Source organism: Dermacentor variabilis, chromosome 3, assembly GCF_050947875.1.
Source record: "Dermacentor variabilis isolate Ectoservices chromosome 3, ASM5094787v1, whole genome shotgun sequence".
Classification (NCBI taxonomy): Eukaryota; Metazoa; Arthropoda; class Arachnida; order Ixodida; family Ixodidae; genus Dermacentor; species Dermacentor variabilis.
This window is the reverse complement of record NC_134570.1, coordinates 115786917-115859005: the sequence shown is the minus strand read 5'-3', so window position 1 is coordinate 115859005 and position 72089 is coordinate 115786917. Positions and strand designations below refer to the sequence as shown.

The window sequence follows — 72089 nt, the reverse complement described above, 5'->3', positions numbered from 1 at the left end:
TTGGTGTCAAATCTCCCATAAGCTCCGATAAGTAAAAAAAAATTTTTGTGCAAGCTTAGGCTGCCTAGAATATGGTTCAGGTGCTAATGCCCGCAACATAAACAACAGTCATGTTTGAGCACATTGGAAGCGTTATATCGACCGCGCCGCAGCAACCTCGCGAAAACCTCATCAACGTAATGTGCTTCTATGCAAAAATGGTTCACTCACCCGTATTTTCTGTCCTCTGTTGCTTTCAGCAAACTTTCAGCACCAATCGGTAAACAAAGCTTCCCATCGGCCGTTTCATTTGTGGCCTCCTTCGAAGTCAATCCGGCTCGGTCACCATACACGAACGGACAAAATCACCCGTAATAACCGCGATTAACAACCGCAACATGAAGCAACAACGAAGCACTAGGAAACAAAAAGCAGTGGACAAATGCCGTCGCGAAGTTTCTTAGTTTTTAGCCATGCGCCATGCTCTCAGCTGTAAGGGCGCGATTGTTGCCAGAGCTCAAAAAGTGCTCCCGCTTGATGTATCGGTCAAGTGCCCACAGTGGCAGCGTTGCCGAGCTAAAATTGTACATAGCGCCGAGATGTCTTTTGATTAGGAAGACGAATTAACGGAAACACATATTTGTCTAAAACAATTGTACTTTTGGCTAGCACATTTAGGAATAGTCTCGATATCGGACGCTTTTCTCGGTCGGTGCAATTCACTCGAGTCAAGGGCGCGTTTTCAAGGCGTTCCTTGGCGGAGGAAAAGTGGAGTAGCGTTCATGAAAAGCAACGGCGCCTTGAGTGAAGGAAGCCCCGTCGCCTCGACTTGACTGAATCGATGAGAAACGTTCAGTGAAAGCCTGTTAAAGAATGCTTTCAGATTGGGTACACAGGTGAAGTGGTCATGGCGCTAAAGCAAACTTCAGGTGGTAGGAGAAAAAGTTGTACTTTTAATAACTGTATATGGGAGCAGTTGATATAACGAAGGCATAGACACTCAAGTAATGTACACGACGCCTAAATCCGAATTCAATCTCTCTTTCAAGTTAAATATGTGAGCAAACATTCCATCTGCCCTGCTTGCAACCACATCCTGGCACACCTTACCTAGCCGGCTGCACGAATGTCCGTCATGCTCGCTTAATACAGCGCGTCCACTTTAATATAGTAGGCACTTCTTTTTCGTTTTTTACATAGACATATATTTAAAGTAATTGCTGCATGAATACGGCTCCTCTTCCGTAAGGAGAATTTATTGTATTCCCGATAGCAGAAAGTGCTCATTGCGGTGGCGCTGATCATACAAATGTAGCACAATATAAAGTGGGCAAAGCACGGTTATTTCAGGTTCATTTTGAATCGGAGCCATCGAGTTGAAAGGCTAGGGGTGTAGCCGTTGACAGCTTCAATACGCCGGCAAGATTACACCTGGGCACACCTTTTCAAACAGCTGAATCGTTCTTTTGACGACAGTCGACCGGTAAACCGATGGCATAGCGCCTCGGGCCCGCCAGACGCATTGCGACGGAAATGCAGAAACACTTGTGTCATTCTTTGTGTGCGCGTTAAATAACACCAGGGGGCCACAATTATTCGGGAGCTTTCCGTTACTGCCTTCCTCATAATCGACAGCAGTCTCAGGATGGTAAGCCCCACAACATAAATTCTTTTACCATGCCTCAATTTCTTTCCTACCTTCCACCTCTTAACCTCTACGGCACTCGTCGCAACGTCAGGCGCGCCCGGTAGGTAAAGAGGGGAAAACAAGCTAGCATGTGCAAAGCAGTGAAGCTTCCTATATTTGCAATACAGTTACTGTATGCACGTGAACGGAGATACTGACGCGCCTTGCTGCTTCACAATAAACACTGAATCAATAAATACAACGGAGCGGGATCAAAGACACGGTTCAAGAGCACTTTACTCGCACTCACAAAAGCTATATCTGTCTGTCTTACGGATGGGGCATCCCTGTTGCGGCGAGCTGAAGTGAGTAGAGATATTTGCCGGTTATATAAACTTAGACGTGCCGGCAATGCCCCGCCCACTTATTCGACGTCTCAGAATAGCTGAGCCGCATTTTCGTTATACCGTCGAGGCACTGCAACTTCGAAGCAAGTGCAGTTACCTATAGCTGCTGGCGTGCACTAGGCGGTGGATCATATTTGACTGAACCTTGTCAATAAGGCTGAAAGTTACTCAGGCAAAGCTGAGTTCTTGGTTAAACAGCGACTGCAGCGAACAATCCTTAGCGTAGGGAATAAAGACAAAACATTAAAGAACAAGATTTGCCTGGCGAAGCAGTTTTCATTTACGTGCAGATCGGATACTTCGTAATTTTGTCCTTTTTAGCCTTTCCGCCACACATGACAGCTGTTGAAAGCTGTAGTCGTATACTGCTGCTCATATAAATACACCCACCACAACATCCCCGCCAACAGCTAGACAAAATATATGTGTACCACACGCGATCGCCTACGGTGAACAACCGACATAAGATGGCCCCCTCAGCAGCACAAATGTCTGTGCAAATAACAATGCGAGTCATCTGTGCCAGCGTAGCGATGTGGTGTAGTGGTTAGAGTGCTCGGCTATGAGGCGATGTACCCGGGTTTGACTCTCAGTGTGTCCGTGTTTGTATAATTTCCTATGATGTGCCTATCAGCGATGTGCAAGAAACTTCGCGCAAAACGACTCTGAGTGGCGCCTGTCCATGAAATATCAATTTTATGGTCTTTTTTAATGTGAAATGCCCGTTAGGCCGCATAATCGTGAGCCGTCTAGTAAGCCGGACAGATTTGATCTGAAATACCGAATGAAGATTTGGCGTTACGCGTGATATTTTCGAAGCGACCCGCCTCCGCAACGGATGTAGCCGTTTAATTGCGGGACGCAAGGAATAGGCCACTTGGAGTGAGGCATTTATATGCATCGAAATTTCGATCTACTTTCCGCGTTATCTGCGACGATTTAAGCAGTTACTAACTACGAGTGTATGCAGCGGCGGTACTGTACTGGTGCCTTCACGTAAGTTCGCGGCAGAATACGATTGGCAGCAGCGCGTACCGAATACCTTATATTATAAAGTATACGCGTAGGCGCTGCAGCGAATGGACGCTTTCATCCTGGCGCTCCCTCTATCCCACACATGCCTTCATTGTCGCCAACACTGTGCAAGCGCAAAAGTGTAAGAATTTATATTTTTAAGACGTGCTTGTAAACGTTGAATCTCACTGGGATGGTCAGATTATCAGAAGGAATTTTCTTGCTATATTACACATCGAAACTTGCCGATATATCCCGGCACGCTTTAAAAAAAAAAAAAGCGGTCTAGTGCGTATATACCAAAAAATAAAACAGTATGTTAGGTCTGAAGTATTATCGCCCATGTAAGGGAATAAGAGGTGACAATCTTCAAGTAATAGACGTAAACAAGACTCGAACATAAAACAGAGACGTTTGTTTTTTCATGACACCTCAATCTGAACAATTGCAGAGTAAAATGAGCACATAATGGGCAAACAAGTGTCGAGTGCTGAGCCGTAAATACCTCACGGAAGAAGAAAATTTATTTCCTGTCAATGACAAGCAAAAAGAAGAGGGTGAGGAGGGGGGGTTCACTGACCCTCAGGTAGCAGAGTAGAACCGGACGTTGCGGTGGCGGCAGCGTCAATGGAATCCGTGCAGTCTTCGTTTCAGGAAACTAGCTTGCTCTTTTTATGCTCTTGCGCAAAAATGACGCGAAGCGCTTGACGGGTGCTCTGACGGGCGCAGAACAATTCCGAGAAGGTTTCGCCGTTGTCCACAGGGAATCGTGCAAGCAGCATAGCCTAGTCAACTAGCTACAACATTACAGCAAACAACGTTGAAGGCACTGGACCGCCGATCCCACCAGTTGTTCATCGTGCCTATATATATATACATATATATATATATATATATATATATATGGGTCATTAGCAAGTGCAGTACCAACTAGTTCCACTCACCGCAAGCCTCACTTCGATGCATACTACTCGCGAGAGCAATGTCCAGTGTCCGATGGCCGGCTGAGCGGCCGCCTTCTGACAACGGCCAAAAGTGACTTATATGGTCGTTAGCAACGACTTAGGCCTGCGGTATCGAACTCTTGGAGTGATGATTAGTGAGAGGTTTGGTCACGCGCGCATGCTTTTTAAAAGGCGTTGAAAAACATATCGGGTGAGCACCACTGCTGCGCGCCAGAGCTATCCAAAGCATAAAATCCCCCAGTCGCACCTGGGGCGTACGCGACTTCACCCGCCGTACGGAAATTCATTGCGCTTCAAATGGTCGGGCAATGTAAGATTACTCGAAAGATGAACAACGTAATCCTTCCTGTACTTATAAGGTCAGCGTTTACCGTTTTCTTGCCTTCGTTATCTGCGGAAAATTCTGAGCATTACCTATAGCATTGTAATAAATGCGGCACACATGAAAATCAAAGCAATCACTATCGCAAAATGACTGCGGAAATCAGCAAGGTGAAAGGACTTTAAGAAAGAATGTTAATGACCGGAAGAAAGCGGAACGAAGCTGTAGACAGTAGTTTCTCGCAAGGGAATTTCCCCATATTGAAAGGAAATATCTATTTGTCGGCCTATTACGGGGAATCCCAAAATAATGACACTAAAACAGGAGAAACAGAGGACACGTTGTTTTGTCATTCACAACATCGGGCAAAACATTTTATTTTCACTTCGTGGGAGCTATTACCAGATGCATAAAAAGTGATCGTATCTGCTCAGAATCTTGTCGTCAGATATTCAGAAAGTAAGCAATGAGCATTACGCATTGTAGGCGTTCTAGCCAACTTTCCTCGTTTCCAGTTCATTGGTCCTTTTACCGCGGTTACGTCAGTTGTTACACCCCCAGTTAAATGGGAAAGGTGTCATAATTTCCAGTTTATTCTCTCGTCTGTCTTGTTCTAACAGCTGTCATTTTCAGCCTCTTTCTTCTTCTATTGACAACTTATTTTGTGCGTGTGGTTTCATGTAATCGTTAAGTGCCAGTGGGGTAGCCGTGCTCCTAAACAATTTATGCCCATTCCGTTAAAAATTCAAGAGCCAGCGTGCCATAGCGTACAGCTACAGCATTTCGGCTGCACATTATTATGCAGAAAAATTTGCTTTATATAGCATTTTTATTAGCAAATTTCGCAAAACCAAAGCAAAGCTATTTTATTTTGCTTTGCACGTGACAATTCTGCAAAAGCAGATAGTTTGTCGCAACAGTTATCTAGTGTAACATATGCAAACAGAAGTGAACAAGACCGGTTGAAAGGCTGCAGACAGCGCATTTCAAGTGCCCTAGCACAGATGAGACAGCTGCTGTCGTCAGTGGACATGGTAGTACAGGGCACTACACACCACTTGAAACACACTTCCCTTTTTGATGTATGTGCTGATACTTCGATCCACTTAGAATCTATTGCCCGGCTTCGTCAGAGTGGAGCCTTGCCGCCCACTATGCACAAACTCGGGCGTTGAAATTTGCCACCACCTACCGACGGTGAATTTGCTTCCCTGTCAAGCCCCAGTGCCATTTTTTGCGTGAAGAAAGTCAGCTGGAACTTGACGCTTTAATGTTCCGCCGCACCGAAAGCCGCCTCAGTAGCTCGCTTTTAAGGGACTGCCATCCGGTAGATTTCTTCAGTGGGCGTGGGAGCAGAGGGATAATGCATACCATGCCAACACCCTTTTGTTTTCGATGCAGGTAGGCCGGCCCCGTTACATTTACTGTAGAAAGTAAAACGACCTTTGCTTACTTGTACTTCCGCGCTGAAATATTTTGCTTTCTTTTATTTTTTCTGCGAGGGCGTTCACGTTGCTAAACTGCTATGTATGTCTGGTGACATTGAGTCTAATCCAAGGCCACTTAAGGAAGGTCCCTCTGTTCAACAATACAGGCAGCGTCTTGCTCTCATAAACTCGCTGCACAAAAAAATGTATTAAATGCACGATCAATTCACGAGTACCCTCAACGAGCTGAAGGACGCTCAGCAATCACTTGAGGAGCGTATTTCCGTCATAGCAGAATCTCGCAGTTGAAACTAGGTTACCATCGGCCGAATTTCCAGTCGGACAAAGCGCTGCAACCGAAGTAGCAGCTTTTAATTATTGATTTCATGATTTCGCGGACTGTTTCCGCATGTTTATCACATTTCACAGTGTTACTGACGCCGCTGTGGAAAGACAGACTCAACCTGAAGACAAAATTGTTTCCGCACTCAATGCCGCTATGTACCTGAACCTGAACAGCAGTGACGACCCCTGTCTTATGATCACCCCGTTGGTAAATATGTCCTCGGGAAATCAATCAATCATCATATTTACGACTTCAGAGAGCTTGGGGCATCGGAAGATATATCTCTAGTAAGTTAGACTGCGCTTCCCAGTCTATTGCAGTTCAGCAGCATGCACTGGCCTCACGCATATCCTGCTCACATAAACGTAATCATAGGCAAGGAAGATACATTAAGCTTGTATATAATATATACGATGGCGACCTATTGTTAAATTTATTTCACTGAGACTTCGGAATGGTATCCTGGTGGCAAAGCGTGCTCTAACAAAATCTGGAGTTGATGTGACTGAAGACTTTTGCACAGCGACAAGAGCCATAAGAAAAGTTGATTGCCGTATATCTCGTGGAAAGGAATTTTCAATGTATTTCAAATAAGCGTTACATCGAGAAAAAGCGCTTCGTTTTCTGTACAGCGAGCGACAGTGCTTGTATGCTTGAATCCGTTATGACAGATGCATCAATTGCGTTTACGTCGGCTTCTTAACAATCATGCGTTACGCTAACTAAAAGCCCCACTACTCGCTGTGATGCATTTCTTTATTTAACAACACTAGAAAGATTGTGAATAAACGTGAACGACTGTCATCAGTTTCAGACGCGTGCTCCGCCAATGTAGTTCTACATGCTGAAACCCGGTATCGGCGAGAATTGACAGCTCAGAGCTTTTGATTGAACTCAGACTTGGAATTTATTTGTGTTCGCGTTTCTTTAAACCATAAAAGCGTTCTTTTTGAGGATGTCACCGCCCACCAATACTGCTTCAGATCTCTCTAAAAAATTGCCTGACGTCTCGAATAATGTGGTTCTACTGTTTACGCGCTCACCATTTTTCTCTTGGGTGACATTAGTACGCGTAACGTTAACTGGTCTAGGGTTGACCCAATTGTACCTGAAATTCTGTACCATATTGCGCTGCCTTGAGCTTAGACTTTAACTTCACTCAGTTCGTTTTCCACCCTACTTGAATAGGTCCTACATCGGCTAACATTCTTGATCTCATCCTGACAGCAGCATCTGGTCTAGTTCTCTCGATTTCATTCATGTCTGGCATAGGAGACCACAGCCTTATTCATTTCGGTATAACAAGTTGTAACACGCGTTAGTGATGGAAATCAAAGAAGTTTAAAGGTTACAGAAAAGGAGATTATATGATTAATCATTAGGGACTTGAATTATTTTCGGATGACGGCATTCCTACATTTTTAGATCGTACAGCGGAAAACAACTGGAATTCACTTTGAAGTAAGAATGCAATTCTCATTAATGAACGCATACCGCTAGAAACATTTCAGGCAAACAACGCGCACCTTAATTTAAACCGACACTAAAAAGGCTACTCTATAAAAGAAAGCGTGTTTTTCGTTTACCGAAGTCTACTAAGAATATCGACCTCTGGCTCGTATATTGTGATAGTTTTTACTCCTATTGCGTTGCTTCTAAGCAGGCTAAGAATCTTTTTCGTGAAAGTACACACCCTTCTGTTATTTCCATCAATACTTCTAAATTCTGGAAAGTCGCTATTCCTGCAAGTAATCGTGTCATTTCCCTTGTTCACTCTGCTGGGAACGCGCTCCGCAGTGATCAATGTTGCACTATTCTGAACGACGTTCTCGCGAGTATGTTGACAGGGTCAGCTGCCATTGTCACACCGCAGCTGCGTGATCGCCATTTCTTTCCTATCGATGCAATTGTAGTAAATTTTGCTCGCATAGCTAAATTAATTGAGAAATTAAAGGCTTCCTCGTCATGTGGGCACGATAATATTAACGCGGAGTTTCTAAAGAACACGAAGGATTACGCTTCAGTTTTTCTGTCATACCTCTACGCAGTCAACTGAATTTAGCACGCTGCCATCAGAATGGAAGGTCGGGTAGGTGGTGCCAATCTGTAAATCCGGAAACACAGGATCCCAACTATCGACCAATTTCTCTAGCTTGTACCGTGTGCGAACTTTTAGAGCACGTAATTTACTCTAATCTAGTCTCATACCTTGAATGACACACCTTATTTTCTCCTTGCAACATGAATTCCGGCAAAACTGTTCCGGCGAAACACAGCTTCTGTTGTTTACTCATCACATCGTATCGGCTGCAGACCGAGGCTCCCTTCCTCATGGACTTTTCCTTGAGTTTTCTAAGGCTTTCGCGAAAATGCCTCATCGACTACTTCGACTAAAAATCAGCACTTTGAATATTGACCAGAACATGCTCAAATGGCTCGAGCTGCACCCAACATGTAATCGCGAATTATTACGCATCCTCTCCAATCTGTTGCATTTGGCGTCCCTCAAGTTTCCATTTTAGGTCCACCGCTATCCCTGATCTACATGAATGATCTTCCAGATTATTTGAACTTTAGATAAAGTTTTTTACAGATGAGTGCGTCATGTGTCGCGAAATAATTAATTCTAATGATAACACTTGTCCTTCAATCTCACCTAAACAAAGTTTCTAAATGGCGCAGTAAATGGTTATGACCCTTAACATCAGTAAACACACATACATGACTTTTTCGCGAAGCACTATACCTGAGTGTTTTTGGAGTACTTAATTAATGGCATTGAACTGTAGCGCGGATTTCATACAAATATCTCGGTGGGTCCACATCTAATGACTTGTCACGGCATACTCACATTGACTACATCATAGGTAATACAAATTGAACTCCCGGTTATTTCTGACGTAACCCTTGCCAAACTTCACAGCGCATAAAATTAATGCTTTAGCAAACTTTCGTTCTTCCGCGACCCGCCATGGTTGCTTAGTGGCTACAGTATTGGGCTGCTAAGCACGAGGTTGCGCGATCGAATCCCGGCCACGGCGGCTGCATTTCATGTTCGTAAGTTCGTATGGCTGTCTACCAACTAGCTTTCGCAATCGAAGGTTTACCTTTCAGGCGAAACTGGGCTTTTGGTGGAACAGCTTGCCAAACGATAGCTTCGACACACGGAATACTGCGTACGGAAAACCCCCTCCCCCCCCCCCCCCCCCCCCCTGTCGTCTTATAGCCGTTTCAGTAAAGTTAACGGCTTTTCGCTATATAAGGGCTGCATAAAAAGCGTGCTCATGGTTGATTACTATAGAAGAGAAAAAAAAAAGATTTTGCTGTACCTGCCAGTGGTGGCCCAACATAGAGCCTCGTTAAGCGCCTTGTAGCCCTTCTCCTGTTTCTCTTTGCTGAATCCACTGGCCACTACCCAAGTAAATTCTTGCGCCCCGCATGACGGCGAAGGCGCACACATGTGCAGAAAGTGCTGGGGGCAGTCGAACAGGGCCTCTATTCCGGACGGACCGCCATTTTATACGGGGCGTGACGCAGGCGGGACGCTTACAAAATGGCACTGATGGCTCCAATTCGCTTTCGTATTGTGACGCAAATTTGACGCCGCGCCTAAGAAACTGTAATGTAGGCATTGAAGCTGACGTTTTTCACAAAGGAAAACAGCTTTCCTCCTCAGTTAGCTAGCAGCTAGCTCAAACTGTAAGATTAGTCCGCCCGGAGAGCTTCTTGCTTTTGTCATCTTCTGCGTACCAGCCTTCATCTGCTTCATTAGCTAAGGTGGGTGTCCCCAGGGAATGAAATCAGATATCGTATATTTGCGCCAACGAGTTTGTTTTCAACTTTAGTACATGTGCGACATACCAGTGGTGACTAGCGTACGTTATATGCTGTGCTATCGCTATCTCGCCAAGCACAAGTGACACAACCGGACTCGCCGAATATCGCCGACAGCGTTGCGTGCACCACAAGTACCTGGTTGGGCGATGCAAGCGCCGCCGCTGCAATCTGTAATCATGCCATACCTTCCGATGATTCGAAAAATCATTAATCTTGATTACAATACAAACGGAGCAGTAAAATGCGCGAAATGTTGCAAAAGGTCGATAATGTTCGACCAATGCTATTTAAAGAAACGATTTACTAATAACCAATACTATTTAAAGAAAAGACGCAGTTCCGCCCGAAAGGCGCGGCATCCCTATGGATAACAAATTAGCAGACAGCTATACGAAGTTAGAAGAGTACATTTATCGGCTGTATAAAATTGCAAACAATCGCTAACAAACTAAATTACCGAACACGGTGTCGCGGGCGCGCAGGTGAACATAGCACATCTCACTCGATGACCGCGGAAACTAGCTGCCGTAACGCTGGAATGAGGAATCGCGGCAGTAGGAGCGAGCGAACTGACTTTTGTGCTGCCTCTCGCTTCAACGCCAACTAGGCGTCGAAAGCACAGCGCATACGAAGCTACCAGAACTCCGCACACTGTGTCCAAATCGAAGATCGCTTTCAAGATATAGGCACCCGCGCGCCTGGCCGTACGCACCAGCCGGCGGAGTAGAAAGTCCCCACCCCCCACACTGCCCGTGATATGCCTCTGCCCCTGGTGCCTCGCGCGCGACGGAAGACGGTGCGCTTCCCTTCCCGCTTTACTCTTGTGTGCGCGCGAGATTGAACCATGAACGTCGGCTCCCTCGTGCGCTTTCACTCGCACGTACAGAACGGTGCGCGACCACTGTATTATCCCCCTTGGGCTTAGTACAAAACATCACGACGAGGCGAAAATCCGCCTAGGCTGTCCATATTATCGCTTTCGCAATAATATGATGACCCAAATTGCAAATACGAACACCACCCAGGAGCGACGCAAATACTATGAACACGTGTTATGAACAAAATATTTTAGTGGTGCCAAATGACGGGGGAAACGCGGCAATACGCATGCCTCTCAGACTCCATTGCATATGGCCGCTCATCAGCATAATTCGCGTGTCTTGTCGCACCAAAAATATTTCATGGCGGAAAATCTCTGCAATGGCGATCCAAGCAATGTCACGCAACGTCAAAGTGAGATTTACAAGAACCAGAAAAAAGTATCAGCCGACAAAATTTCCAGCTCCATGTCTTGTTTCGACATCTTGATGAAAAGGCAAATTTTTGCAAAATTGCATTTTTGCGAAATTTCCTCTTCCCGGCTCAAATTTCAGAACACGTGACTTCTGGAAAGCCAATGCGAGGATCAACATGGCGTATAATGGCCGCCGTGCAGCAGACAAGACTGTCGACAAAAGAACCCCGGAATCATATCTGAAACAACAACCGCAAGAGCAGCACCCCTTGGCGCAACGAATAACGTGATCAAAAACAAATATTATGCCAAGAAAAGAACATACGAGGATGCAAATTGTTTTTTTCATATACCTCCGCAATTTTGCTTTCAGCATTCGTAGGTACCAAAAATAGTGCCACACAGGCAAAATGCATTTAATATTCCGTTGTCCGCCACTGACACGGCGACGATATCTGCCAGATACCGAAACTAGCCCGGCTTCCCGCCCAGTGGCGTTAGCGGCCTTTGTTTCCTTTCTTTTAATTCCTCAAATATAGCCGACAAGATTTCGCGAGCAGTTTCTCCCTAATTTAGAGCTCTGATAGCGCATTCCTTGACTTTTGCGTTGCACAGAACATCAGAAGTGGAGGCAATACACCAGCAGAGGTTATCTATGCGCATGCACAGTGCCTTAAACGGCTCCTGCGACCATTTTAGTTCCGCCAAGTTCTACATCACAACGCGTTCATTGTGCTATACCACGGCGACTTCAGAAAGAATAACGAAAACTGACACGGCCAAAGAAAATTTTCTCAATTTGCAAATTCAGTGGAAATGCAGAAGGCAGAAACAGGCATACTCTTTCGCATTTCACTCACCCATTGAGGACTATGGCTCCTTCCAATCAAAACGCGGCTTACGTGCGGCGGTACCGGACATTTTTTTTTCTTTTGTCCTTGTGGTCGTTGCATTCTCGCTTGATATGGTGGCGCCATCTAGTTATGGCAGGTGCAAACGCGCCTTCTCACGTGCAGTAAGTATTAACGCGATAGCGTTAAGGAGCTCGTGTCGCAGAAAAGCCGGTGTCGTCGGCGTCGGTGTCGGGTGTCGGCGTCGGCGTCCGCGGCGTTGGCCGTGAGCGATAAATCATGGCAGGCACTTCATAAATAAAAAGCAACTTCTTAGATGGGCTGGGTGGGAATCGAACCAGGGTCTCCGGAGTGTGAGGCGGAGACGCTACCACTCAGCCACGAGTTCGATGCTTGAAAGCGGTACAAAAGCGCGTCTAGTGAATGCGGTGTTGCCTTAGAAACGAGCCGTAGAAAGTTATACTGCGGTGTATATCGGTAATTATGAGCATGTAACTTACAAAAGTCGCATTTACACGAATAGCGAAGTACGTTTCCGCTACATTTCTTCTGCGCTTACCACACACGCAGAGCCATCTTGCGGCAAACAATAGACCCCCTCCTCTCAATGTACGGCGCTGCCCCGACAGGTATCGCGCCGCGCGCGCATTGGGGCTGTGCGCGGACCGGTGCCAGGCGCCTCGCGTCCCCGACTCCCTCTCCCCTGACGACGCTTCGCCGTGCTCCCACACGGGTTGCAGAATCAAGCGCCGTTCCTTTCTTTAGATTACTATCTATCTATCTCTCTGCCCGTGCCGATCACGACGTTTGGCTGGCGTAGATCGTTTCCCCCTCCGAGACACCTAGTTCTTTGCTTCGTTCCGTTTGTTCAGGCGCGCGTTTCGTTGCCGCGCCGAACGCTGCGTTGCTCGACGCTCACCGCGTGATAGGTGGGCGCAGAGTCCGATGCGGGGCGCCTCGTAAGTGATCACTGTCTGAGCGCATTGTCTTACACCCCTTGGCGGGTCGACGGCAACGCTGTCGCGTTCCACTCTTGAAGGCGAAGCTTAAGCGTCCTCCAATTTTTTATACATAGCGATCGGCGATCGGGTGTTCGGCAAAAATATACATAATGATCTCCAGACACTGTTCATAAGTACGCGCTATGAGAAAATGATTAAATTTGCTTTATATTTTACGTGTGCACCTTTCGACGGCGCACTAAGCTTGTGTAGTGACCAACGAAATCAATTTGCATTGCACTATTCGTAGCTTTAAATGCATAGAACACGCAATGGAAACATAGCTGGTAGCGAAGCTTCCACAGAAGCCCATAAATGCAAAACATGGCGGCTCATCGCCGGTTCATAGGCTTAGCGCCATGTATGTGACATGCGAACACTTTTGGCGGAAGAAAAAATAGTGTGACGTCATATCCGTTAAAAACAGAAGTGACGTCATTTTGTTGTCGAAGGCGCGAAATTTGTTTTGGTGGCCTGTCATTTGAGCTGTATATTCGAATGCCGTGGTGTACGAATTGATGGGCGTTTCATGCTTTCAGCGCGGTAAGCGATATAGGAAACGGCCAGCTGAAATTGCACCCCTGCACATTACATACTTTTTTCAGAGGCCGCCAAAAGCTTTACGTGTAGTGTGCTGGTCCTATCGTCGGACGCAAAGCCCGTCGACTAGCGCAATCGGACAAAAAGCACTGAAGTAAACAATTAACCGACAATCATAACCCACTACTTTTGACTCACTACTTTTGCTAAGGTTGTGGCATCATTCCCCACATGCGGCAAGTTTTTTTTTTCATCCACTTTCATTTCCATTAATTTATCGTTTTTTTATTTCATTTCTTAAGCACAAGTAATTTCCCCAGTGTTGTCCTTTGTGTCACTGTTTGTTGGCTTCTTATGACTAATAAAAATCGGGCCCTTCGGTTAACCGCCTTTCTTCACGTTTAATTTTGGTTTCACAGATTCAGAAGCAATGAGGCTACCCGCGTCACTAAATTCAGAACAACGTCGACAAGCATAACAGCACGACGTGTAAGGGGGAGTATTGTAACAGGTGAACTTTACCAGAGCGCCTTTCTTCACCATTATAGAGTTGCATTGCATAGCAAGTGATAGCGGCGCCCACACCCTCTCTTAGGATGGGCGCTAAAAATGCATTTACTTATAATAATATAAGTAAGATAAACTTCTCTTTTGTACATTCGTCATGCAGATGTAAAATTGAACAGGAAGTTTATTTTCGGTGAGCCAATCTTACTGTCTCTTTCTTGAAAAAAAAAGAACGCCTTCTTTCTTCCCAACTATTTGTTCCCTTCAAACTGAGTCGCGCTTCAATCGTTGCTCCCCTAACCACCCATTAGTCATGTCGGTGAGCATTCGTTCTGAACCGCTTTTCGGCGGAAACTCTGCTACCTACATGCACCGACCTTGCAACATGACTTTATTTCATATGTTTTGCTCTTGTGCATGATATAAACACACAAGATGTAGTCTTCGTGCCGAGCCAATCGAAACAAACTACATAAGTCAGATGTCCTTGCGCCAGACTCGCTACGAATTTTCTTCGTGTGTGACGCTGAAGTCGGCGTGGAAACTGATTCCATAAGCGAATTAAGATATCAATAGCCCCGATTTCGGCATTTTCCCCTTGCGCTGGAGGCATCGCCAGATCCCATATTAAGGAAACGTAAAAGTTAAAACAAATGCGTATGAATATACTTCGGTACACCTTTAGTCTTTAGTTTTAGGGAGCACAGTGTGGCCTTATCTGTGATATCACTTCTTTCAGCATTATTTCGCGCTACATTGCAGCCAGGCACCATTAGCAGTTTTTGCCGACGATGCGACGTTTATGACTTACTTTATGTAAACTTTGTTCACCCTTGTAATCATCGCACACGAACTGGTAGAAGTCATGGCAAGGGTCCACTTTTTGGTCCATTTTCACCCTCAGCCACTGCGCCAGGTCATTGCAGTCACTGGTGGTGCATGCCAGAGGCTTAGCTGCACTCTGTGGAAAGAAAGGAAGGCCCGAATAAAGAGTGCTTGTGTGCTGCGATTTTGGCTGTGGCGCAGCCTTCGTTAGAGCATACACACAAATAGGTTCACTTTTATTTTTGATACACATTAATGACATAGCAATAAATAATAATTAGACAGTTCGCCTTCTTGCCGATGATTATATAATTTAACGACGATGAGCGCATAAACCGCTTTAACGCCTTTAACGACGTCATAAATTTTCAAACTGATCTTAATAGGATAGCAGAATGGTGCTGGAAATGGTGGATGCAAATCATGAAAGAAAAAAACGCAACATTTGAGCTTCACTACTGTCTCAAAGTTTGAACAAAGTACTTACATATTAAGCGATAGCATAGTAGACTAGTTAGATAACATCGGTTAATATCTTGACGTCTTCATCAATTCTAGTGTAAATTGTACTTACCTTATAGAAAATATTATGTTTAAAGGGCAAAATAAAGCTGGCATTTCTGAAGCAACGTTTATGTCAGACAGACACCAGGGTTCAAGCGCACATTTTCCTCGTGCGTCCTTCCTTGAAATATGCATCAATTATTTGGCATTCCTACCAGATTACCCTGACCGATATAATGGAAGCCGTCCAAAACAAGGCAGTGCGATTCATCTCATCATGCTACACGCGATTTCAAAGTCTTTCATCTCTGAAAGAAATGGTCAACATGCCGCCTTTTAGGGAAGAGGAAGAAGCAGAAGAAAGCGGACGTGTCCCGCATCGGTTCCGTCTTTTGAATGATTCTGCAGGCACTTTTGGCAGGACCACGCATTGAAGCTCATCATCAGATTCGTGAGGTTAACCCGAATCGGTGGACAACTTTGGACAATGTGGGCCAGCATTTTTTGGGCTTCTATAGCCTCTTTTGTGCCCATCGCACGTGGGCGCCACGCTGCACGTGGGCGCCACGCCACGTAGGTCTAGCAAGCCCGCCAAGCCGGCATGGCCGATATACGCATGTACGACGAACTCTCCTATGAGACGGAAGACCACGACGAAAGAATGGGTTGGCAGGTGGTCACCAACCGAAGATCGCGATCTGCGAAAAAGACCTGGGGAGCTGGTGGAGCCGCCAATTTGATCCAAGAATCAAAAGGAGAGGAGATCGCCAACAAAGGTACTGCCGGGGCCGACAAGCTCAAGCGCCGGATTGTGAAGGCGTCAAGAATGCCGCAACTGCCGGAGGAGCGCAGGAAAATCATCGTTAGGCCTCGGGGAGGCCTCAACCTGAAGAAGGTCGGCACAGCTATTGGAGAAGCGATCATCGAGGCAGCCGGACTTACAGCAGACCAAGCGAAGGAATACATCATCTGCCCCAACTTCACACAGAATATCGTGGTGGTCAGTACACCGGACTCCTCTCATGCTGAAAGGTATGTGAGAATCAAGTCCATTACGATCATGGAGGCAGAATATGAAGTGAGCACTTATGAAACAGCCCCCACTCTACGTGCAAGGGGGTTATTGGAAGAGTGAACCTCAATGACAGTCAGAGTGTGATGACGAAAAAGATTGTGCATGAATACAACCCAACGGCGTTGGCTGCACAACGTATCAAAGCTACGGGCTCGGTTATTGTGCTTTTCGACGGATTCAGGGTGCCCAACTTCATCAAATATGGGTCAACCCTGATGAGGTGCTATCTGTACACAAAGCAATTTGACGTATGTTGCGCATGTGGAAGAATCGGACACAGATCAGACGTTTGTCCAACACCTGATCTTGTGCAGTGCAGGGGATGTCGTATACAAGACCTAGGGGAGGCTCATATCTGCTCTCCGATATGCAAGTTCTGCGGTGAAGATCACCCCAAAGGTGACAGGGCTTGCAAGCAGCGGTACCAAATACCATATCTAGTAAGAGTAAGAAGAAGACAACGCTCCAAAGTGGACACCGAGGTGGAATCGGCCCAACCGACAAAGGAAACCCCTCCAGGCGCCGCAAGGCGCTCACGCTCGAGAAGCACATCAAGATCAAGGCAGCGTTCAACATCGAGGGGAAGAAACCGTTCCAGGTCTCGGGAGGCGCAGGTGCGCTTCGAGGAGCAGGAGCTGAACACAAACAAGAAAAAGGAGCCAGGAGCGACCTGGGCCGAGAAAGTCAAAGGTACTGTGAAAGTAACAGGTGCGCTAGCCTCGCAGGAACAAAGCAATCATGCCAGAGTAGAACAGCTGATCAGAGAGGTTATATCACTAAAGAAAGCAAATGAAGAACTTAAGCAGCAGATGCAGGAAATCAAAAAAGGGTTGAGTACAGAAAGCGGCAGTGTGGCAATAGCTAAGCCGGTGTGTAGAAGTAACAGCCACGAAGAAGAAGACACAGCGGCGCCCAAAAAAAGAGCTGTAGTTCCTGAGGCAGAATCAATGTGCTCGGTTCTGGAGGAGATTAGGAATGCGATTAGGAACCTAAAGGACACGGTAGACAGCGTTAACCTTAATGTGGACAAAACATGGAAGTTGAAGTTAATAGCCGAGAAAAGGTTGAAAAAGTTAAGAGGCCCAAGGAGAGGATGAAGAATATGTGTCGTCAGAAGCCGAAAGCGCTAGAACACCCCCAGGAGCGGTAGGTGGTACAGTCAAGCGAACAGTGACAGGGGGTAGCGAGTCAGGCGGCAACGACAATAATAATGGACAACAGAAATATTCTTCGTGTGTGGCAGTGGAACTGCAGCGGATTTCAGCAAAAAAGAGCGTCACTAGCACAGATAATCAAAACGGTTGAAAATAGGTCGAAATTAATAATGCTGCAGGAAACTCTAGCGGAGCAGGTCGGGCTGTCCGGCTTCAACTCGGTCTGCAAAGGCAAGAAACCAGGCAGAGGAATTGCCACCCTAATTGACAAGAAAATTCCCTACATAGAGTACGATCTAAAATTAGGGGCGAGTAAAATTGAATACATATTGATAGAAATGGTCCTAAAAGGCACAGAGGTAAAGCGCAAAGCTTGTTCTGCCTCAGCATATATAGCAGTCCCAGAGAGATGAGACAGAGCTTCAGAGCAATTTTTAATAAGGTCATGAGGGTAGCCAGAACTGCGCCACTAATAATAGGAGGGGACTTCAATGCCCCACACCAATCTTGAGGTTACCGCTGGAGTAGTAAGAAAGGGGACGGAATCTGGCATCTCGCCACGGATTTAGGCCCTTCTCTTATCACAGACCCAGCCTTCCCTACCAGGTGTGGCAGTTCCACGTGTAGGGACACTACCCGGACTTATCCTTCACTTATAACTTACCCAGGACAGACTGGATCAACTCTGGTATGGATCTAGGAAGCGACCGTTATATACTACACATAATGGTGGAAAAGACGGGGGTGGAGGTAAAGCATTTCACTTACATAGACTTGGATCACTTTAGAAAAATCAGAAAAGACAGAGCAGACACAGACAGAAAGGGGCGCATCAGACTACAAGAGTGGGTGGCTCAGCTTAGGGACGACTTGAATGCAGCAACTAAGGCTATAGAGACAGAGGAAGAGGTCGAACAAATTGATAGTAGATTGGCGCATTTGATCGAAGCCAAGCAATCGATTTTACAAAGATGGAAATCACAACGCTCAAACAGGAGACTTAGGAAACGATTGCTCAGCTCAATAAGAACATAGAGCAACATACACGATATTTTCAGAAACAAAAATGGGATGAGGCGTGTAAGTGTGTAGACGGAAGGATAAAACGTGGAGGAAATTGGAGTCGGCTCAGGCATCTGCTCAACGAAAAAGGCACTAAATCGAACAAACGCGCAGCAGTGGCGAAACTAGTACACCAGGAAAGTCAGACTGCAAGCGCAGAGAGCATAATGGAGCAATTGGCTACTAAATACCTGCCCCTCAGGAAAGAGGATCAGGATGTGAGTTATCCCGATTACTTAGGGGTAGAATGCAGATATATGGATCAGGAATTCACCGAAAGTGAGTTACGCACGACACTGTATGATCTGAATATTTGGTCAGCAGCTGGCCCGGTTGGCATCTCTAACAGATTGCTTCAGAATTTGGACGATGAATGAATGAAATATCTGACCACATACAATTATGAATTATGGAAAGATGGGGTATATCCAGAAGAATGGAGAACGGCCAGTACTATCCTAATAGCAAAGCCGGGCAAGCAACTCAACGTGGATAATCTGAGGTTAATTTCGTTAACATCATGTCTAGGGAGGACAACGGAGCACGTCATATTGAACAGGTTAACGAAATATGCGGAGGACAATGACATCCTACCGTACAATGTGATTGGTTTCAGATCAGGCTTCTCCACACAAGATGGCATGTTGTTAATCAAGCATCAACTGCTATTAGCTAAACCAAAAAACACTCGAGCTCTCCTTGGGGTTGGATGTCGAAATAGCTTTTGACAGAATTAAGCGTAGAGCAATACTTGAAGTGATTTCTGAACTGGGATTGGGGAGAAAACTCTATGAAGTGGTCAAAACCTTACTTGGCAATCGTTCAGCTGGGAAGAAGATGGATCTAGGTGACAGGGACGCCACAAGGGTCGGCCTTGTCACTTATGCTTCTCAACTTGGCCATGTCAAAAGTGGCTAAGGGATTAAAAGGGATAGAGGGCATTCACTTTACCATTTATGCAGACGATGTGACTATGTGGACCGCTGAAGGAAGTATGGGACATGCGGAAAGCAGACTTCAGAAGACCATTTATGAGGTATAGTCTATTTTAGAAGACATTGGGCTCAAATGCTCTGCTAATTAACCTGAACTCCTTGTACTCAATAACAGAAGAAGGGGTTGAAAACCGAGGGGATATGTTCCCGAGCAAGAACTCAGGTTAGTACTAACCACGAAGGCAGGCGAATCTATTAAGCAAGCAGAATCCATTAGTCTTAGGGCTATTCCTGGAGGCAAACGGGGCAATTGGAAGGACAATATGACACATCACAAGCAAGACTGTGGAGGTAATAAGACTGCTAAGGAGAATCACTAACAACAAACACAGAGGGCTGGGAGAGGAGAGCGCCATGAGACTGGTCCACGCTTTCGCCTTGTGTCACTTCTCCTATGTAGCTGGGATGCTCAGTTGGACAAAGACAGAGCTAAACAAGTTGAACAGATTAATTAAAAGGCTAGTCAAAACAACAGTGGGGTTACCGATTAACACGCCGGATAATAAATTAATGAAACTAGGGCTCCACAGCACAATAGCCGTGATAATTGAAGCTCAGCAAATTGCCCAGAGAGAGCGGCTCTCTGGAACAAGGCCAGATAGAGCAATACTAGAAGAGGTAGGGTAGTGCCCAACCGAATGCAAAATTTCAGGTGAAGGCACAGTAGAACTAAAAGATAGCATAAGAGAGATAATCAAGACGACTCCTTTCCCCAGAAATATGCACCTGGTGCACAACCTGGAGAGACGAAAGGCAAGGGCCAAAGCTCTCCTGCAAGAGATAGAACACGACACAGAACATGCAGCTTTTGTAGATGATGCATGGGTGAGAGGAAAGAAAGCCTTTACGGCAGTAGTAGTAGATGCAGGTGGTCTCACTCGGGATGCTATTACAATCATGACTAAAGACACGACAGTCGCGGAATAAGTAGTGATAGCATTGGCTTTTAGGAATAATAAGTGGACCAAGATTTACAGTGACGCTAAGGTGGCTATTAGACACTTTACCTATGGCTTTGTAACCAAAAGGGCTGCCCAGCCGATCGGTGAGTTGGACAGCCAAGGGATCGAAATACGCTGGTTTCTTGCGCACAAGGGGTCTTCGATCCATCTCGGAAGAATTTAAACGAGATGCCTAACGCAGCTGCACGAGGACCTACTATCCGCGCACTACGCGACCAGGAGCTTAATAATATACAGGAGGAGAACAGGGACCAATTACTTACATATAATGAAATCACGAGGCATTACTACATCAACAGAAGGGAATTCCCAGTGCTACACGCTAAGCTCAATAGAGCTCAAGCGGTGACTCTGAGATTGTTGCAGACAAGAACTTATCCAAGTTCAAACTTTATTAATAAGCTATATCTTGAAAGAGAGGTACCAATCAATTGCGAGAAATGTTGTGGCATCATTACTCTGGATTACATGCTTTGGCAGTGTCCTGTGACTTTCACAGACTGTGACAAAGACAGAGACTGGTGGCGGCGAGTCCTACACAGTGGAGTTCTTTTCGATCAAGTACAGGCCATTCAGAAAGCCCACGATACGGCGGTAAGGTTAAACCTCACTGTCCCGACGCGGGAGCCGCCTGCCTCAACCAAAGAGTTGATCTTCACGATATTAAATAAAGTTCATCATATCATAACATGCCGCCTTTTACAAAGCGCAGAAAAGTCGCTAGATTATCTTTTTTTTCGCCACTTTATCAGAGCGACATATCATTTCCGGTCGCACATTTGCCGTCACCTCATACTTCGCATCAGAGCAATCATGCCTATAAAGTTCACCATATCTTCGCCCGCACAAAAAATTAAAGGAATCCGCCTTCATCCTTATGAATAAAAGGCTGAAATGACTCCGTTCAAGGCCTCCACTTTACACGTGTATTGCACTACCAATTATGCTACGAGGAGGGGAAGGGCCCGTCAATAAATTTAGTTCCTAAATTATGTGGTATTACGCGCAAAAACCACTTTCTGATTACGAGGCACGCCGTAGTGGAGGACTGCGCAAATGTGGACCACTTTGGGCTCTTTACCGTGCACTTAAATCTAAGTACAGGGGTGTTTTCGCCCCCATCGCAGTGCGGCCGCCGTGGCCGGATTCAATCCCGCGACCTCGTGCTTAGCAGCCCAACACCATAACCACTAAGCAACCACGGCGGGTAATATATAGTTCTTCAACGTTTGTTCGTTCGCATGCATGGTCGCGTCACCCTTGCAAATGACTTGCTGAGGCTCTATATCGGCTGACGTGCTTTTGTTGACGTCAAGCTCTGAAGCACGTCTAAAGGCTAGTTTCCCGCCTTTGGTCAACTTCTTCCATTGCCTCCTACAGCGTACTGAACGTTTCTTCATTCAATTCCTCCATAATAATTCCTTCATTCCTCCATAACGTGCTGCATAATTTCAAGGGCTAAATTCTACGCAGACAAGAAAGAAAATTCAAAGATCAGAATGACGATCTGAATAAAGGAAGGGTAGGATTAGAGTCACATTCAGTGCTATATGTAATGTCGTTCTTGGTGGTGCAACCGCCTCATTACATTTTGGTAGCAGCAGTGGTATGCAAGCTATGTGAATTTTCATTTAGAGCGTGTATGGCAAAGTTACCAAGACGCGAAGCCCGCAGATGCTGATCTATGGATGGCTGTACCTCCAAGGAACATCGGAACGATACTTTCCGAAAACCTACTGAAGCCTTTTCTGCTGAATGACATACTATTCTGAGATGCTTAAAGAATTCCGCTGGACAGCGCTTATGTAGCCAACGAATGGGGCGACCAGCCGTACGCGCAGGTGATGATTTCAACCTTGGGTGCTGAAACCGTGAAACCCTTACTTATAGCGCCGCTCACAGAATGCGAGAACTTTCTCTTGTTGACACAAGGCTTGGTCAACAGCAAGGGGGACCCTCATTCTCTTCCACTTCTCTGCGCCTGTCTCCGAAAACATTGTCAAATTCAAGGAAAGACGTTTGTAACTCGGCGCCTCGCGATAAAGGCGCTGCCGGGCGCCCATTTCTACTAATGCGGCTAATGGAGTGCCCGCGGCTCCTTTCAGCAACGTTTACTTAAACTTTGAGTAAGATCGCCAGTTAAAACGAGACCTACCCTTCCCCCCTGAAAGTCCATCCCGTCGCTGTCGTTCTGACAACTGATATGTACGCCAGCCTTCACTCCATGCGACGGTCGCCTATTGCAGTCGGCGACGGAGCAAACCACTAGCAGTATCCAAAAATCAGAAGCTCGAGTCCTGCAGTTTATTTAAAAAAAATGCGCTCAATTTACGGGCGGCCTCTACGCAAATCCCGAGCGTGTTTCTGAAGGGAGGTCAAAATTAGTCGCGTCAGTTTCTACTGTGGAACGTGCCCGAAAGAAAAAAGAATAGAAAGAAGGAAAAATAACGGAACTAGTCTGTAGTACAAGTCGCTATATAAATCCATTAGGTAAATATGTGTACCATATCGTGTTACTTGGCGTTCAAGATCGTAGACCAAGCAAGCAGTCATTGAATGAAGGATTGACTCTTCGCAAGTAAGTATAACGCTTAGTATGACACGTGGTGCACTGGACAGAGAATCAGGTTCCATTAAATTTATGAAAAAATATCACTTACGTTGTTTGTCGGTGGAGAGATGGCTGGCTTCGAGGGGCTAAACAGCACCGTCACCAGTCCAGAAGCCAGTGCTCCCGGCACCACTCCGATAAGGCACAAGAACAACAGCGATACCACAAAGCGCCGGCCATCAACGCGGTCTTCCTTTTGTGAGCTCCTGTTAGATTCTCCCTGCGGAGAGCGGAAGCCTTGACTACCAAGTATTTTGCTGAATCATGTAACTGAGTGCCGCTATCCTAGGCTGTCTGTGCTGCCGTCCTTTAATGCATTTTATTGCGCTCGTTTCTGTACACGCAGTTCGTGGCATGCGTTCTACGGTTTGTACCCATGCAAACTTGACATGACTGCACACAAAATTGATAACTTCTTCGTTTCACTGCCAAAAGTGGTGGCGTCTATGAATTGAGAATATGGACCTCTAGATAATACAGCAGCATTCTGTTGTTTACCCCTAAAATGAGAAATGTACCAGCAGAAACAATTACGTTGACACTGGTGAACAAGTCCAGCTTTAAAGAAACACCAATGATAACCAATTTTTCTGTATACATACATTAGGGTACTTGAAAATGCTATTTGTGTGAGTTTTGCGATAACATATTTAATACCGCAATAAAAATAATTCGAAACATTCCCTTTACGAGCTTCGTAGCGAAACCTCCGGCCAGTTACTTGAGAGTGGCTTTGGACACTTCAATGTATTACGTGCAGTCATCATTCACATGCGTCAGGCACTTTCCCGCGCCCACATCTCTGCTTGTCCATCTGCCCGTTGGGGCCTCTAACGTTTTCAACTCAGCTTGTGTAAGAGGGTATTCCTTTGCCCATTGGGCTGTTTTGACGAGGGATCCAGGTTCAAAGCCAACCGACGGACTAACTTGGGTGACTGGTTATGGAACACAGACTAAGTGCCGCTCTTGAATCAACCTCTTTGACACCAAGTTGGATCACTGGGCATGTGTTGTGATCCGCTTCTGGCGTTCGTGATTCGTGCTCGAGTGTCACCCTTGCCTACGCCATACCGGGGCGCGTAAAACGTGGTAGCTGACCGGCGCTATACCCGCGCGTCGCGCTAAATTGGCTAAGCAAAGCCAGGCCGTCGTCCGTATCTATCACCCAGAGTTGCCTTTTGGTGTGGATGTGAGATCGGCTGTTGAAGCAAAAGAGAAGAGAGTTTATTTTACATACTTGCGTTTCCCACCCTGGGCCGGCGGAGAGGGGAGATTTCGTTCCGGCCGCGAAGCTCTCTACCTCTCAGTAAGGTGCCTCGCGGTGGTCTCGTGCTGAAGATGCCCTCTCGGTGAGCGCATATTTCCCCCCTCATCTTTTAAGAGATTCAATACATACAAGCATTTGTCTCGCAAACCAGATTTATTTCAAGGGAATTTCCCACGTCTCAATAATTTCTCTCGTCGTATACGAGTGCTGATTGCCGTGTTATAGTTTGTTAACGAAGCTTCCCCTCAAGTCTAAATATATATTAAGGCAGTTTTCCTAGTCTATAAAGCCGCTCGAGTTCACGCTGCTCCTCTGGCGGCCATTTTTCAAAGAAATTATGCCTTCCAACCACTCAGAATGCCGGTGACAACTTCACGTTTGATCAATTCTGGATATTGTAAATAGTAAACAGCTACTTTTGCTTACATGATCGGCCATGACATTGAAATTGCTGATACAACGGAAAGCATTGCACCGGATGCACGTATATAGAACTGTGTATGTTGAGCGAGATAAGAGCTGCACTATAGGCATCGCAGGCAGTTTTAACTGGAGGCAAACTTGGCAAGTGCGCCTCGAATGATAAATTGTTTTGTCTAAACCGAAACAGCGCGAATTGGTAGGCTGCATGAAAGAGAGACATTCTTATTGAATGACAGGAAGTTATTCGGCATATATCTGGCGATCACTCAAGAAATGGTTGTTGTGGAACGACGAGTCGGTTCTGATGTACTTCGCTATAAAAACGCGCGAGTTAGTGTCGAGCAGCCTATATTGGCTTTTGTGTGTGTATATATATATATATATCAATTCTAAATATTGTAAGGCAGTTTGTCGTGTGCGTATCATGGACACGCATGCTTATATCGCCTTCCGTTTCCCTACCACGGTTGCGCTTTAAAACCAACAGCGCGCGCATGCGATCCCATAGATGAGATGAATACATATATATAGAAAAGTATCAGTCATAGCTCTCGTAGTATAGCCTTCTGAGCCGTTTCCCTTTTCTTTTTCTTCTCTTTGAAAGAAGTCCTATTAGGGTTATTATAATTACACGAAGGTATTTCGCCCTCGCCAGGAGCAGTACTTGAGATAGCTATTCCGGCGGCTAGCTTCCCACGCTATGCGTGCCGCCCCCGCACCTGTTTAAGCTTTTTCCTAGACGCTAGAGTTATACAATATCCGCGCAACCTTGAGCGATGGGAAAGCGCGTTTCCCACCCTGGGCCGGCGGAGAGGGGAGATTTCGTTCCGGCCGCGAAGCTCTCTACATCTCAGTAAGGTGCCTCGCGGTGGTCTCGTGCTGAAGATGCCCTCTCGGTGAGCGCATATTTCCCCCCTCATCTTTTAAGAGATTCAATACATACAAGCATTTGTCTCGCAAACCAGATTTATTTCAAGGGAATTTCCCACGTCTCAATAATTTCTCTCGTCGTATACGAGTGCTGATTGCCGTGTTATAGTTTGTTAACGAAGCTTCCCCTCAAGTCTAAATATATATTAAGGCAGTTTTCCTAGTCTATAAAGCCGCTCGAGTTCACGCTGCTCCTCTGGCGGCCATTTTTCAAAGAAATTATGCCTTCCAACCACTCAGAATGCCGGTGACAACTTCACGTTTGATCAATTCTGGATATTGTAAATAGTAAACAGCTACTTTTGCTTACATGATCGGCCATGACATTGAAATTGCTGATACAACGGAAAGCATTGCACCGGATGCACGTATATAGAACTGTGTATGTTGAGCGAGATAAGAGCTGCACTATAGGCATCGCAGGCAGTTTTAACTGGAGGCAAACTTGGCAAGTGCGCCTCGAATGATAAATTGTTTTGTCTAAACCGAAACAGCGCGAATTGGTAGGCTGCATGAAAGAGAGACATTCTTATTGAATGACAGGAAGTTATTCGGCATATATCTGGCGATCACTCAGGAAATGGTTGTTGTGGAACGACGAGTCGGTTCTGATGTACTTCGCTATAAAAACGCGCGAGATAGTGTCGAGCAGCCTATATTGGCTTTTGTGTGTGTGTATATATATATATATATCAATTCTAAATATTGTAAGGCAGTTTGTCGTGTGCGTATCATGGACACGCATGCTTATATCGCCTTCCGTTTCCCTACCACGGTTGCGCTTTAAAACCAACAGCGCGCGCATGCGATCCCATAGATGAGATGAATACATATATATAGAAAAGTATCAGTCATAGCTCTCGTAGTATAGCCTTCTGAGCCGTTTCCCTTTTCTTTTTCTTCTCTTTGAAAGAAGTCCTATTAGGGTTATTATAATTACACGAAGGTATTTCGCCCCCGCCAGGAGCAGTACTTGAGATAGCTATTCCGGCGGCTAGCTTCCCACGCTATGCGTGCCGCCCCCGCACCTGTTTAAGCTTTTTCCTAGACGCTAGAGTTATACAATATCCGCGCAACCTTGAGCGATCGGAAAGCGCGTTTCCCACCCTGGGCCGGCGGAGAGGGGAGATTTCGTTCCGGCCGCGAAGCTCTCTACATCTCAGTAAGGTGCCTCGCGGTGGTCTCGTGCTGAAGATGCCCTCTCGGTGAGCGCATATTTCCCCCTCATCTTTTAAGAGATTCAATACATACAAGCATTTGTCTCGCAAACCAGATTTATTTCAAGGGAATTTCCCACGTCTCAATAATTTCTCTCGTCGTATACGAGTGCTGATTGCCGTGTTATAGTTTGTTAACGAAGCTTCCCCTCAAGTCTAAATATATATTAAGGCAGTTTTCCTAGTCTATAAAGCCGCTCGAGTTCACGCTGCTCCTCTGGCGGCCATTTTTCAAAGAAATTATGCCTTCCAACCACTCAGAATGCCGGTGACAACTTCACGTTTGATCAATTCTAGATATTGTAAATAGTAAACAGCTACTTTTGCTTACATGATCGGCCATGACATTGAAATTGCTGATACAACGGAAAGCATTGCACCGGATGCACGTATATAGAACTGTGTATGTTGAGCGAGATAAGAGCTGCACTATAGGCATCGCAGGCAGTTTTAACTGGAGGCAAACTTGGCAAGTGCGCCTCGAATGATAAACTGTTTTGTCTAAACCGAAACAGCGCGAATTGGTAGGCTGCATGAAAGAGAGACATTCTTATTGAATGACAGGAAGTTATTCGGCATATATCTGGCGATCACTCAGGAAATGGTTGTTGTGGAACGACGAGTCGGTTCTGATGTACTTCGCTATAAAAACGCGCGAGATAGTGTCGAGCAGCCTATATTGGCTTTTGTGTGTGTATATATATATATATATATCAATTCTAAATATTGTAAGGCAGTTTGTCGTGTGCGTATCATGGACACGCATGCTTACATCGCCTTCCGTTTCCCTACCACGGTTGCGCTTTAAAACCAACAGCGCGCGCATGCGATCCCATAGATGAGATGAATACATATATATAGAAAAGTATCAGTCATAGCTCTCGTAGTATAGCCTTCTGAGCCGTTTCCCTTTTCTTTTTCTTCTCTTTGAAAGAAGTCCTATTAGGGTTATTATAATTACACGAAGGTATTTCGCCCTCGCCAGGAGCAGTACTTGAGATAGCTATTCCGGCGGCTAGCTTCCCACGCTATGCGTGCCGCCCCCGCACCTGTTTAAGCTTTTTCCTAGACGCTAGAGTTATACAATATCCGCGCAACCTTGAGCGATCGGAAAGCGCGTTTCCCACCCTGGGCCGGCGGAGAGGGGAGATTTCGTTCCGGCCGCGAAGCTCTCTACATCTCAGTAAGGTGCCTCGCGGTGGTCTCGTGCTGAAGATGCCCTCTCGGTGAGCGCATATTTCCCCCCTCATCTTTTAAGAGATTCAATACATACAAGCATTTGTCTCGCAAACCAGATTTATTTCAAGGGAATTTCCCACGTCTCAATAATTTCTCTCGTCGTATACGAGTGCTGATTGCCGTGTTATAGTTTGTTAACGAAGCTTCCCCTCAAGTCTAAATATATATTAAGGCAGTTTTCCTAGTCTATAAAGCCGCTCGAGTTCACGCTGCTCCTCTGGCGGCCATTTTTCAAAGAAATTATGCCTTCCAACCACTCAGAATGCCGGTGACAACTTCACGTTTGATCAATTCTGGATATTGTAAATAGTAAACAGCTACTTTTGCTTACATGATCGGCCATGACATTGAAATTGCTGATACAACGGAAAGCATTGCACCGGATGCACGTATATAGAACTGTGTATGTTGAGCGAGATAAGAGCTGCACTATAGGCATCGCAGGCAGTTTTAACTGGAGGCAAACTTGGCAAGTGCGCCTCGAATGATAAATTGTTTTGTCTAAACCGAAACAGCGCGAATTGGTAGGCTGCATGAAAGAGAGACATTCTTATTGAATGACAGGAAGTTATTCGGCATATATCTGGCGATCACTCAGGAAATGGTTGTTGTGGAACGACGAGTCGGTTCTGATGTACTTCGCTATAAAAACGCGCGAGATAGTGTCGAGCAGCCTATATTGGCTTTTGTGTGTGTGTGTATATATATATATCAATTCTAAATATTGTAAGGCAGTTTGTCGTGTGCGTATCATGGACACGCATGCTTATATCGCCTTCCGTTTCCCTACCACGGTTGCGCTTTAAAACCAACAGCGCGCGCATGCGATCCCATAGATGAGATGAATACATATATATAGAAAAGTATCAGTCATAGCTCTCGTAGTATAGCCTTCTGAGCCGTTTCCCTTTTCTTTTTCTTCTCTTTGAAAGAAGTCCTATTAGGGTTATTATAATTACACGAAGGTATTTCGCCCTCGCCAGGAGCAGTACTTGAGATAGCTATTCCGGCGGCTAGCTTCCCACGCTATGCGTGCCGCCCCCGCACCTGTTTAAGCTTTTTCCTAGACGCTAGAGTTATACAATATCCGCGCAACCTTGAGCGATCGGAAAGCGCGTTTCCCACCCTGGGCCGGCGGAGAGGGGAGATTTCGTTCCGGCCGCGAAGCTCTCTACATCTCAGTAAGGTGCCTCGCGGTGGTCTCGTGCTGAAGATGCCCTCTCGGTGAGCTCATATTTCCCCCCTCATCTTTTAAGAGATTCAATACATACAAGCATTTGTCTCGCAAACCAGATTTATTTCAAGGGAATTTCCCACGTCTCAATAATTTCTCTCGTCGTATACGAGTGCTGATTGCCGTGTTATAGTTTGTTAACGAAGCTTCCCCTCAAGTCTAAATATATATTAAGGCAGTTTTCCTAGTCTATAAAGCCGCTCGAGTTCACGCTGCTCCTCTGGCGGCCATTTTTCAAAGAAATTATGCCTTCCAACCACTCAGAATGCCGGTGACAACTTCACGTTTGATCAATTCTGGATATTGTAAATAGTAAACAGCTACTTTTGCTTACATGATCGGCCATGACATTGAAATCGCTGATACAACGGAAAGCATTGCACCGGATGCACGTATATAGAACTGTGTATGTTGAGCGAGATAAGAGCTGCACTATAGGCATCGCAGGCAGTTTTAACTGGAGGCAAACTTGGCAAGTGCGCCTCGAATGATAAATTGTTTTGTCTAAACCGAAACAGCGCGAATTGGTAGGCTGCATGAAAGAGAGACATTCTTATTGAATGACAGGAAGTTATTCGGCATATATCTGGCGATCACTCAGGAAATGGTTGTTGTGGAACGACGAGTCGGTTCTGATGTACTTCGCTATAAAAACGCGCGAGATAGTGTCGAGCAGCCTATATTGGCTTTTGTGTGTGTGTATATATATATATATCAATTCTAAATATTGTAAGGCAGTTTGTCGTGTGCGTATCATGGACACGCATGCTTATATCGCCTTCCGTTTCCCTACCACGGTTGCGCTTTAAAACCAACAGCGCGCGCATGCGATCCCATAGATGAGATGAATACATATATATAGAAAAGTATCAGTCATAGCTCTCGTAGTATAGCCTTCTGAGCCGTTTCCCTTTTCTTTTTCTTCTCTTTGAAAGAAGTCCTATTAGGGTTATTATAATTACACGAAGGTATTTCGCCCTCGCCAGGAGCAGTACTTGAGATAGCTATTCCGGCGGCTAGCTTCCCACGCTATGCGTGCCGCCCCCGCACCTGTTTAAGCTTTTTCCTAGACGCTAGAGTTATACAATATCCGCGCAACCTTGAGCGATCGGAAAGCGCGTTTCCCACCCTGGGCCGGCGGAGAGGGGAGATTTCGTTCCGGCCGCGAAGCTCTCTACATCTCAGTAAGGTGCCTCGCGGTGGTCTCGTGCTGAAGATGCCCTCTCGGTGAGCGCATATTTCCCCCCTCATCTTTTAAGAGATTCAATACATACAAGCATTTGTCTCGCAAACCAGATTTATTTCAAGGGAATTTCCCACGTCTCAATAATTTCTCTCGTCGTATACGAGTGCTGATTGCCGTGTTATAGTTTGTTAACGAAGCTTCCCCTCAAGTCTAAATATATATTAAGGCAGTTTTCCTAGTCTATAAAGCCGCTCGAGTTCACGCTGCTCCTCTGGCGGCCATTTTTCAAAGAAATTATGCCTTCCAACCACTCAGAATGCCGGTGACAACTTCACGTTTGATCAATTCTGGATATTGTAAATAGTAAACAGCTACTTTTGCTTACATGATCGGCCATGACATTGAAATTGCTGATACAACGGAAAGCATTGCACCGGATGCACGTATATAGAACTGTGTATGTTGAGCGAGATAAGAGCTGCACTATAGGCATCGCAGGCAGTTTTAACTGGAGGCAAACTTGGCAAGTGCGCCTCGAATGATAAATTGTTAAATTGCCGCGGACAACATCAGTCCCTTTGCACATAAGTATGAGGCTCGGAGCAGGAGCTTTGGCGCTTGAAAGTAACCGTTGGCTTGACGAACCAACCGACTGAGCTACCTTTCCGGGCAACATTGAAGGATCACGAGTTCAAATCACATGTTATGTTCCTTTTTTTTTCTTTTTTTTCTTTTTTTTTCTTTTTCTTTTATTGTATTTTCCTTCCTTTTATCACTGTACGGAAACCCTCCTAAAAAAAAAAAATTATATATCCTCAATTATGTGTGGCCACACATGTGCAGGTCATAAATACCAGGTTCTCTAGCCGAGTGCCATCCATGCGGTATAACCGAGCTCAGATTGGTCCACCTTGACTGATCAAATAGGGCACCACTGTAGGTTAAATGAGGCGTACAACTGCTGCGGGACCCGCCGTGGTTGCTCAGTGGTCATGGTGTTAGACTGCTGAGCACGAGGTCGCGGGATCGGACCCCGGCCACGGCGGCCGCGTTTCGATGGGGGCGAAATGCGAAAACACCCGTGTACTTAGAATTAGGTGCACGTTAAAGAACCCCAGGTGGTCGAAATTTTCGGAGTCCTCCACTACGGCGTGCATAATCAGAAAGTGGTTTTGTCACGCAAAACACCATAATTCAATTTTTAATTTAACTCCTGCGGGGACGGTAGAGTATCCGTCTCCAGTGCAAGAGGACCGTGATTCAAATCCCGGTGCCGCGCAATTCTCCACCGGGAAATACAAAAAAAAAAACGTGTGTTGAGAAAATTGCACAAACAGGCCTGGAGTGCGGCCTGATCCCGGTGACCAGAACCGGTAACGCACTCTCTCACCAGAGCAGGATTGGCCACCCTGGTGCAGTACTTGGCCACAACCTCCTATATGAATACAACAATCAAACCCCGGCCCTCAGTCCCCAGCAGCCGCGAAGCAACTGACCACGGCGGCGGTCAGATCTGTAACGCTGCAGAGGGTGCTAAGAATACCTGGCTCCGGACAGGCCGCCATTGGAATCTGAACCTGGCAACGTTTAACGTTAGAACGCTATCTAGTGAGGCGAGTCTAGCAGTGTTATTGGAGGAATTAGAGGGTAGTAAATGGGATATAATAGGACTCAGTGAGGTTAGGAGGACAAAAGAAGCATATACAGTGCTAAAAAGCGGGCATGTACTGTGTTACAGGGGCTTAGCGGAGAGACGAGAACTAGGAGTCGGATTCCTGATTAATAAGGAAATAGCTGGAAACATACAGGAATTCTATAGCATTAACGAGAGGGTGGCAGGTCTTGTTGTGAAACTTAATAAGAGGTACAAATTGAAGGTGGTACAAGTCTATGCCCCTACATGCAGTCATGATGACCAGGAAGTCGAAAGCTTTTATGAAGACGTGGAATCGGCGATGGGTAAAGTCAAAACAAAATACACTATACTGATGGGCGACTTCAATGCCAGGGTAGGCAAGAAGCAGGCTGGAGACAAGTCAGTGGGGGAATATGGCATAGGCTCTAGGAATACCAGAGGAGAATTATTAGTAGAGTTTGCAGAACAGAATAATATGCGGATAATGAACACCTTTTTCCGCAAGCGGGTTAGCCGAAAGTGGACGTGGAGGAGCCCGAATGGTGAGACTAGAAATGAAATCGACTTCATACTCTGCGCGAACCCTGGCATCATACAAGATGTAGACGTACTCGGCAAGGTACGCTGCAGTGACCATAGGATGGTAAGAACTCGAATTAGCCTAGACTTGAGGAGGGAACGGAAGAAACTGGTACACAAGAAGCCAATCAATGAGTTAGCGGTAAGAGGGAAACTAGAGGAATTCCGGATCAAGCTACAGAACAGGTATTCGGCTTTAACTCAGGAAGAGGACCTTAGTGTTGAAGCAATGAACGACTATCTCATGGGAACCATTAAGGAGTGCGCAATAGAAGTCGGTGGTAACTCCGTTAGACAGGAAACCAGTAAGCTATCGCAGGAGACGAAAGATCTGATCAAGAAACGCCAATGTATGAAAGCCTCTAACCCTACAGCTAGAATAGAACTGGCAGAACTTTCTAAGTTAATCAACAAGCGTAAGACAGCGGACATCAGGAACTATAATATGGATAGAATTGAACAGGCTCTCAGGAACGGAGGAAGCCTAAAAACAGTGAAGAAGAAACTAGGAATAGGCAAGAATCAGATGTGTGCGTTAAGAGACAAAGCCGGCAATATCGTTACTAATATGGATGAGATAGTTCAAGTGGCTGAGGAGTTCTATAGAGATTTATACAGTACCAGTGGCACCCACGACGATAGTGGAAGAGAGAATAGCCTAGAGGAATTCGAAATCCCACAGGTAACGCCAGAAGAAGTAAAGAAAGCCTTAGGAGCTATGCAAAGGGGGAAGGCAGCCGGGGAGGATCAGGTAACAGCAGATTTGTTGAAGGATGGTGGTCAGATTGTTCTAGAGAAACTGGCCACCCTGTATACGCAATGCCTCATAACCTCGAGCGTACCGGAATCTTGGAAGAACGCTAACATAATCTTAATCCATAAGAAAGGGGACGCCAAAGACTTGAAAAATTATAGACCGATCAGCTTACTGTCCGTTGCCTACAAAGTATTTACTAAGGTAATCGCAAATAGAATCAGGAACACCTTAGACTTCTGTCAACCAAAGGACCAGGCAGGATTCCGTAAAGGCTACTCAACAATAGACCATATTCACACTATCAATCAAGTGATAGAGAAATGTGCAGAATATAACCAACCGTTATATATAGCTTTCATTGATTACGAGAAAGCGTTTGATTCAGTCGAAACCTCAGCAGTCATGGAGGCATTACGGAATCAGGGTATAGATGAGCCATATGTAAAGATACTGGAAGATATCTATAGCGGCTCCACAGCCACCGTAGTCCTCCACAAAGAAAGCAACAAAATCCCTATAAAGAAAGGCGTCAGACAGGGAGATACGATATCTCCAATGCTATTCACAGCATGTTTACAGGAGGTATTCAGAGGCCTGGAGTGGGAAGAATTGGGGATAAAAGTTGATGGAGAATATCTTAGCAACTTGCGATTCGCTGATGATATTGCCTTGCTTAGTAACTCAGGAGACCAATTGCAATGCATGCTCACTGACCTGGAGAGGCAAAGCAGAAGGGTGGGTCTGAAAATTAATCTGCAGAAAACTAAAGTAATGTTTAACAGGCTCTGAAGAGAACAGCAGTTTACGATAGGTAGCGAAGCACTGGAAGGGGTAAGGGACTACATCTACTTAGGGCAGGTAGTGACCACGGATCCGGATCATGAGACTGAAATAACCAGAAGAATAAGAATGGGCTGGGGTGCGTTTGGCAGGCATTCTCAAATCATGAACAGCAGGATACCACTATCCCTCAAAAGGAAAGTGTATAACAGCTGTGTGTTACCAGTACTCACATATGGGGCAGAAACCTGGAGACTTACGAAAAGGGTTCTGCTGAAATTGAGGACGACGCAACGAGCTATGGAAAGAAGAATGATGGGTGTGACATTAAGGGATAAGAAAAGAGCAGATTGGGTGAGGCAACAAACGCGGGTAAACGACAGCTTAGTTGAAATCAAGAAAAAGAAATGGGCATGGGCCGGACATGTAATGAGGAGGGAAGATAACCGATGGTCACTAAGGGTTACGGACTGGATTCCAAGGGAAGGGATGCGTAGCAGGGGGCGGCAGAAAGTTAGGTGGGCGGATGACATTAAGACGTTTGCAGGGACAACATGGCCACAATTAGTACATGACCGGGGTAGTTGGAGAAGTATGGGAGAGGCCTTTGCCCTGCAGTGGGCGTAACTAGGCTGATGATGATGATGATGATGATGATGACTTGCACAACTTGCTCCAGATATGAGGGCACACTCCGTGTAGCAGCACTTTGAAGTGTCGCACTACATCTCTTAGCCCACAGGTCAGCGCACACACTCTGCCTCAAAAGTGTCAGTTTTTGAAACGGTCGTCCTCGCCATATAGATCGAACTGGTCGCGAAATCCCGCCATTGACGTCGCGCCTTTCGCCGGAGTCCTCCACCAATGCTGCGTGATCGCGTCCGCATACAACACAACCATGTAGCAAGTGGGAAGATGATATCGACGGAATTCCCAGCGAAATCTTCGATGTTAGCCCCTTGCATAAAATAGTGGGCTCGCAGGAGCCATCAGCATGCATCGGCCTGGGAGCCCTGGCCTTCGCGATTGTTACAGTCGTACAGAATCCGCTGGTCGTTGTTACCTTGAAGGGAGCTTCTTTGTTGACTCGTCAACAGTTGTGGCGGGTGCTTTATCGCCGTCCATGCGGGTTCTAGTAAAGTAGTTGCTTCTTCAAAGCATCCAAGGAATGCCCATTGCCGTTTTGAGGCGCTACAGTATGTGTCACTGGGTAGGTACCACTCTTAAATGAACCTATTCGACGCCAAGTTGTGTATCTTGTTATATGTCATTGGGAATGTGCCGCTCTTCAATGAAAAGAAAACTAATATTTGTTTGCTGCTGCTTGCAATCGAGCCCGTGTTAGTTATAGGCAGACAAACTTGTCTGAATATATTATCAGGCATGGGCCTCGTGCTGGCATGGCGAAGGCACTGTTGTGCCGCTAGCCTATTACGGCTTGTCAACGACACAACTCGGGAGGATAGTTTTGCTGCATGCACACCTCATAAATGACGTGCCTCTGCGGAGTCAATATTATGTTTCGCTACATTTCTCCATGCTAGTCGCATTACGTCGACATTCGTCGTGAGACCGGTTCTGCTGCAATGTTAAATCTCTTACTACGCTCGTTGTGGTTCACTAAACGTCCTCGAAACTTGCTGACGTCGATGTGTGGCTGCTTTAGTATGTGATATAGCCAATCTTTATCGATAAATAACCTGCGCCGATGAAGAAATATTTACATAAATATGACAATTTCGCCAATAGGGCAAAGCAACGAAAGCAATAGCACCGTATAAGAATACATGTATTATACGAAGAGTGGGGCTCGTAGCTGTGGTGGCAGTATGATTTCCTTTTAACATAAGTTTACTGAGTAAACAGCCGTGATGTGGCATGTGCAGAGACGTGAAGAGATAAAACTCTAGAACCGCGGGCAGCATTTGCTTAGAACTACAGGCATTGTCGGTGTTGCCACCTTGTGTTGGTATCGCCTTCCTGTACTGCGGCATGCTCATGGCGCGCGATCTGCTTGGCTCCTTTGAACTGCAGGCTTTTGTAGACGTTGCCGCTTAGCCTTGGCCTTTTGTTCCGGCGTCGCCACCTCTGTGCAGCTCCGGCGTGGAGCCTCAGCGAGCACCGTGCAGGAAATAGAACGTTGTTTCTGTATGTGAACTAACGGATCGGTGTTTGTGTGTATGCGGGCCTGCCTAGCTTCCTCGCGATCAGCATTTCGCGGGAGCTTCTCGACCGGCGTTCTGAAAATACGTGCGGACATGATTGTACTATCTGTGGGACGTGGTCCTTTGCTACGGAAAGTACTCACCGACAGGTACTACTCTAACTACCGTACGTCGGGTACTATGGGCGGGAAAACTATGTTACAAGCCGCCAAGGCAAGCATGGTTTGCACAGTCCGCCTAGGCTGTTTTACAATTCGTTCAAGCAAGCCAAGTCTTCTAACTATAGGTGTTCTAATGCAGCTTCATCTGTGCACCAGTCTTTGCAAACCAAACATGAACACGTTAAGCATCTTTCGCCACCACGTGAAAATTATGACGCAAATATAATCGTACAGTTATGGAGAGCAATTTGCTTCAGAAGAAATACTACAACTAAAGTAATCAGTATTGTCAAGTGCAAATATTGATGACAGTGAAACACCGCACTGAATATTCATAAAAGGCGCCTAGCGTCTAGTCGCGCTGGCTTATGCGCGGGAAAAGCTTGAGGATACTATATTCCGTTTACTGAGGCTGGCGCCCGTGGTCTATTGTTTAGATGATCGAGCTGTCGTGTTAGGGGTCCTCTGTTTTATTCCCGCAGTCACACAATTTCACTGATGGTTGTTAACTAGACACCTCTTTCCGAATCTATCGCCAATTTTCCGCATCGGCATTTTTCAACTTCTTTCGTGGGCCGACCTCGGAGATTGTGCGGTCTGCCACGCCAGTGAAATTGCGTTACTTCCAGATTTGAGCGTTGTAATTGCTTTTCACGTTTAACATTTCTTAGCCGGAGAACATTTAAGAAAGAAGTGATTCCGCGTTAGTGTAATGTTTAATGATTCCTGTTTCGGAACTGCCATTCTCAAAATTCTGATGAATAATTTGGTCGAGGATTTGGGACCTTGTATGAACAGCTTTAGTGATGAAAAGTGTGGCATTATGAACCACATAGGAAGCATATCATATAGCATGGCAGGGCACATATAATAAATGTTCCTATATATACGGCGAGCATCATTCGACGACAACGACGAAAATTTGCTTGGAGTGTTCATCATTGCTATTGAAGCATAATAGATTACGTCGCGGCGGACTTCTACGGGTAATTCAAGGTGACATTCCACCCTTCTTTTGTTCTCGCCTCTTTTTTGGATTATCATGCCTCCTCGCAAAGCCATAGTGTTTTTCCAAGCCAAGATTTCTTTACCTTTTAACCTGACTTTAGACGCGCTTGACTGGTAATGGATATAATAGAAGCCGCCACCGGTTACGGTGCCAGCCCAAAAGCCTGAGGCGGTAGTATATAGGTGGTAGGCTTCCTGGGCTTCCAGCCCAGGAAGCCTACCAGCCTATATACAGATACAGATACAGCCTATATAAGATACAGTTGGAAAAAGTGTAACTGGAAACGAAGTTCGCTGCACGTATACACAAAACCCCGCCACAAGATATTTAAATATACGTATGTTTCCAATAAATCTACGTATCTAGGAAAAAGTCAGTGTAATTAATGCTTCAAACAAGGCAAATCAACGTGTTGCGCAACCACAGATTCACGTATCACAGCCTCCCCTCCCTACACTCCCCTGATGTATTGCGCGCGACATGAGGCGGCGCGCTTCCTCCTCGCTTTTCTTCCTTGCGCACACAAGACTGATCCGCTATCGTCTGCTCCCCAGCATGCGGTGCGTGGTCAGTATGTTGTCTCCCTTGGACTTTATACGGAACATGAGGGCGACGGTGAAGGCAGGAATGCGCCTGGAGTGTCGATATAATTGCTGTCGGAATAATTTAATAAGAGTATCCGGCAAATCTAGCATTCCATGGCCAATTACTTTGCGCGAACGAAGAAGTAACAAAATCGAACTTTCACCATGCGACAATTTGCTGCGCCGCAGCAATGTCCTTTCTTCTTTTGTGGGGTGGGGGCACGGAAATGAAGAAACGCAAAGGAAAGCATGTTCGCCACAATCAACGCCTACTTTGGGCACCTAGTGTAGCTACCGAAGGAATCTCGAAGAGAACGTGAGACACTTTGTCAAAAGAGAACTATACGCATGCTGTTAGGTAGACTACACCGGCGAGACAAAAATTTCCGGAGAGGTTGCGCTCAAGCGAACGCGTTGCAGTCCGCCGAGTCCCCGCAGTGACGGCCGTGAACGACCATGAATCGTTCTTTTTCTCGTCTGCTAGCCATAAAGCGTCCAAAATTCTGCCAGGTGAAAATCCATTCGACCAGAGAAAAACGAATGCGCATCGCAAGTGTGCCGCGCAGCGGTCAGTGCACCACGAGAAATACGCATGCGCTATGGCTGGCTCCGGTATCCCGCGAGTAGCGGGAGCAAAAAAAAAAAAAAAAAAAATTTGAATATGCTCAACGTGCCTTCGCGAATAAAAGTCGGAGCAGGAAAACAAGAACGTAGTTATCTTTGCCGGCTTTAGTGTTTTGACATGGATGCTCTGGCGCAGGTGAAAAAAAATGTTGATGTTTTTTTTTTCTTTGACACGACGGCAAAAATGAACCACCACAACGCTTCGTTTCATCGGACCTTGCTGCGTGCTTTCTTGTCTGACAGTCTGTTGACTTGGGGTGCCTTGTTGTATCGTCCGATGTACGAGTTTAGAAAGGTCAATGCACTTTTGTCGCCAAATGTATATACGATTAAACCATGAATGTTCCTAAATTGAATATCTAAAGCGCGACTTTGAAAATGTCAGTGCACTTTTCGCATCAAAAGATTAGGAGAAGTTTATACCGATAAAGTTTTAGAATTTAAATCTATGCGCTCCGTAAATTTGCGGCCTCCACGAGACGGCGCGATGAGCCCATTCGTCATCAAAACATCCTTGAAACTTTGTGCTCGGATGGGGCTCCTTGCGTTATGTGACTCACGGTGCATGAGCGTTACCACGAAATCGAGCTCCATGTTGCAATGTTTGAGCTGAAATGTCTTTGCGAGCGTGGAAGGGACATTCTAGAGAAAATTGAGACTGATGTAAGGCGCCGGGGGGTGTGTTGGTTGGCTGTACATGGCAGCACGAAAAAAAAAATTCGGGGAGGAGGTGTAAAACCGCATAAGCCCCCCCCCCCCTCTCCCTGGCTACGCCCCTGAACTCGACATTTGGTAGGTACCGCTGTTCGTAGAAAATTTTTATGCGGACTTCGAGCACTGAATGTGCCCGACTCTGTCTATGTTGGTCTTCAATTAACTCTATTGCCAACTTGGGTCACAGGGTATGTGTTAGTTGTTGTGTGAAGCTGTTCAATAAACATCCTTGACGTCCAATTGGGCAACTAGGTATGTGCCACTGGGAACATTCTGTCATATAATCGAGGAAGATATCCCTTACGTTCCTGCGACGCTTATTGTAAAGAAACTAACATCACGCGCGTTTTTCAAGGACACCCACCCAACTAGTTAAAAGGCGTGGCACAAATGCGCTGGCTATGTGCACCTTTCCAATGAACAACTTTCCCGCCAACGCTTTTGTAAGCTGTGCCATGCATGTGTTAGGCATGTACATCTATTCAATGAACCGCTCGCAAACATGGGTGTTTCACTACGTGCGACTTAGTTTGCGGTAAGCGAGGGAACAATTCTCGCCATTCGTAGTACCGGCACACCACGCTTATGGTCTGGGAGTCCATGCCTGGACTTCGGGGCAGTGCCATTAGATGGCGTAGGCTGCCTATAAAGAAGCGCGAGAGAGGAGCCCAGTTGACGTATGACACGTTTCCAGCGTTCACACGCACCGGCACACCATACATTTAAAAGCCATGTGAAAGGTTCGCGCCGGCGGTTCTAGATGGCACCGAGAGTTGTCAGGGAAGAGCAAGAGGAGTCCCACTGCGGTAAACGCCTGATACATGCCTCGTTTTGCCAGTGACAGCACGTTGTGTCGCTATATTGACTCATTCCTAACGAATTACCTTTGTCAGCCATCGTGAAGGGTGCTATGCCTCAATTGTTTACTAAGCACCTTGTCAGAAGACATTGGTAGAATAGGTTCATAGAGGACCGCAGAGAGGTTAATGAAGGTGAAAAAGGTACACAGAGGAGCGGAACACACCATTTTCAATGATACTTTGCGTTTGTACGTATGAACGTTGCTAACGCGTGACCAAGAACCTCCAACTGACCGAAGTCTTCATGGTAATAGTTTTCGGCGTCGGACGAGCCTCAGCCTTAGTGCAGCACGCTAGTGAGGTAGCTAGGCTCAGTGGAGCCCAGGAAAAGGGGCCCACCCTTGCTGGAAGAGGCTCCAAGTCGCCGGCGCCCAAGAAGACGACGGAGACCTCGAGACGCTAAATCCTTGAAAGAACCAAATAAAGTTTCTCTCTCTCTCTCTCTCTCTCTCTCAACTGATACATCCTGCGCTTGGTCAAAGTTGTGTCACTGTGCTCAGCGCTGGCCGAGATACGGAAAGCGCCTCACCTTACGTCTCGTGCCACCCACTGTTGCGTCTCAGAATGGCAAGGGGATGTTTATAGCGAAAGCACTACATAGTTCATGAGGTGAAAAATCTGGTCTTGCGTGACCATAGGTAGGTGTTAATTATGGCTAAGAACCCTCGACCTGTGCAGGCTGAACAGCGCACAACCTTTGGTGTGAAGGGAAAGTGCATTAAGACACAGCTAATAATGATAAAGTTAATTTAGGCACTCGAACACACGAGGTATTGCGGGAGTCGTACCCTCGAGCTTAAATAGGAGTTAGACCCGCGACCACTGGGGAAAGTCGAACCCACGACCTTTGATGTTGAACCCTCTCAAAAAGCAGTACACGTGCAAATTGTGGTTTGTCTTACTTTTCTATCAGTGCGCGTCGAGCAAAAGCCTAAAAAAATTTGTGTGCTTTCAAGTGTTTATTTCAGAAGATACAGAATGTCCGCTGCAGTGGACAACATGCGCAGCAGCTCAGATGTGTGTGCGCACACACCTGAGCTGACAACTTTGTTTTGGTTGAACAGGCAAACTTTTTGCCACCACATTAACGAAGTACTTCAAAACAAAAGCGCAGAGGCGGCGCACGTTAGCCTGCGTCATGGAATACGAAAGAAACAGTCCCTTTTGCCGGTAATGCGCAAGTGTACGTTGCAATCACGTCGCCAACAATTTATTTTCAGGGGCGAGGGGGTGACTGGACTGGCGAGTGTTGTCGCACGTTGCTTTATAGCACAAATCCTGATTCGCAGAAATTCCAGAGTGGGGAGGAGAGAGTTACACGTGCTCTGGTGTGAACCCCCCGTCCTCCCCTGCCCCCCTAGCTACGCCTTTGACACCTTGCAATTTGCGCAATTATATGTCGCTTCGCACTTGCCGACCGACATTTTATATATTTAAGTACATTATTTTCGACAGGAGGAACGAGTGGTGTTGCAATGATGTACGCGACGACAAATAAACTTTGTTGTGCAGGTGCTCTCCCTTTTGCTGCGGTAGGAGCTGCGGGTACGCATTCAATTGTTTCTTCATAATATCTCGCTGGATAATGGCATGTAGGAAGTCTTACTGTATGAAAATACGAAGCACATAACAAAAACAAGTCCATTGAAAGAGAAAGGAGCTTGGATTACACTGTGCGCGAAAACGCTCCCACGCTGGTTTTGTTCCTCTAATGCATGTTGTTCACTATAATGGACATACTAGAAAACGACTTGAGCAGAAAGAACTTGGCTTCGCTCTCACACAATATTTACAAGCCTTTCCTCTGAGGGCCTCGTGTATCCGGTGTAGGAAAATATATGTGCGACAACGCAATGTACCCGCTGGCACAAGCAGGACTCTTTGAAGCAGAATTGGGTAAAACGGTGATTCGTGGCGCCTTCTAGGGCTGCTGTAGAAAAGTTCTGTTGTCCACGGAAGTTGACATTACACACAAGAGCCTCTCGGAAGCACTAAACTTGCTTCGAAATTCGCAGAAATTTGTCCACTGTAGTGGACGGCATGCCACAAAGGGTTAATAAGGCTAAGATAATTGGGACACAGATAATTAAGAAGGAGGTAAGGCACTCGAACCCACGAAGTCTAGTGGGCGCCGAACACTCCACCTTCGGTGGGAGTCGAACCTACGACCTTTGGTGTTAATAAAAAAATATGGCGTTTTACGTACCAAAACCACTTTCTGATTATGAGGCCAGCCATAAAGGGAGACTCCGGAAATTTCGACCACCTGGGGTTCTTTAACGTGCACCTAAATTGAAGTAAACGGGTGTTTCCGCATTTTGGCCCCATCGAAATGCAGCCGCCGTGGCCGGGATTCGATCCCATGACCTCGTGCATCATCATCATCATCATCATCATCATCATGGTTCGCCCACTGCAGAGCAAAGGCCTGTCCCATACTTCTCCAACTACTCCGGTCATGTACTAAATGTGGCCATGTTGTCCCTGCAAGCTTCCTAATCTCATCCGCCCACCTGACTTTCCGCCGCCCCCTGCTACGCTTCCCTTCCCTTGGAATCCAGTGCGTAACCATTAATGACCATCGATTATCTTTTCTCCTCAATACATGTCCTGACCATGCGCCCCCCCCCCCATTTGTTTTTCTTGATTTCAACTAAGAGGTCATTAACTCGCGTTTGTTCCCTCACCCAATCTGCTCTTTTCTTATCTCTTAACGTTACACCGATCATTCTTCTCGCCATAGCTCGTTGCGTCGTCTTCAATTTATGTTGAACCCTTTTTCTTCCCCGTATGTTAGTACTGGTACGACACAGCTGTTATAGACTTTTCCCTTGAGGGATAATGGCAACCTGCTTTTCATGATCTGAGAATGCCTGCCAAACGCACCCCAGCCCGTTCTCATTCTTCTGATTATTGCAGTCTCATGATCCGAATCCGTGGTCAGTATCTGTCCTAAGAAGATGTAATCCTTACCACTTCCAGTGCATCGCTACCTATCGTAAACTGCTGTTCTCTTCCGAGACTGTTAAACCTTACTTTACTTTCTGCAGATTAACTTTTAGACCAACCCTTCTGCTTTGCCTCTCCAGGTCAGTTAGCATGCATTGCAGTTGGTCCCCTGAGCTACTAAGCAAGGCAATATCATCAGCGAATCGCAAGTTACTAAGGTATTCTCCATCAACTCTTATCCCCAATTCTTCCCAATCCAGGTCTCTGAATACGTCCTGTAAACATGCTGTCAATAGCATTGGAGAGATCGTATCTCCCTGCCTGACGCATTTCTTTATTGGGACTGTTGCTTTCTTTGTGGAGGACTACGGTGGCTGTGGAGCCACTATAGATATCTTTCAGTATTTTTACATACGGCTCGACTACACCCTGATTTCGTAATTCCTCCTTGACTGCTGAGGTTTCGACTGAATCAAACGCTTTCTCGTAATCAATGAAAGATATATATGAGGGTTGGTTATATTCCGCACATTTCTCTATCACCTGACTGGTAGTGTGAATATGGTCTATTGTTGAGTAGCCTAACGGAGTCCTGCCTGGTCCTTTGGTTGACGGAAGTCTAAGGTGTTCCTGATTCTATTTGCAATTACCTTAGTAAATACTTTGAAGGCAACGGACATTAAGCTGTTTATAATTTTTCAAGTCATTGGCGACCCCTTTCTTATGGATTAGGATTATGTTAGCGTTCTTCCAAGAGTCCGGTACGCTCGAAGTCGTGAGGCATTGCGTATACAGGGTGGCTAGTTTTTCTAGAACAATCTGCCCCCCATCCTTCAACAAATCGGCTGCAAGCGGGTTTGTGAAGGATGGGGGGCAAAAACTGGAAAAACTGCAAGCAGTTCATGCAATGTAGCAAGGTGCGACACAGAAATGGGATATTGGCAACAAGTTTCTTTCCTTTATGTTCTTCCACTACCTACTTCGCGTGTTTTTGATCTTTTTATTTTTCCTTGGTGTGGATTGCATGAAATCGCCAGTTTTGTATGAACACCTATCTTGTTTTACTGTCGCGTGGTTCTCCCTTATGCACTACCTTTAAGAGGCGTCTTCGTGTGCGCCCCTGAATCAGAGAGACGTCGTTCAAAACAATTTAAGTATTGAATACTTATTGCAAGGTAAAATACTGCTATCTAAAAAAAATCCTTGTGCATATTATAGGGATAGTTGTTTCACTAAGGAAGAGAAATTGCCGCACGACACTTTTCTCTGACGAGCATCATTTTTCGGACACCATAAATTCGGCGAGGAAGACACGTTAGTCAGAGTAATCAGCATAAATCAATATTCGTTGAACACAGCGCTACTCTACGAACATAATGAAGCAGCTCCTCCATATTCCGCACGCTGATTGGAAGGGTTTCTTAACCAACGGAACTCCGATGTCGATAAAAGCTCATTGTTAGCACAAAGAAAATGCAAGCAATAAGCGCAGAGTACCATACGATAGCGATTTTAGTGATTCACTTTTTGGGCGAAACTGCACAACTGTTTTTTTCTCGCTCCACAGACGTGACAAACTCCGCCTTTGTCACGTTTCCGCGGACGTAATCATTCGTCCATGATTGCTCGCGCCTATTAATAGCGTGACAGGGCCCCAGTGACCGCGAAAGTACACCTTGAACCCCGATGTAATTTCCATCACAATATTAATGCGGACTGATCCCTACTATTGCCTACACTGAACGTACGTGATATACGCGAAATACGCGGACTAGCGATATTCACAAACAACAGGATAGCATGGTGCGTGGGCTTTAAAGACTTTCTGTTTGTGTGTCTGACGGAAAGATAACTCAGAAACAACACGCCGTGGTTTCTAAGTGGCTATGGTGTTGGGCTGCTGAGGATGGGAGGTCACGGAATCGAATCTCGGCCACGGCGGCCGCATTTCGATGGGGGCGAAATGCGAAAATACCAGTGTGCTTAGATTTAGGTGCACGTTATAGAACGCAAGGTGGTCGAAATTTCCGGAGTCCTCCACTACGGCGTGGCTCATAATCAGGAAGTGGTTTTGGCACGTAAAACCCCATTTTTACTTAATGCCGAAACTTTGCTGAAGTTGTCTAAGTACGTGGAAGCATAGTACCAAATTTGAGCTGGCCTGCCCCTAAATTGATGTACACCCAAATCTGGGCTGGCACATCCCGAAACTTCAAGTTGGTTCACGCCTAAATTTAATTTGGACCAAGACCACAAGAAAGTTATTCATCCATCCATCCAAATTTCAAGTTGGCCTACCCAAATTTCACTTGACCATCCCCAAATATCAAGTGGGGCCACAAACACGCATAGCACCATGTGTCTTCATTATTCAAAAGACTAGCACAAAATAACAGGGACACAGACAGAGAAGACGACAGGACGAGAGCTAAACATCAACTGAGGTTTTACTGCGAGCGAAGGTACACACCAACCAGCCCAGCTTTCTGCCTTGATCACCATGTGTCTCCCAGCCTTTCTTCCGTGTCCTATATTGTTAGTGATGTTTTTAAACAATTTAGAAGACCACCAACTCGCCCACTCTGCCGTTCTTCCCAAAATTTAAGTATCGTTGTGCGTATGGTTTCGAGAAAGCGTTTGGTATTTTGTCCGGACCTGGCCCCTTCTTTGTGTAGAAGGTTCAGTACCCCGCCTCCGTGATGTATATATATATATATGTGTGTGTGTGTGTGTGTGTGTGCGTGTGTGTGTGTGTGTGTGTGTGTGCGCGCAGTATAAAGATATACGGGTTTCTGAAAGCTGGTCGGGCCTCGCCCCCCACCCCCCTACCCCACACAGAAAAATGAAAACTTTGCGCCTATGTCCGTAAAGATAACGCACCGTGTACTCCATGGAAGTGTTTATTTTACGTGTGACAGCTTCCACGGAGTGTCGCCTAGACCCTACATTGCTTCACTGCTACTTTGCGTATGCACGCCCTGCGTCACTTCTCCGCTTGACACACTTTTGTGGGGTTTATTTTTATGAAATAGCAGAAACGTACCGTACAGCAATTTAGGTTTGCCCGCAACCGCCTCTTGTCAGCTTTTTCCTCTCCGCCCCCTCGTATTTAAATTGCGAGCGAAGTGTGTCAAGGCTGTTATTCACGCACTCGCGACTAGGCACTGCTTTGGTACTACCCATTCACTGCTTCTTCGCCCCCCCCCCCCCCCCCCTGTCTACCTTCACTTCTAGCTACGTCCCCTCTGAACTAGAGCGTCACTGTTTTCCCTGCCATGCTCCTTCCATGTAAATACAGGGCCTGAACAGCCGTTCAGGCCCTGAACAGGCCTTGCGCTGTGCAAAGCCGCGACAGCAGTAGCAGTGGAAAAGTCGAAAGAAGTCGAACAGAGCAAGCTTCGCTTTAAATAAACCCGCCGCGCTGCGTCTGTAATGACTTACCGCTGTGGAAGACTGTGATGAAGGCTCTGAACTCATACTGCTACTGCGTATTCTGTCCTTGCCTGAACGGTGCAGTACCTAGCTTCTACTTCTTCTTTTCTTAGATTGCTTCGTTGCTGACTATATAAGGTTACTCCGTTTATGATGGTGATGATGATCCCCACTTATCGCGGTCAGCCAAATAGGCGGATAAAGCAAGAATCGGGTGAAGGCGTAACTTAACAGAAATTCCAATTTTAGAAAGGGAAATTTAAAAGAGTTTGAAAAATCATGCGGATCTTAGGCTCGGTGGGAATCAATGTAAGCGAAAGTATGTGGACTGTTCGCTTTAATTTAACACAATGAGCGTAGACGTTCACGACGTGTGTTTACGCTCTTCAGCGTCTAATGCAATAAGAGATTTATCGAGTATTACACCGCTATTTTATATAGCAAGAAAGTGGATCTTTCGCACAAATGGCGATGTATTGACGGCGACTGCAAGGTTCAGCATTACGCTTGGTCTCCTTCGTTTTGATTCTCTACTCTGGGATTCTGCCCAGAAGTCCAAGTGCAAGTGTGACACGCGATATCAGTACACAACAATAATAAAATCAAAGCAACGATAACATGAATAGTCAACATTCCATAATTGAAAATTACACAGAGAGTGAAGATATGCCAATATAACAGTAAATTCGGTTGGATTCACCCCCAAGCAAAATTCATCGAGTCCCACAATGCGTGGGATCTGCATATATTTTTTTTTGCTTTTCCTTCTCCTCTTAGGGTTTTCTCATTATGTCCAGGAAAATACGCATGATTTATCTGGCCACTTCTTGGGCGTTCCGCAAAAATTTTCTTCAGCTTTGCACGAACTTAGTGAAGGGGCTCGGTCGCCCGTGGATGCTTCTGCTGATGCGCGCAAATTTTCTAGAGTCGCTGCTGCCCTCCGTGTTCGACCGGCTGAGGAAGCATACAAGATCGATACGAACGAAGCAGAATTTTTTTATGTAGAGTTTGCTGCACTAAACCCTAGCTCATATAAGAGAGTGCACTTCAATCCTCGTGGACACCTGTTGTTCAGGTCGTAATGCCGTGTCCATGCTCGCGCAGTATTAAACTGCGTTTCGCATGGAATTGCACTAGGACGTGGGCCTAAAGGCCTAAAAAGAAATTCAAATCGCGCTCCGACAGTTTCAAACATCAATCTCTCAGAACGGAATCTTCTCGGTAGACCAATATGTGGAGCCTACCGGGGGCTGACCTAGGCGAAGTTGTCCCGATGCAGTCTGATCATGACAACGGAATCTCCAGACGAACAAAAATTATTTATAGCGTGGCTTGCGGGTATTCATAAACCATAAACTCACGCTAACCTTATTTTTGAGGATGAAACGAGAATGGTGAGTGTCTTCTTTCATGACTTACGTAACTGGACCGAAACTCTGGACATACAAAAGAAGCCCGAGAAGAAGGTATGGACTGCGCAATGCGGATGGACGAAAATATAATAGGCGCAGCGTATAATTATTGAATTGAGAAACGGCCACATTCCTAATCAGGTAAATTTAGATTATGCTAGTGTAGGTGCCCCGTGCTCATCACTCTTCTTCCTTGCGAGAATAAGAACAAAGCTCCAAAAGCCAGTAATTTTGGGCACGTTGGCTATCCGTACTGAAATTATCGACAATGGGAAATGACACGAACGACACAGAAAAGGTACACGGGCAATCGATGTCCATGTGAGTGCTAGTCGTGTATTTATGCTATGTCGTTCGTATCGTTTCGCCGTGTCTATAGTTTCTGGAACACAGCTGTCTCGAATACCGAACAACTTGCTCTTCAGGCCGAAGAAGTCTGTGAATTGTGCCATATGCACCGCGGACGCTGATAAACACAGCCCCAATCACACGCGCAGATAATCTTGCGTTGCTTCTACAACAGCGGCCGCAAAGACGTGTGTCGACAATCTATCTTGACTATCTTGTCGACAACGTGTGCGTCTCGGCAACATGTCCGTACAGACCTAAAAGAGAAAACGTTAAAGGCGCTGTTTCGCACCTTACAGAATGCTGCGACCTCTGAACGACGAAATAATACGCGTTCTTATTTTTTCGTTTTTGTTTATTTAAAATTGTCGCATTTCTATTTTGCGGGTTTGTGTCAGTGAGTATGCCCCACTGTAATTCTGGTATATCAGAATGCGCAAACATTTCAAATCACGTGCATCTTTTCCATATTGCCCACGCCACGATTATGACTGCTTTACTGTTTCTATTTTGATAACGAGCGGGAAAATAATGCGACATAATTTTTAGGAGAGATATGAAAAAAAAAGACATGGTATTTTAGACTGCTCTTCGACTACTTGCGCACTGCCGCTATCGCAACCACACAGGAATTTATCAACACAATATTACTTTTACCGAGCAGCTACGTAGCAAGAAGCATACACAGACGAGTGTATGCGCGCAGACACACAAAAGCTGATATTGCAAGGTTATCCGGAAGGCTGCCGCAGAACCTGAAATTTTTATGCAGCGACAGATAGAGTATGGCACAACAGCCGCCTCGGCTGTCCCAGTTTCAACTCAAGAACCTGCGCTTGTTTGGCGGGTTCACGTACGACTCCTGCTCGCATTGTAATTCACCCGAGAACTCGGGCACGTTCATAGAAGGCACGATGCACCGAGAGCTATCAGGTGGGAAGCGAGGCTTGCCAGAGTACCAGAGCAGCGAGTCCGTTGTGCGAGTCTTACACCATAGGATAAAATGGGTGACAAGTAATAGTTGCTCTGCTCTCATGGATACGCCTGGCAGCCTGGTAGCTCTCTCTGATGGGGGGAGGGGCAGCCACGCAAACGCAGAATATGTCGTCGTTGTTCCTTCTAAGTCGGTGAGGTTCTCCGAGTCGGCCGTATTGTTTAGAACTCCTTGCTTTGGCCGAGGTCATGCGAAATGCACAGGCGTCGCGGTGGTCATCAGCCTCTTTGCTTAGATCCGAATAATTTGCACGACTGATAAGACACATGTCTTGGGACAAATAGTGTGGATTGTATAAACTCATGCTATCGAGATATTGTTGGAAATCATCCTGTGGTCGTCCCCACGTCGGCACTACTCCTGCTTGCATTTCCTCTTTTGGAATGTATTGTTGGAATTAACAATCTTGTGCGGTGCGCGTTTCAATTATATAGTCGCAGACAACGTTCTGTGGCAATCAAAGAAATCCAAGAATTCCAGTAGGGGGACCCAATGCAATGCCCATCGAAGGCGCTGTGGGTGCTTTCATGAATAAATAAATATATAAATAAATAAAATATGGAGCCAAAGTGCGCGCAAGGGAATCCGAACCCGGATCTGGGTGGTAAACGACTCATTTTTCGGCGTTTCTTTCCATGCCTAGGTATATGCGAAACTGCGTCGAGAGCGGAAGCCGCAAGGATCAATGTAACCACGAAAAAGGAGTTGGACTCTCGAAAGCTGCAGTAAATTATGGCGTGGTAACAAGTGCACAGACGGTGAGCCCCGGTAGTTCTCCCTTTCTTGCCACAGAATAATGTTGTCAAGCATAATCGCCTTGTTCTAGCAAAAACCCCGCGCTATCACTTCGAAGTTCTGTCCGAAAACTACAGCAAAAACTAAGTTTTAAGGTTCCAAAGTGGGGCGGAAAGAAAATTGTGATTAAAAGTAAAGTTTTTCTTCGTATTGTGTTACTCTTGTCCTAAGCCCTTTGCCAATTCGTGTTTTTCATTTTCCTGTGCTGCCCGCTGCCAAGGTTGTCGCCGGTAGATTTGTGTACTTGCGCCCATGTTGAGTGAGCGTCGTTTGTGAGGTTCGCCGATCGCGAATAAATTTGGATTCCTTCTCCGGGGCAACATTTCGTTCCTAGATGCCATGTAGGCTTCACTGACAATTGCATGGGCGAGAAGACCTCAGTCCGCGATTGTGCTAACAGTGCTGCCTATAAACACACGCTGAGTTCCATCTGCCGAATCGGCTGCCGTTTGTTATGGCTGGTTTCTGCACTTGCACCTCGCTTTTTATATTCTGTGTACACCTTCTTTAGACAATTCGCATATTCAAGAAGCCTTCCATGTGAGATTTACCAAAGCGGTGCACATTGCCATTCACAGCCACAGATCATTGTTAGCGTCAAATATTGGGGAAGAGATGCATCGCTATTATGCAATAATTTCAAACACAGCATAACATGCATATCTACGCATACAATCCGCGTTGTTCCACCCTGAGACGAGTCAATATGAGAAAAAAATGGGAAGGTAGGAGAATTTGTACGGTAGCATATTCTTCGTTTCTTGCGCGAAGTTGCACAGAGGAAGACTAGAAGAAGACAGGACAAGCGCAACTATGTGAGCAGGCGAGCCACCTAAACATTGGCTACTGTGATCCAGATACATACATCACGGGCTTCTAATTTAATGATGATTCTCGATTTCCTTTGCCTTAATCAATCTTACTGTTTGCGCTTGGCACAAATTATTATTAGAGAAGACTGTTATCGCATAGGCGCATATTTATAGGCGATGTTCTCTCGCGAAAACGCGGGTGCTATCGATGACACCATTGGTATACTGAACAAGATGGTTGTTTAGGCTGCTGTACCCAATGCACCATCTCTTGTTTCCCGTTTGACGCAGACGTCAATAGTGCATCTCAGGAATTAGGAAATGTGTCAGAAGAACATGTGCAGACCCACCCGTCTACATAGCGAACCCGACCGGCAGCTTGCGGGAACGGTGACGTACAGACGTTGGCACAAGGCAGCGTGGCCGCTTGCCGACTGATGTATACGCGCCGCGAAAAGTGAAAGGTAGTTGTTTTCAAATCTCTAAGGTCAGAACTGAACTACAAAAGCAGTTTACTTCGTCCTGACTGCTTTTCGGTTCAGATCCGCCAATGGCGGGTGTACTAAGTCTGCGGCGCCAGGCCTTACCTTCGTTAAGTAGGCTCTACATTGGCTCAAACTTCAAGTGCGCGTCTTCTAAGGGTTGAAGCTTTTGTATTTCAACGTCGCAGGTGTGATCTGACTCAACTTGAGCGGAATGAAATATACAAGGGGATCAAAGTTAAGTTTTACGGTTTCCTTAAAGTTAGGCGCTGGAATGCACGTGAAGTTCCCCTATGCAAATAGGTTATGTGGTCAGGGGGACACAAAGTGAGATGATAATTATCATTGTCTGCCGACCACCATTACAAAAATTGGATAAATACTTTTACAGTGACTGCAGTAAGCGCGCATGTTTGTATTGAAAAGTTAGAGGCAGTCGTGATTCCACACTACAGTGTTCCACTTGGCTGAATTCTTCTAGCATGCCCGTGTTCCGAGATATCTGGTGGCAAATTTTCAAATCATTAGCATGCAAGACAGTGAGGATCGGCGCAGAGCTGCTTGCTCCATGATATGACGCGGCTGTTGTGTGCGCCATTTAGTGTGAAAACAGGGCGGCAGTATAGGCAAAGATGATATCTGTTCCCCTTTCACTATCGGCTAGCGAAATCAAAAATCAGAGAACACGCAACCGTTGCTTAAACACGCGGGTATGCAACCAGTAACAATCACAATTGCTGCCATGCCACCATAAGAGAGCCAACGGAGAAGCCGGAGGACATTGCATTGACGTAGCAGCGATTAGATGAGCGGGCATTGTTCTTGCCTGGGTGACTTCTCATTTTTAAATATTCAATTTTTTGGAAATTAACACTAACAAAATTTGCCGTGGTAGCAAACATTTTGTTCAGATATTCTTAATTCAGTGTGCTGATGCACATCTCGCTTTTTGTGCAAAGTCGACACCTATCAAGATGTCAATGATTTAACAATGTTGAAAATATTTTCCTTCTAGAGCAACACAAAATATTAGCCGCCCTCATGTTGACTCGATAACTCCAGTGCTTATGGGTCGAGGCTGGCAAAGGCAGCTATTATCCTGTTCTTCATGTCAATAACGCCAGTGGGCTCTGTTGCGTAAACCCGGTCTTTAACGTAGCCATAAAGAAAGAAGTCGCGCGAAGAAAGTTCAGGGAATCTCGGCGACCAAAAAATCGCTCCTGCGCGCCCAATCTAGTGAAAAATTACGGTCCAACCAGCTCTTTGCAGAGGTGGAGAAATGTGGCGGTGCTGCGTCATGCTGGAGCCCTACTTGGCGCGGATCATTCATGGGAAGATTGGACAGAAATTTCTCTACGTAAATACTAAGTATAATTACTATTAATTGCGTGTACTTATCCTTCACGTTGTCCTCAAAAAGTGTAAAGTCGAATGATCCTGTCCCCAAGAATGTACACCATACACTCCCACTCCAGCGAACTTGGCGCTTGTGCTGCCTCAGCCAGCTTGGATTTTCTTAGGACCAGTACTGGGCGTTGTGAACGTTCACACCGACATTCTGGCAAAAACGAACTTCATCTGTTTAAATTACCCTTTGTTGGAACTCATTTTCTTCGTCAATTTTAATGAGGCCCAAATAGCAGTGGTCAATCCACCTTTCAAAGTCTGCTTCAGTTAGGTCCTGCTGAAGGCAAACATGCTACGAATGGAACCTATGCTTCCTTAGCACATTTGCGGCTGGTCCGAAGCTGTGTCCGAACTCATCGGCAATTTGTGGGATACTGATTTTTAGCATCAACATTACCTACGCGACAACGCCAATTTCGAAGATTTCCTCGATGATTATCTTCTTGGTCTTCCTCTGATGGTGGGCTCAGCCAGTTCTGCGAAAGCGCGTAATGTTGTTTATGAAGGTTGGCTTAGTTGAAAGTATGTCTGGGTGGCGAGCCGCGTACAGTCAATTGGCTAACGAAGCGTTGCCAGTCATCTCAGCCATTGCAGGAACCACATCTATTTTCTTTTCGGTAGAATACCTCGTCCCGGGGGAAGCAGCCCTGTATTATTATGTATTGTATACCCTGTATTATTATGTATTATATACCCTGTATTATTATGTATTATATACCCTGTATTATAGCAGCCTGTATTATTATTCCGGTTAGCACCGATAACTTTAGCAGCTGCCCTAACCGTAATTATACAGCAACATGCCTCATGCTGTCTAAACCACCCGCTTCAATCCCAATTCGCGCTTGTTACTGGCTCTCCATCCCGACAGAACAAATATATAGTAACAACTAGCTGTCGAAACCAAACCTGCACCAAATTGTCAAAACATGTTCTCGGGTAATTAATGCAGCTTGCAGCGAGAGGTAACAGCTCACGGTGATCCAGGCACACAGCTCCAACCAAACTAGTCGTCGTATTCTCCCTGGAAGCAGTGTCTACTGCTCATTCTTCTCCAGTCCACAACAAATAAATCAGCGCTTAAACTCATCACAAGCTGAATACAAATCATTAAGTATTTTTTGGTCGATACTATAGAGATCAGCTGTTTGCTTTGACGCTGCTAGCACTACAGAGGTTGTGCCAAGCAGAAAAATTAGTTTGATTTCTATGTAGCAGATGGCGCGAGAGTTATCACGCTGGTGATGCAATGACGATGCGGAGCGCTATAATGGCCTGATTCCCCAATGCATTATTAATTTAATATTCCGCTCTAGCATGGTACGTGATGGCGGTAACGAGCAAACGGCAAGTAGACGCGGAGCAGACGCTGTACCGTAGGTGAACATTTATGCATTTATGAGAGCATTCATCTGTACTACTTACAATCGAGGCTGTAAGGTAAATGAAGAGAAAGCGTACAGGTGAAGCGAAGTTCGGCTGTCACGTGCCTGTAAACAAAGCTTATGGTTATGGCGTCGAATACATCTTTTGCGTCAATCCAACCATGCAGCACGTGCTGACAGGATGGCAAGCAGACACTAATCAGACGACAAGCTCAGATGAACACAATTGAGGGGCATTTTGCCGCCCTGTTTGCTGAGGTGCCGAGCAGCTTACCCAGTGCTGCAAGCAACTACTCAGATGGAGTAAAGCTTGCAGAGCGCAATGTTAGCGTGAAAACTTGGGCAGCGGCAGAGAAGGTGCTTTGCTGTGTCGTCACATGCACGAAAAAATAGCATGCCGCCTATTTGCATAGTTAACATTAGAGCACATGACACCTTGCACAAAAACAATAATTGCAATACGTGGAGCAGTGGTATAAGTTCTAAGCTGTTCGCTAGTTCCTCCTCTTCATAATATGTAAAATATGCAGAGACGACCCTGGATGCAAAGGTTGCAAGGCAAGGAAACTGCTTTGTTACAATACCTATATTGAGATGCATAAGAGCATAAGCGACCAGCGTCGCTTCTGCAGTGTTTAAAGCAGATGCAATTAACAACAAGGAACCACAGACGATTCCAATGCTCCCAAAGGGAAATTTCAGTGCAGCTTTATCTGCGTTGTCATTTCGCAATATATTGCTTGGCGTGGACAAACAGTACCGTGCGGCATGTTGAAAACCGAGCAAAGTGTGGTGCCGCTGCCTGGCTAATCTGGGCATGGGGATGTTTGGAAAGTCGGCGGAGTGGGTCGTAATAATAAAAACAAAGCGAAAAAACAAAGAGCGCTAGGGTGAGGAGGCACCATGCTGCTGCTGTTCTTGTTGCCATGACAGCGTGAACAATCGTGTGCGCCGCCATTTTGCCAACGCATCGCCCTCCTGTTAAACTGAAGGGGACGTTGGCGCTAGCGTCGAAAGAGCGTCTGCTTAAAAACAGCCAATGGCAGCCATGCGGAGATTCACCCCTGGGCCGGAACTTCAGAATGAGCACCGCGCACGCCACACATTCCCGTGTTTGCGATTTCTTTCTGGAGCATTAATGATGCAACCGACGGAAATTATTCGTCTGCTTCTGCTGCTGAACGAGCTGCCCGAACAGATGCTCATCTCCGTCGCCGACAGGACCCTGTTGATCAGTATCTGATTCTTTGCCGCAATATATCGAAAATTAAAACACGATCATCTGCGTTCAGCATTTGCATTAGGGAGTATCGTAATCGTCGGTCAATTTTGGGGGGGTTATCACATTTCTACTTTGCGTGTTTGTTTCCGTGCATTTCCTGCATCACGCTTTGGTACATGAGAATATCCACACATTTTGCGTAGATGAGTTTCTTCACGGCAATTTTTCGATATCCCAGACTCCGAGCCGATGGTGTTGTTACACGTTTCTTTTTAAACTAGCGGGAAAATATTGACATATGCTTGTAAGATGGCTTTTAAAAAATACATGGCATCATGAACTGCGTTTGGAGGACTAGTGGTCTGTAGGTATTAGCACCACACAGCGTTGAAGAAATAATATATTATTTCGAACGCATATGCAGCAAGAAACACACACACAGGTGAGTTCACGCGCAGAGGGCCAGAAAAGGTGGGATGGTAGGCTTATCTGTTAGACTGTCGAGTGAAGCAGGAATATTATTACATTCTACTTCCTACTTTCATGTCCAGAACTTGCACTTGTTTGGCGGGTTCATGTACGACCCCAGCTTGCAGTTGAATGCATCCGAGAACTCGGGCATGTTCATGAGTGGAACGATGCAACGGGAGCGGCCTGGTGGGTAGCGATCGTGGCCGGAGAGCCAGGGCGGTGAGGTATTATTGAGCTCACTTTCATACCACGGTGTGCAATGGCCGACGAAGAATATCTGGTTCGCTGTCATGGCAACGCCTGGCAGCATCATGTCCCTCTTTGAGGGAGGTAGCATCCTAAAAGCGGAGTATGCCATCGTTGTTCCCCCTAAGTCAGCGAGGTTTTCTGAGTGTACCGTGTCGTTTAGGACTTCTTGTCTTCGTTGGAGAACCTGCGAGATGCGCAGTCGTACAGGTGGTCATCAGCCATTTGATTTACACCGTTATAATTCGCACCGCTGATAAGATACAAGCTCTGGTACTAGCAGTGCGTTTAGTATGAAGTCATACCATCAGGGTATTGATGGCAATAACCTTGTGGCATTTCGCACGTAGGCCCTAAGCCTTGCTTGTGTTGCTTCTTGGTAATGCATGCTCCAAATAAATAATGCCCACGTTTCAGCTGCATACTCGCGGGCACCTTTTTTGTCGCAATGAATTAAAAACTACGGTGGCAAAGCGCGCAAAATACTGAGAGTTGCTGAACAAAGTCGCATATTTTAATCTGCGAGAATTTAGGCTGGTGGAAGAAAAAGCCCACACCTCCTTTACAACAACAAAATAAGACGATATAGAAAAGTTAGCGCTAAACATGGCTTATTTTTCTGTTTTTCTCTTCTATCTCTGGGGTACATGCGGAACCGCGGAAACGCGGTTCCTCATGTACAGTTTCCGCGGAGAGCGGAAACTGTACGGATCAGTGTCTGATCATTGCAGTATCGGCAGTATCTGCAGATAGTTAATGCGCTCTCAAACTCTGTCGGACTTCAAGGCACGCTAACATGTGTGAAAAAGGCCAGCCCCCAAACTTTTCCTTTCGTTGCCACAAAATATTGTCCACGAGTATAACCGTCCAGTTGCAACAAAAAAGACGCACTATAGCGTTCAATTTATATCACTAAAACAACAGCAATAACTAAAGGTTATGATTCCAAGCAAGGATTTACAAGAAAATAGTGACGAAAGGCAGTGTATTCATTGTAACATTATAGTCATGAATATTGTGTTAATGCCTGAACTATACACACGTGGGAACTTGCAGGTTTTGCTGAAGTTCAACGAAGTTCTGCCTTCTAATGCTTGCCAGAGCGTCATCGCGCATTGCGTCGCACTTACAGAAAAAAAATAACTCACAGTGGCATTTCAGTCAGGTAAGTTGATATAAGGAGAGCAAATAATTTAGCGAAACTCCGTTGATATCAGGGAAAGTTAGGAGAACAAATTCGCAGACCAGGCACTGTCTGGCTCAACAGACTTTCGCTCTGCCTGTCGTCTTTTGTGGTATTACCAGTGATCTATTTCGCTGAGAATTCAATTAAACAAGTACGAGCAACTTCTAATTTCCTACAGAACACTTATTGCGCTATTCTTAAGACGTCGAAAACTTTTTCATACCGATTCACTGAACCTGAATCGGATTAGGGGCGCTCTAACGTATAGCTAACTCTATTTGTTTCTATTCTATATGTACCACTGGTTTTCTGTCATGGGTAAAAGATTTTTCGTGACATCACCACTTTGCGTGTCTGTCATGCGACGAACAACAACCGCGAAAATTCCCCAACCGATAAGACGTGCGCACAGTGATTATGCATGCTAAAAATAACAATGACAGATATTTATTTCCCGTTGTAAATCTGTTTTCCCTTTCGCCCTCGCTATTCGGCTAAATTTTTTGGGCTTCCCTCATTTTGCCTCTCTCAGTTACCCTGCCGTGCACCTCGCTTATCCTCCCTTTTAACCATTAAGGTTGGGTTCATTAGACTGATGCAGCACTGGAGAAGCATTGTAATTAGCATATCAATTTGAATCATCCATATGCACATTCATGTTCTTTTTATTGAATTCATTTACCCGAATTTGCTTATCTCATAGGTATAGCTCAAGAGCAATCGATCGATTCATCACTTTGATCACTGCTATAACTACCTATCCATAGATAAGTTGCTCCCAGCATCATGTTTCTTGTTTCCCGTGTGGCGCTAATTTGGAAATGCTCCTTTCCTGCTTCAAACTTGCCATCTGCCACTTCATACTTTGTTTAATTAGCATGCCTAAGTATCCATGCTTTTTGACCAAGCCATTTTGTTGCACCGTTCTCACACGAAATAGTCCATAACAGGTGGCTTCACAAAATTTTGTAGATGCATTTCTGTCAGCGCGTTCACAGCAATAACTTCGGTACGCAGCTGCGTCTGAATTGTAAACATTTGTCCTGCTTTCTACCACCCCCAGCAATGTTTATGGTAGTTGAAGTGGTCATCGCAGCAGTTCTTGAGAAGAGTAGCACCTTGGTCATTTAAGGGGCCGCTCTATGCTGAGCTCAGAGGAGTGGAGGAACAGCTCCGAGTCGATGATAGTCTGTGAATACGAGGGTAATAGCCGCTTCGGCACTGTTGACTAGCGTATTGTTGCAGGAAGAAAGCAGGCCCACGAGTGCAAAATAGCGTACATTTACAACTGGCGTATATAGCGTTCAGGCAACTGCCAGACTTCGTCTAATCCAATTCAACTTCTTCGTTCCCTTCACCGTAACAATATCTAAAGCACCGTTTTAGGACCGCGACACGGCTGCATACGGAATAGAATATGGCGGGTGGCAAATGTTTCAATATCGTATCGGTAATTTAGTGGCTATAGAGCTTTGCTGCTGAGCGTGACATTTCGGGTTAAGCTTCGGGGTACAGCAGTTGTATATATATGTGGGCGGAAAACAAAAACGCTAGTGTGCCGTAATTTGGGTGCATGTTACAGAATGCCAGATGGTCTGCATATAAACATATATAGCCTCCAGTAAGTGTTTCGGTAAGTTCCTTTTTGACCATAAATTGCATAATTATAAAGTTTTAGTGCCCTTAAGAAACCGAAATATGCGGCTCTATTTCAATCGAGCAACGTGGGGTGTACTCCATTCACCAGCTTCTTGAGATAGGATTACGGGGCAACTCCCGTGAAACATAAGCTCTGGTTTTTGTCAATCACGCGTCTGCGGTTTGGAGTTAAATTTATAGACTTGTCTTAAAGTGTCATGCACAACAAACTAGCGTAATCAGCGGAAGGTCTGCGTTTTATGTACTTTGCACGTCGCTGTATTCCCAGTTCCCAGCGAGTCGGCCACGAGGCACTGGGAACTATGGCGCGAGCCATAGTTTTTGACGTGCAGGAGCCGTATTCTTCGTTCTTGAGTTCGCGTGACGTCGCGTCTAGCACTGTATTTGACTGGAGCTACGGTTGCTCTCTCAAAGGACATGCGGGGCACGCCATGCGGGCTCTAGTGCAAGTTTACAAGCCCTATATTGTAAAAGCTTTCTTTATCACGAGTCTTTAGGGTAATATATGAAACAGAATGAAATTACATGAAACAGCTGCTGATGGCACGGTACGGTCCGAATTCTGCTCAAGGCACTCGAAATTTCATTATAAGTTCTGATGTTATACGATCCTAAAACATGATATGATAATAGGTGCCTCGTAATGAGGAACTCGGTAATATTTCTGACCCTCTGTGGTTCGTTTACTTGCCCCTAACTAAAAGTACACGGGAGTTTTCTCATTACGCCCCCATTAAATCAGGCTACCGTGGACAGAATTGAACCATTTACTTGTGGTGACTTCTAGTAGTGGAAGAGTGGATTGTTCGGCTAGGTGGGGGGGGGGGGGGGGGGTTCCATAATTGAAGTAGTAACTTAGCGCGGTAAACACCACAGAGACAAGAAAGGTGGACAAAAACAAGCGCTACTCACAAGTCTTTAATGGAACGATAGAATCGTACTTATAGATCTTCCTCTCACGCATGCTTATACCAACCAAAAAAGGAACAGACACATACACATCAAAGGCGGTCACCTTTGATGTGTATTTACCTAAATGTAATTTACATAAAGCAGTATCCAGCCACTTTAATGAACATGGTCATATATTCTACAAAGCAAGGCTCTATATAAAACAAACAAATTTCCATTGTCCTCGCGGAAGGAAATATACGACATCATACCTCATACACAAGTTTAATTGCTTACACCCGGCGAGAATTATTTTGGCACGTGGCAACTTAGAATCCTTAAAAGCGGTAACTTAAATCTGAAATTCTCATATCGTCAACCAAGGCACGAAACACATTATGCCACCAGCTAACCTTAATTCGTAATCTCACCTATACATCTATTTCGAAACATTTTTTCATGCCTACTACTCAATTTGATACACACTTTCTTGTTTTTACGTTTATATCAATTGTACGACCCCCTTTTCTGCTATACACCTCCCACCGCGCCCTTCTGCGCACGTCACCCTCCTATTTGTTATTCCGGTTTCGGTTCCCCCCTCTCTTTTCTTTTAATGTCTGTTTTTAATTATATATATTTGGAACACCCTCCCCAACACATTCTAAAGTCCCAGACGTCAGTACACATTTTTCGGTGCCTCACCCACACAGGGTATCGCCATTTCTGTATACAGCCGTAATTACACCTACGCTGAGCTACTGGGGTTAACGTCCCTTTAAGGGCCATGCCGTTGTCTTCCAGTTACCCCCATACAATCTACCCCATACTCCTTGTCGCCATCTTAACTACTTCAATTTTACTCGACGCATTGCTGTTATGCTACTAAAGTCACTCTTTCAACTCATGTTTTTTTGGAGTGGTCTTTTCTGGTACTCGCGCACTGACCGCCTGACCGGCTCTTCTAAAGCCACAAGAACTTGCCGCGAACGACACCCCTGAATGCTCTATAACCTCTCGCTTGTCCAACGCTCTCCCATGCCCTCCATCTTTTTTTCACTCTTTTTATTGTTCCTTTTTTTCTTGGTGTCCCCTCCCCGTATTTTTCTCTCCCGTTCTTTCTTTTTCTTTGTCTCCGTCTTCCCACCCCCCTCCCGCTCTTGTCCCCTCGTCTTGGGAACCACGCTCACAGACGTCAGGCGACAGCGCTCATTCTCTCTGAACGTCTCTCCCTTTCTAACCAACCGCCACCCACAACAACCGCACGTGACGTCACTGCACTGAACCTTTAAAACCAACCTGCCGAGGATGACGAGGCGGCCTTTGACGAAGATAGGTCCTCCTATCGAAACGTTGGCCAGCCTTTCTTAGGTGACTTATCCCTGTTTATAAACTTCATAGTACAGTGTGCTATTCTATCTGTCAGCCCCTTTCTTGAATCTATGACATTCGTTTTTTTTTCTATGCACAACAAGCTTTCGAAGCTGTGCTCTCGAGTTTGCCGTGAGAGCAGGCGGAGCTTCCGCACGAGGCATGAGAAGCCCTTTGTTAAGCGCTCCAGGAATGATGTAAATGCAATTGCCTGGCATCCTTGTGGGCAGATCTTCTACATTGGCAAAACTGAGAGTTGCGTGAATGGCTGTTTAAGGGAACATACGCAGGAAATAAAGAAAAAGGAGGATAAGATCTCACATATGGTGGCTCATGTTACCGCGTGTGGGTGTGACGTTCGATGTTCTGAGACTACCATTCTGGGCAGGAGCGGTAACATTACTTCTAGGCATGTGCTTGAGGCCTTGTTTATTTTATTTATTATTTATTTTATTTTATTTATTTATGACAAGCTGCAGGCCATCAGGCCCAAGCAGGAGTGAAATAAAAAAATATAACGATGTTAAATTGTACCATCCAAATTCACTAAAACTAGCAGTAGAAAAACAATACGAAAAACCAACATGGTCCCTGATAAGATCAATACAATCCACACAGTCAGCCGGCAAGGAGTTAAAATCAGTGCTTGTGTAGGGAAAGAATGCTGAAATAAATTAGTCTTAGCAAAGTACGGGGCAAGTGAAAGGTGATGGAAATGTCGGGTTTGTCTATAGTTGTCGATAATGCTATGTGCAGTGAGGAATTTAGTTCAAGTTTCTGGTTAATTAAGGAATAAAAAAATCTTCAAACGAAAAAATTTGCGGCAGGACTGCTGCGATGGGAATAATTCGCATGCATTAGTGCTGAGACGAAAACGCCTCGACTGTATTGCGAAAAAAATAAACGAACCGCTTTATTTTTATTTTGTCAAGTGCTTTTATGTTAGTGATAGTATGTGGGTCCCAGACAATGCAGGCATATTGTAATTTAGGCCTTATAAAGATTTCGTATGTCGGTTTATTAACCTGGATTGGTCTCTCTTTTAGTTCATGGCGCAACAAGCAGAGCTTACGTAAGTCAGAGGAGCAAGTATGAATTTGAATGAATTTTGCATTTAAATGCACGTAGCCTCATTAATAAAATTGAATAATTTAACTGTCTAATTGAATGTCATATTCCATCAATTACATGTGTGACTGAGACTTGGCGGAAAGAATCCATTCTTGATCATGAGTTCTTGCCTCCTGGTTACACGGTTCTAAGAAAAGACAGGCCTTCTGGCCGTGGTGGCGGAGTAGCACTTTTTATTAAAAGTGGTATCGAATTCTCTTTACTACCTCAACTTCCAAATGTTTAATCAATATGGTGTAAACTAAAACTTGATGGTGTCGCTATTGTTATCGGTGCTATCTACCGTCCCACAAATTCCGCCCTTGACATTTTTTCGGCTATCAGTGATTACATTGTCCGACAAAAGCTGAACTGTTCTAAATTGGTACTAACCGGTGACTTTAATGCCCCCGCCATAGATTAGCATTCGTTATCATCAAGTGGCCGTGATAGCATCATTTGTGATTCGTTAATTGACATGTCAGTAGCTTTCGATCTATCGCAGCTGGTTGTCGATACAACGCGCGAAAATTCTGTCTTAGATCTTGTTTTTGTCACTGGTGACTTGGTAAAGAATGGATATGAGTGCCGTGTTGTGGGCGGAATTTCCGACCATAAGGCTGTTTTTGTTCATCTAAATGTTGCTTTTGTACCAGTACGACCAACGTTTAAAACTGTCCTGAATTTTGAGCGTGCTGACGACACTTCTATTATTGCTGAACTTGCATCATGTTTGGATGATATTGTGTCTTGTAGTGAACACTACAGTGTTGGTATGTTGACTAACCAATTTTATAGTATAGTTAATGAGTGTAGAGCGCAATTTGTTCCGGAAAAGAGTATAAAACGCCGTGCGACACACCCATGGTACACCAGACCAATTACACAACTCAAACGTCGCATTAAGCGACTGCGAAAACGACGGAATGCACACAATAATGACGTGGAGTTCCTAAATAAATTACTTAAATCTGAACTAAAAGCCAAAATGAGTGAAGCCAGAAAGTTTTATTTCAATACCACATTATCCACTTTTATAAAAAATAACCCACTTAAGTTTTGGAAAACCATCAATCCTGCTACCTCCTTCCCGTCATCCTTCGCAATAAATGATGTGTCCTGTTCGGACCCTTCGACAATCTCGGTGGCGTTTAATGGCTATTTCAAATCTGTGTTTGGAAATGACAATGGTACCACCCCCGACATTGGTATTATCCAGGAAATGGCTCTGTTTCCAAGAATTGAAATTAGCTATACCGGTATTTATAACCTTCTCATGAACATCGACATTACTAAGGGTGCCGGACCAGATAGTATACCAAACACCTCTTTGAAGCGCTATGCAGAATGGAATGCTCATTACATAAACATAATTTTTGTAAATCATTAGAGACTTATACTGCCCCGGCCATTTGGAAAATCGCCAATGTAATTGCTGTGTTCAAACCGGGTAATAAGCAACTAATTTTCAACTACAGGCCTATCTCGTTAACATGTACTTGTTGCAAACTCTTAGAGCACATAATTCACAAACATGTCGTTCAGTATTTAACTACTAAAAATATATTGTCGCAGAATCAACACGGTTTCCGCTCTGGTTTTTATACTACTCAACTCATTGAATTCATTCATGACATCGCTTCGGCTCTAAATAATCGAGGTCAGGTTGATGCCATATTTATAGATTATAGCAAAGCGTTTGATATGGTGTACCACAGACAACTCCTTTTTAGGCTCAGTAAAATTATTAACGATGACAAAATACTCGGCTGGATAGCTGATTGGCTACAGTTAAGATCTCAGTATGTTACTTTTAATTACGCACAGTCATCGTCGGCCGCAGTCACTTCCGGGGTACCGCAGGGCTCAGTCCTTGGGCCCCTGCTGTTCGTTATTTATATTAATGATGTCACACAGGTCATTAGGGACACACCAGTGAAACTGCGATAGTACGCTAACGACTGCGTTCTCTATGCCAGAGTAACTAACAGACGAGATCAAAAGGTTCTTAACAATGTATTTTCGTCCTTTTGTGGTTGGAGCAACGCGTGGCAAATGAGTATTAATTACCAAAAAACTGTAAAAATGACTCACTAATAAAAAGCAGCCGTTAAATTTCAGTTATAGTTGCAATGGGCACTACCTAAATTCTGTGAATACCTTCAAATATTTTGGAGTTACCTTCACCCGAGACTTAAAATGGCACCTTCATATTGAAATAACTTGCGCTAGGGCACTTAGGAAACTGGGATATTTAAAGCGAACCCTGAAATCCTCAACTAAGGACTGCAAACTAACAGCTTATAAATCCCTCGTCAGACCATTACTAGAGTACGCCTCAGTGGTATGGGCACCATACACTGCGCTGCACCTTAGTAAGCTTGAAACCATAAAAAAGAAAGCAATACGGTTCATTTTTCGCCGATATAACCGCAGCTTTTCTCCCTCATCTCACGCATGCGCATTATCAATAGAACCATTGGCTCATGGACGCACACTTGAACGTATCACTTTGCTACTTAAGATTGTACACGGCCAAAGTTGCATTGATGCCCCGATTTCCTTCAGTCATCCACTGGGCGTGCCACGCGCCATTCACACCACTACTTAATATGGTTCCTTCCCAGTCTTTTGTAAATTGTTTTAAGTATTCGTTTTTCCCAAGCACTGTTGAAATTTGGAACAACCTAGCTGGTTCCTTGCGGGAAAAACCTAACGAAGAGGTTTTGAAAGAAATGTCTAACCACATGTTGTAATTCGGTTTCAAATTCATTATAGGTTGTATTGATCTACTGTCTGGTGTATCCACTCCTACTATGCCTCATGTTTGAGACAGCAGTACCTGTAAATAATAAATAAATAAGTAAAAAATAAGATGTGCGTGTTCCAGCTTAAGTTGCCTGTTAGTGTCACACCAAGATACTTATATTTGTTTACTTCTGTAATAAGTCCCGAGCCCAGAGAAAAAGATCATTTAAATGGATTGAGTTTTCTAGCAACGCGTAGTAGAACTGTTTTTTCTAAGTTTAGTTTCATACCCCATCTATTGCCCCACGTGCGGATTTTGTTAAGGGTTGTGTTGAGCGCAACCTGATCATCAGCTGACTGGATCTCATAGAAGATGAAGCACTCATCCGCATACATGTGAATCTGCACAGGTTGGTTAATCACATCGACAATGTGGTTACAGTATACCAGAAATTGCAGAGGCGCAAGCACACTACCCTGACGGGCGCCGGATGTGACAGGAAGGGCACCAGATTCTTAAGCGTTTATGGATACACATTGGTTACGCTGGCTTAAATACTTTGAAACCCTGACAATAAGATAATCGGGCAGTTTTATAATCTGAAGTTTCTCGAATAATTTGTCATGTGGCAAAAGATCGAAAGCCTTGCTGAAATCCATGAAGAATAGGTCTACCTGGCCAGCCCTGTCAGTGAATGACACAGGAAAGTGAAATAAGGCGTCTAATTGTGTAACTTTCCTAAACTATGCTGGTGCTGCGACAAGACGTTATTTTCCTGAACAAATTTTGAAATTATGTGGCCTACAATGTGCTCTAGGAACTTAGAACAAGAACGCAACAAAGATATGAGGTGGAAGTTGGAGAAAGGAAGCGTGTCACCTTTCTTCAGGACAGGAACGACACATGCCATCTTCCAATAGTCAGATATAGATGCAGTTTTAATAGAAGCTTGAAACATAACGACAAGGAACTTGCCCAGGGCTTCAGCGAAACGCCGAAGGAATGCGCCTGGAATGCCGTCAGGTCGCGGTGAAGATTTAACTTTTAGTCTAAGCAGCAGGTTAAGTACGCCTTCATGTGTAATCAAATCGGTCGCATTGGAGATATCAGCGGAAATGCTTGAAATAACTGCCCAGAAGGTGTGGAAAAAACACTGTGAAAGCAGTGTTTAAAATGCGGCGCAATAGTCTTTGATAATTTATTACGGCACCGTTATGAGATATTTGTTGGACATGCGTTTTACTTCCCTTCATAAAGTACCAGAAGCCCTGAGGATCCTCAAAAATGTAGCTCGGGAGGGTCGTGTTAAAATTGGAAGATTTGTCGCGGTTAATGACATAGGAAAGTGATGCGCGAACTTCACTGAAAGCATGAGTTGCTGTTCTTTTCCTTCATAGGCGTTTAGTCTACCGTTTTAAATTTATTATATGCCTCTTCATCCATGGTGCATATCTGGCCGCTCTCTTTGTCTTATCAGGTACAAGATTACGTAAGCAAAAGTAGCACACATTCCTAAACTTGTTCCAAAGAACAGCAGCATCATAATCAGAGAAGTCGGCTGACTGGGGAATCCAAGTAGTCTAAACTGGAAACATCACCGCCACGCTAAAAATCCTTCACTTTTTTAACAACTGGAGTATTAGAGTTACATTTGGGAGCGAGTGCAAAGCAAACAGACACAACTTTATGATAGGATAGGTCGGAATATACAGAAACTTCACAGTCGTCGAGGCAGCGGTCAAGAAAATCCAAATCAAGAATAGAACAAGAGTTGCCTAAACTTGTAGGTAGACTGAAAATCTGAGCGAGGTTATTATGAAGCGTGATATCAAACATGGTATTGGCATCGTTGACAGAATCGGCACCTGATAGCAAGCGGTTCCAGTCAAGGCTTGAAAGCTTGAAATCCCCAACAACAATCAACTTATATTTGTTGTAATGTATCTTATAATCGCTTAGCTTAGCCAGCAGATCCGGCGTCGACTCTGGTGGTCTGCATACCGCGTACAACAGGAACACATGTCCAAATAGGTTAACCTTTCAGCATAAACATTCAACATCATTTAGGCCTGGAAGAAGAATGGCTTCTATGTCCGATTTGATGACGACAGCGAGTCCTCCACTGCTGGTTGGCCTATCTTTACGAAACATTTTGAATGCTGGAGGAATAAGATCGTCGATGCTAATTGAACTGTGGAGCCAAGTTTCAGTAATGACGATGAAGTGTGGGTAATAAGCAAGGAGAGCTGCTTCAAGTAGGGTGATCTTGTTGACAATACTCCGAGCATTTATGTTAAAAACCTGACTTGCTTGTCCTGAACAGGTCATGGGAGAGGCGCTTGGGGGGGATCTTGAAATTATCCGGCGTTCATGTTTTGTCTATTCACAGACAAGCACGTCACTCGCGATGTGCAACTTGTCGTGAACAAGAAACACTTTCTTGCCTTCCAACTTCTGGTATTTTGTACTTAGCCAAAGAAAAATACAGATACCTGTTATAACACAGCCTTCTTTGACTTGATGCCGAATTGGACTTCTTGCGCAACCGCATTTCATGTGCATGTGCCTGTTCCTTTTTTGCTTGGTAAGCGCATGCGTGACAGGAGGATATATATGTACGGTTCTATCCTTCGAATAAACAGTTGTGAGTAGACCTCGTCTTTGTGCACCTTTCTTGCATCTGTGGTTCTTATCGCGCTGTTACTACATATAGTTCAGCAGCGCAGCCCATAGGTATCGCGGCGGGTGTGCTCTGAAGGTAAGCTGTCATAGCTCGGCTGGCTTTACCGTAAGATGAAACTGCAGCATTCTGTGGTCTCAGTGCCACCTGAGCCCTTGAACACATAGGATGAAGATCGCTCAACGAGCCAACGCATACTACAACTAAAGTTCAAGGGGCACTTAGTTATTGCTACGTCGATGAATGCGTGAGCATTGCCACAACCGTTCGATTCTTAGACATTATGCCACAACGCAAGCTCGTGGGTTCGACTCCTACAAATAGTCTTGGATTCTAGTGCCTTAATTAACTTGACCCGAATTACCCATGTCTTATTCAACTTCGCCTTCATTAACACAAAAAGTCGTGGGTTTGACTCTCGCCAAAGGTCGAGCGCTTGATGGCATTTTCGACCATCGATGGTCACGCCAACTACTGCAACTAGGCCGAATTTTCCGCCTGTTGAGCTATATAATGCTTTCGTATTAATAATCGACCCTAACCTAAATCAGCTATTAAGGATGTAGTTAGAGGTCGCACGCCTTAACGTGCCACATATACAGCGCACGTAACCGACCGTCAATAAATCCAGGAGCTAATGCTGGACTACTTATGAGCAGTGCTTAGCTGGTCAGGTTAGCTCTACAGAGCTATGGCTAAAATATGAACCAAATGATGCACAAAATTTACTGAGAAAATAGTTTGATGGAGTGTACTTATATGGGATTGTACTTATATGGACTTTAGGATTTTACACTAAGTGAAAATTTGAAAAGAATAGCAACCGAGGTTACAGAAAAACTTACTGTAACTTCGGTGTGATTTATATAAGGCACAGGGATGCCATCAAGAAGGCCTAGCGTTTCAACACAGTGGGGAGGCTTTTCTCAAGTTACATCGCAGGTTAGATCGCAGCATGGTATTTGTCGGGCATCCTGGGCTGCTTCTGAAAACAAGCTGCGACTACGAGTCCATTAACTACAAGTGCTTAATGCGATGGTATTCCCGCCAGCGTTGCGAGAGAGTTTACTTACATCCTTGTGCAAGTGCCGCAAGCACAGCGTCCTGTTCACGTAGTGGTTGGCCAATTCAGATGACAGCCAATGCCTCTCCTTGGCGTTCTCGTCATACTGTGATCCCTTGACGTCGTAGCCATGCATCATCTCATGAGCAATAATCTGGCACAAATAGAGCAACAAAGAGAACATAAGCAATGGTGAGCAATTTTGAACACTGAACAATGGTTATGTCACCTACGTGCCCCTCGTTACAGCCATATAGAGAACAGCAGGTACGTGGCTTCCAGGCCGAATTTTGAGAAACACCAATGAGTCGGCGTATTTTGCGGCCGCACTTTTTCCTGGCCTGATGCCTCTTGACAGTGCTGGGAATGCAGTATCGAGGAAATAACTTATTTTGAACATTGTCCACTGCTCGAAATCTCGAAGAACTTAGAACACTGCCACCAAGACTCCGAAATGATCGCTTGTCCCGAAAGAGTTGAGCGCTTCACTGTTTAAAGTTTTGTTATCAGCCGCAAGGAGTCCATAATGTATGCACATATTCTGCGGCCGTTTGAAGCACAGTACCTCTGCTCTTTCTAGCGCAAGACCTTCTAATTGGGGATCACTATCATTCGGAGTGATAAAGCCGCACTTGCAGCTACTGATAAGAATAAAGGATGAAAAGCATTGTGATATCTATTTGCCCTTCCTCACTTCTTTTTTTTACAGCAAAGTTGTAAACGGCGAGATTCGAGCGGACTGATCTCCGTATAAGGTCAAAAGCACAGGCCGATCATGAAGATACTGTACTACTTCGCCGACCAGCGGCGGAAATTAAGCAGGCTTAAAGCCCTCCACCAACCTGCAAAAATAGGCTAAATTTCTTAGGTCCAAATGCAACCCGTATCCGATATTCAGCTGATATGAGTAAATAATGCAACTGGACCCACGTCGGCCCTGTGTACGTTCGCACCGCCCCCCCTTTTTTTTTGGCATTGTGAGCGCTTACGTATCTCCTCTCATTTCCTCCCAGTCCCCCGTTGTGGTGGCCCCGTCGAAACGTCACGCGTCTCTAGTTTCCTCTGGCTTCTCCGGGCGGCGGCCCCGTCATCAACGCGAATGTATATAAAAATCACGGTAAATGAGTCTGCAGCTACGTTAAAAATTCTGCGTGAGCTTTGTGTCGAATGCTAAAGAGCTTCGCTGGTGAACCAACTTCACATAGTTAAATGGCTCATTTTTGGTGTTGTGATTTCGCAAAATTTATTTCGCCTTTTGCGTATGGTATACTTAAGCACTTCTAAAGGCGCGCGGAAAGTTGAGAAACCGCGCCAGATCTTCGGCGTTTGCAAACGTGATGTATCACACTAGGCATTAGATAATTTACGCAACATCATCGGTTTTTTCTACGCAGGACTCATGCCATATCTGACATCCGGTCGTACCAACGCGCGTGCTCACCGTGCCAATGCTACCGTAGTTGAAGGCAGCGGGACCGTCAGGGAGAAAGGTGTTGGGAAGCAGAATCGGTGCCGGGATGACCATCGTATTAGTGTTGGCCCTGTAATGCGCGGTCACCTCGGTCGCCTAATGCAAGAGCACCGTTGTGTCAGTCCAGGCTTGGTGAATGGCGGCGGCTGTGGCCTCACGCCAAGCTTTGAAGAACCGGTCAGTGGGCAAGTCCGGAAAGTTCGCTGAGTAAAGACGTGGATCACCCGTGAGAAAGACGAGGAAGACGTATAAATCGTTCTTTTTGCTGCGTTACCGTAATCTTTCAAAATTTACTCTCGCATGTAACACAATTCGACTCCATGACGAGTTACATGAAGGGGCGGAGATTATTTGCACAATCGATATTTGTTTTTCGCTAAAAACAAAAATTTCACTTACAAATAAAGTATTTCTTTATGGCACCTGTCGTAATTTAAAAACGACATCGGGTGAACTTGTAGGATATACCTATTTGGAATAAATAATAAAAATGACACCATTTTCGAGATTTATGCTCATAAATATGCATCGAATATCTTCCTTCTTCCTTACAACTTCCCCCCTCGCTGAAGACGGAGCCGCATAGGAGGCCTAAGGCGTCGTGAGGACGAAGGACTCGTGATACGGCTTGAGCCGATCTACGTGCACAGTTTCGCGGCCTCGGCGACGCAGGTCCGTTGGGGGCGTCAGAGGTTGGATGACGTAGTTCACCAGAGAAGTTTGCTGTAGAACCCGGTAGGGCCCATGGTATCGGTATACAAACTTGGAGTAGACACCTGGTGTCGAAGTAGGAGGCTCCCACAAACAAACGAGAGCGTCAGGCGATAACTGGTGGTGGGGGCGCACGTCGTCATGACGAAATTTCTGTAGGGCTTGTTCTTGCGTTGTAAGGGAGCGAGCTAGTTGCCGACAATCTTCTGCATACCGGGCGGCTTCGGAAAGAGGTGTACGCTCTGATAAGTCGGGACGGTAAGGGAGAATAGTGTCAATAGGAAATGATGGTTTGCGGCCATATAGAAGAAAGAAGGGAGAAAATCCCGTCGTTGACTGGGGTGCCGTATTGTCGGCGTACATGACATAGGGAAGGATGAGGTCCCAGTTGGTGTGGTTGGAGGCGACATACATCGAAAGCATGTCGCCAAGAGTTCGGTTAAAGCGTTCTGTCAATCAGTTTGTTTGCGGGTGATATGCGATGGTACAGCGATGAATAATGCGGCATTCAGCGAGAATTTCTTGAATGACATCGGCGAGAAAGACGCGGCCACCGTCGCTCAGGAGTTCGCGGGGAGCGCCGTGACGTAGAACCAAGCGTTGAAGGAGGAAGGAGGCAGCGTCACGAGCCGT

General features: G+C 45.5%; 1 protein-coding gene across 1 annotated transcript; it reads right to left on the bottom strand.

Moving 5' to 3' along the window:
- Positions 1-19897: 19897 nt before the first annotated feature.
- Positions 19898-70799, bottom strand: LOC142574698 (endothelin-converting enzyme-like 1). Its single transcript, XM_075683727.1, has 4 exons — positions 70716-70799; positions 69285-69428; positions 23295-23465; positions 19898-19903 (listed from the first exon to the last, which is right to left on the bottom strand). The coding sequence occupies exons 1-4, from the start codon at positions 70797-70799 to the stop codon at positions 19898-19900; spliced, it is 405 nt and encodes a 134-aa protein (XP_075539842.1).
- Between the last annotated feature and the right edge of the window lie 1290 nt (positions 70800-72089).

Excerpts from the sequence above, each read along its gene's own strand:
- LOC142574698 (XM_075683727.1), bottom strand. The coding sequence starts at position 70,799 with ATGGTCATCCCGGCACCGATTCTGCTTCCCAACACCTTTCTCCCTGAC. Across the intron at positions 69,429-70,715 it reads ACTACGGTAGCATTGGCACG|ATTATTGCTCATGAGATGAT; the intron begins GTGAGCACGCGC and ends TATTTGTGCCAG. Across the intron at positions 23,466-69,284 it reads TGCGGCACTTGCACAAGGAT|GGAGAATCTAACAGGAGCTC; the intron begins GTAAGTAAACTC and ends CGCTCTCCGCAG.